The following is a 65,944-nucleotide window of genomic DNA, read 5'->3' as shown; positions in this document are numbered from 1 at the left end:
AAATTTGCTGCTGTGGTGAGAATTTTTATCCGCTATTAGGAATATCCTCTATTCTGAGTTTCCCCCCCCTACAATTAATATTCATAATAAAACAGTGGTTCTATCAGAATAAGGCCTTGGCTGGAAACTCTTCAGTCAGCGTATCTGTTGAACTAGAATGTAGCGCACCAGTACTATGGTGTAATATTGTAGCCAATATATTCAATTGGAAATATATGTCTATTGGAAATTATTCAGAGGTAGTTGGGTCACTTACCCATTTCACACAGTATATTGAAGCAAACCCAGGTTTGCCACAAAGTGGCAAGGAGCCACACCTAAACTTAACAAATCAACAAGTCCATCACATTTCAAACTTGACATGTTCAGATGTAAGCCAAAAATGTCTAGGGTAGATGTATTGCTATGTGCCTTCAAGTCGTTTCCGATTTATGCTAATCTTAAGGCAAACGCATCATAGAAGGCTTTTTTTTTTTTGGTAACGTTTATTCAGAGAGGCTTTGCCTTTGCCTTCCTCAAAGGTTGAGAAAGTGTGACTTGCCTAAGGTCACCAAGTGGGTTTTCATGGCTGAGCAAGGATTTGAACTCCAGTCTCCAGAGTCCTAGTCCAATATTCAAATCACTACACGACGCTGGCTTCCTAAGGCAGATACTGCACCTCAAAATACAGTAGACCCTTGTTATCCGCTGGAGTTTGATTCCAGGACACCCCCTCCCCTCCATGGATACCAAAAACTGTGGATACTCAAGTCTCATTAAATACAATGGCACAGTAAAATATCCTTTATATAAAATGGCAAAATCAAAGATTGCTTTTTGGAATTTATATATTTTAATATATATCCCAATCGTGGATGCTTGAATCCGTGGATAAAAAATCTGTGGATACGGAGGACTGACTGTACAGTGAGTGACATGAACAACTGGTACACTTGAATCCCATCAAAGTTGATGGAACTTAAATTACATTGAGTATTGGGCCTTGGGAAAGTTACATTTTTATTACAATTCAGTCTCCCATGACCATGCTGTCTGAGGGAGTCTGGGAGTTGTAATCCAAAAAAACTCCCAAACTCTGTGTGAATCTTTTCTGAATCTCTACCTTGGGTGGATTCTTGGAGCTAGAGCAGCAACTTCCCACTCTCAATTATTTCTTCTCTAGTGTTCTCTTTTCCTTTTGGAGTCTTACCCAACACTGATCCTTCAGTTTTCTTCACATTCCCCATCCCTGTCCAAGGTTAAGGACAAGGTTGATCATGGGCAGTGAACCACTTATGTTTTAGCTTTCTTACACTCAGGCAGCCTTCAACAGTTGCTTTCTTGTCCTGGAGAAAAACTATGAGGAAGGTTTTGTTAAAAAAACAAACAAATGCCAGGCACAAAGTAGTTACACATCAGGAAACTATGGTGCTAGACACCTTACGCGGTGCTTTATATTTTTTAACAAGCAAATTCCATTTAAAAGTACCTTAATTGAAAGGTGGCTATTTTGTTGGCCATTATTATGAGGATTTTCCAGAAGGGCTTTGGCCCTCCTGAGAAAATATCCAGGTGTTCAAAGTGTTCTAAACACAGATTTCTATTGACCATCATTTTAGCTGATGAAATACAATACAGCTATTTATGAAGTAATATTGAGCATGCTTGTTATTTTAAAAGTGGGAATAGATTTTAAATATTTTGTTAGAACTTGGTATTTAAAGTCAGTTAATACAGAATGAGTCTCCATTATCTGAAATGCTTGGAATCTGAAGTGTTTGGGATTTCAGATTTATTTTATTCTATTTTATTTTTTGAACTGGCAATATTTGCATATACTGTACTTCATGAAATATCTTGGAGATGGGACCCAAGTGTAAATACAAAATTCATTTATGTTTCAGATACACCTTATACATATATTCTGAAGATAATTTTATAATGTTTTTAATAATGTTGTGCATGAAACAAAGTATGTATATTGAACCTTCAGAAAGCAAAGGTGCCTCTATTTCAGCCACCCACAAAAAATGTTTTGGATTTTGGAGTATTTTGGATTTTGGTATCCCGGATAATAGATACTCAATCTGTAATAATAAATTTATACTTCCTGCAAATGAAGAGTAAGGGCCACAATCCAAACAGTACTAAGCACGTTGTCCCAGTGATTCCAGTGGGAAGGATAACAAGTTCCTTCCTATTGGAATCTATAAGAAGTGGTTAACTTTGGCTGCTTCAGGCCTAGGATTTTAAGAAACCTCAGTGCTTGGAAAAGTTACTCTTTTCAATTATAACTCCCCAACCCCCCAGTCAGTATGGCTAGTGGGGTGTGTTCTGGTAGCTAGTATCCCAAAAGGTAACCTTTTTGAGCTCTTGATACCTTTCCCTTTTCAGTATAGTGTCAGCATTTTGAAATGCAGTCACATTTTAAAATATTTTTTAATGGCCAGATCTTCATGGCTTATTGCAAGCAATTGTTTTTCCTAATGGTTTTGACTTTATATCAGTGCAGCTGCAGGCACTGATCTATTGTCTGCCATTGGCTACAATGAATGTTTTCAGTCTTTCTGCTGTTCATTAAGTATTAATAATAGTAAAAACCCTTATAGTGTAAGTCTATATATGTCTACTCATTCTGCTGGCATTAAACAGACTTTTCTCAAGTAAGTGCATATAGAATTGCAGGTTCAAAAAACAATTAGTTGTAGGTGTGGTGGTGTCCAATTCACCTCCTCTATGAAACAGCACAGAAATGTAAAAGGATAGTAGAGAAGGTACTGAGTTATCTCTTTGTCTTCTGCAAGTTTAGTTGGTAGATTTTTAAAAACTGGGCCAAGAGGCCAGTAGCCTGTAGTTCAGTACTGGAAAGGGCTTTGCAGCTCCCACAGCCAGCATAGAGACTCAGGCTAACAACATTCATTTTTCTGTTTCTTGTTGCCTTTTGCATGAGTAATTCTCATAGGCTCATTTATAATGAGGACCAGAAGACCTTGAGGAATTGCATACACATGTTAAATGTACCATGTTATTTAAAACTTCAGCAACCACAATACTATTTGATGGGGTGCAAGACCCATCCTAGAGGTAAATATTTACACTGGGATTTCAGGCCCACGTTTCTTTCAGGTCAGCTACATTCAGTTATACCAGGAGTGGGGAACCTGCAGCTTTTCAAGATGCTGCTGAACTACCACACTCCTTACTTGTGACCTTTGGTTATGATGGCTAGTACTCAAAGGAGCTGGAGTCCAAGAAGATCTGGAGGGTCACGGGTTCTCTATCCCTGGATTATACAGTGCAGATGATACTATACCCTCCAGCATTTCACAAACGAAAACTGGAATTTGTGGCCAAGCAACATGGGAGTCTGGTCAATGTGGCAAGAATATTAATGAGGAAGAACATACTAGTGAAGAGAGGCTGCAACAATTTGCTTTTGATTCTACTGGGAAGGGCAAGATTCTCCTTCTCCTCTTCTCCCCTACTGAGTTGAGTGCAAACTCCTTTTGCACTTGAACTCAGTTTGGCACAATTAAAGTAAGGCAGGGCAAAGGAGGAAAGTGGGAGGATGAGAAAGAAACTGGGACTTTCTAAGAGCAGCTGAAAAAGTGGGATGGCAGAGGATTAAGCTGGACTGTCCATGGAGGGTATGCAGTACCCAGTCAGTGATGGCAATTAAAATATTAAGTAACATGGGTTTGCAGGGGAGCAATCACATGGTCTCTGAATCTCATGCCCATCTTTGATCCCAAAACTGTCAAGATACATTTCAGTTTCCTTTTCAGGATCATGGTTTGATCTTCAATTCAACCCGCTTGTTTTGAGCGGTATTTCACTACTCTAAAAAGAAGGAACCAAGTTAAATGTTCAGAGCCAGTCATGAAAGTGACATCCATGACCACAATAGAAAGAACAGTTTCTCCTGGAATGTAGGGCTGTGGGGACAGGAAAGAATCATAGTTTGCATGCAGCAAATGGCAATTGGGCTGGGTGGGTAGTCAGTTTAAGGCAGATAGGATAATAAGAGGAGGACATCAACCCTGCCGTGAGTCAGGTCTGGACTGACTCATGATAGTAGTATAGCCTCTTCTCTTGAAATTAGATGACACCAAGGTTGAAGAACTTGTGTCTCTCCAGATACTGAACTCCCACCCCCGTCACTCTCAGCTGCCATAGCCAATAGATGATGGATGATGGGCGCTGACAACATCTGGTAGCCCATAGATTCCCCAACCATGGTGTGGCTGAAAAGGTTTCCATTTATCTGGTGACTGCAAACAGTCCAAGTTTGGCCCAGTACTATTAGTTGACCATATTTTGGAGTATACTTCCTAGAATCTCCCAGCCAGCATGGCCAGCATTGCAGATTCTCGGAGCTGTAATCCAAAAAGGGAACCTTTCCAACCTCTGGCATAGGTTGCATCTTAACTTTTCATGGAATTTTCATGTTTTATTGATCCACGGTACATTTTAGATTTAGTAAATGTAGACATTTATTGTTGCACATCATTCGCTGTGAGTGAGGTGCAATTTATACAATAAAACATAGCCTTATCTTTTGAACTACCATTTCCTTTGTGGCATTCTCAGCCTTTATTCTTGCTCGGAATATTATGTACATGTTCATGCATATGTGTGCATGAGCATTAACACATGCTTGTATTATCAAGAAAAAGAAGAATGAGTTTTGGATATTTCCCCTTTAATTTGGACACACACACACACAAATCTTTCTCTCTCTCTCCCAGTTTCAAGTGATCATTGTACTTCTGGCAACACCACAAAACAGCCTCTGCTAACAAGGGTTTAACAAGATCAAATTAAATGTATGTCATGAAATGGATTGAGTTCTGTATGCCGAATCGCTCTTATCTGTTCTTCTTTAACGTTTAATAAAAGTTTAAACTTTTTCTTCTCTTGGGTATTTTGTTTGTCTGAACATACCAGAACAAAGAAAGATGGCAGCAGTGGTGTAGTTAAAGGAAGGGGGGGGCAAAATGAAGACATTGCCCCCCCAAAGAATTTTGTTTCCCAAATGAAGGCTAAGTCATTCACCACAGTCATTGTGAAAGCATAACTACATATCATCTCTTGACCTGACTCCCCAAACAGATGCTGGCTATTACGATAGGTTTGCAGGAGCATTTGCAATCGTGCCACGATTATAAACATGCATACTGAACAGTTACAAATATGTAATGTCTAGCTTACACATTCTTAGTTTGCTCAGAGAAATTTACCATAGGAATGCAAACACAGCAAGAATAAGAATTCTAGGTGTAAATGATTTGCACTACCTTATTCTTATGGTAGAATTCAAAGATATAGCCATATTAGTCTATAGAATCAGTACGTAGAAAGGTCTTGTAGCACATTTGAGACTAACTGAAAGAAATTGGCAGCATGAGCTTTCGTAGACTTCAGTCTACTTCCTCATGCATTCTTATGGCTGTATGTGTATGTAAATGGCTTCATTTTGCACACATACATCTGATAGCTATAGCCATGAGTGTCAATATATCTGTCTCCAACCAAACTTTATCCTGCCCCTAATGATGAGGTAAAATTCTATCCCCAGACCCGTTTGCTTCTGCAAATGGGGAAGGAGGTGCATCGTATCCTTTTCTTCACCCTGGCTAATGGTGGTGGAATGAGGAACAGGACCTCCAAAGGTGACCAAAGCAGGCAGGTACAATCATGGTCTTCTTAACAGCCTGGTCCTAAAAGGTTTGCAGAATCAGCTGCAGAACTGTCGTGAAAAACAATTCCTCTCTCTCTCAGTCTCAGGCTGCATCTACACTCCAGAATTAAAGCAGCTGGGCATCGCCTTAACTGCCATGGCTTAATGCTATGGAATTCAGGGATCTGTAGTTTTGTGAGCTATTTAGCCTTCTCTGTCAGGAGCCATAGCAGTTAAAGCTGTGTCAAACTGCATTAATTCTGCAGTGTGGCAGCAGCCTTAATCTTTTTAAAAAAGATACATTTTTTCCGTATTTCCATCGCCGAAGGAAGGGCAATCTGGAAAATATTTCCAACTGAGAAATAATTGAGGAGATAGTCTTTCTGTCAGCAAGGGTGAATGAGTTCAAAGATTCTTGCTCAGTCCTCCATCAACCCAAGAGCAACATAGGGATCTGCTCTGGCAACAGGCCCACAAGAGTGGCAGCAACATGGAGGATGAGGTAACAGGAGAATCTGGAAATGAACGATAATCGTGGGACATGGCATGACACAAGTTGGGAAATCACCAAGTCAGTAGTAGTAATTTAGGGAGTAAAACTAGAGCAAAACAATCATGACTAAAGAGGAAGGATTGAGCTAGGTAGCAGTCACCATTTCTATGCCACTTTCAACTCCTCTGATGCACAATCAACCTGAAATGATTCACATGAATCTCATCGGCTAGTTAATTGCCTGTATCTCACTTGGTGAAGGATTTTAGCCTATAACTTGCTGGTGTTGATCACTGTTTTATTCCTCGAGGTCTTTTCAATGTAGATCGATGTCTACTAGATAACTGGCCCACCCACTTGTCCCAGAGGGGGCTTTCAGTGTAAGCAGTAACTAGCACTTGGAAGTAACTAGTTATAAATAACTAGTAACTTTTAACACCTTTTTGCAGAGTGCCAGAACAAACTACACTTTTAAGTTACTTTTAACACCTTGTTCTGCTATCAGAATTCACTAGACTTCCCAGAATTCCATCGCATTGAGCAATGGCAGTTAAAGTGGTGCCAAACCAGATTGTTTCTGCAGTGCGGATGATGCCCAAGACATAATAAAGTGATGAAGGACAATTTGCCTTCCTTTGTAGTGTAACTATAACTTTTTATATTCATGGGGGTAGGCCTCACTGAATGGTGAAGGAGGAGACTCTCATGGTTCAAGTGATGGCTTGTGTTGTGTCTTGTGCTGCTTCCTTGTGCTCCGTTGTGGATGTTGTGATGCTGAGGTGGATGGGAGGAGAGTGCACTTTGTAGCACAAGCCAGTAGTTCTGGTTTTTAGATGTTTTTAAAAGAAGTAAGTGAAAAAATCAGTGATTCCTTTTTAAGAACTGAGAAATGGAAAAATACGACATTACTTTTAAATACTGTAATGTAGCTAAGAATAACTAACTACATTGGGTGAGTCTTGATAACTCTTTACTTATTAAGCATAAGTTTCCAAGTGTTTCCAAATCTGGGACAAATGCAGCTGATTTAAACAGCATGTTTTTCACCACCCTTTGTTTTGTAAGCTATTGAGGATTTGTTGTTGTGTGCCTTCAAGTCATTTCCAACTTAGGATAATGCTACAATGAACCGATCAGGGGGTTTCTTGGCTAGAATTGATCTTTGCCTTCCTGTGAGGCTGTGAGAGTGATATCCAAAATAGCTGTTTGCATTTTATGTCTCTGTGGTTCCTTCCGTTGCTCCTTTTTCCACTATTTGCTTTTCATAAAATCAGTTCTAGCATTGGGAATAAGTGGTATGCCCTTGATATCAATTTATCATTCACCCAATATTCTGGACAAGATATATTTTGCAAAATTACAATGGCCAAAATCCACTACTGCAATTATGAATTTGTAACCTAAAATTACAGATCCACAAAAGATCTATATTCAGTAATCCTACACTGTCACCGCCCACTTTAATAGTCAATGACTGCTTGGAGTTCCCTCCAGTCATTGAGCAAAGATGCTTCTCGGAAGTCCCTTTTGCAGCCTTGCTCACTAGCAGGAGGGGAGGGGAAACTTTGTCCTCCTTGTGGTCTGATCACCACCTGAATGGACCTCCTTTCCCCAATCCTGTGGCTGGCTATTACGATGGACTGGGAGGGGAGATCAGACCAGGAGTCATTACTTAGTTACATCTCTTTATCTAAGTAGCCAATCTAAGATTTCAGTTAGTATTATAAAAGGAATTTCAGAGATAGGGAACCATGTGGTCTTTGGATGTTGTTGAACTGCAATCTCCATTGTCCCTTACCATTGACTATGCAAGTCACATGTTCTCAAGAGAAGGCAATGGCAAACATCTAAGCAACTCTTGCCAAGAAAACTCTATGAATGGGTCGTCTTAAGTCAGAAACAACTTGAAGGCACACAACAAGAACAACATCCAAGCAGTAATTATTATTATTATTATTAACCTTTATTTATAAAGCGCTGTAAATTTACACAGCGCTGTACATACAGTCTTTTTAATTAGACGGTTCCCTGCCCTCAGGCTTACAATCTAAAAAGACACCACACAAAAGGAGAAGGGAGTAGTGGTGGGGAAGGGGATGAGGTCCAGCAGATCCTCTCTACCTCCAAGGCCTGGACCAAGGCAGATGGACTGGAGGGAGGGCTTGGCTTCATAATGGATGGTTAATCTTCATCCAGGGAGATAATTGGGGGCTTCCAAGTCACCGGGCCAAATAATCAACGTTATAGGAGCTGACCAAAGTGTTTAACCTCTCTTCGCGATAGGGCTTAGTACCTCAGATACTTCCTTTTCTGTTCAGACAGTAAACCACCCCACAGACATGGATCTACTACTCCAGAGACATGGAAGCCACTGATCTAGGCAGTGCCATTTGCAAGGAATTAAGTGTCTTGTTTGCTCTGGCTGAAGTCAGTTGATTCATATGCGACAGTATGTCTGACATTCAAAATAGGTGACTACAGTTCTAACCATAGTCCAACGTAAAGATGTGAGGAGGAGGAGGAGATTCTCCAGATCTTTTGCTGTTGATTAGTCATTCTCAAACTGTGACCAAAGTTACATAACTAGTGGGTCATATGTTCTTGGATTACAGTAGGTAAATTGGAGGGTGGAGGGAGGTGTCCGTGCTTGTGTTCATCCATAGGAAAAAGAATTCCAGCCTGTGAAAGAAGGGCTAAATTACAGCCAGAGGTTTAACTGTGGTGGGGGATGAAATAAGGGCATTGCTCCCTCCCAGGTAAGAACTTTGTTCTCGCTAATAAAATTTTCTTTTAGTCCCCAAATCTCTAGCACCCAAATAAACGGGACAGGCAAAAGGAAGGGGAACACATCAAATACAGGAGTTCTAGGTGGGAGTGATTTTAAAAGGCTTGCTCTGTGCATGCTAGAAATGTCAGAACTAAAGGATAAAACTTCATTGGGGGCAGAATTCTTATTGAAAGGCAATGTCCTCATTCCCCTTCCCATAGCTACATCTGTAATCATAACCCTCTTCTTGGCTTTCTGCCTTCTACAAGTGTATGTATTTTCTATATAGGAATGTTTAACAACTTCCACTCACTCAAAATTAAGAAGTTGGCCCTTCAGTGCATGTTTATACTAAAACTGGATGCCATCAGGTCTGGAAAAAAAAGGGAAGACCTCTGTGACAATGTATACTGCACTTGTGTTTGTGATGATGAAATAATTGTAAAAGTCTACAACATGGTGATAGGCCATGGGGATCTAATGTTTGAAATATAAAAATATCTGGTTGTGCCACTGCCTGTTTCAATAGGACAGGTTGTGAAGAGGAGAGAACAAGATTCATTCCACTAATTAAGACATTAATGCCCAAACAGCGCATGAGGATAGTTCTGACTGGAATGTTCTTCCAATGGAATGCCATCTCTATCATGCCAAGCCATTGAGGACAGTCTGAGAAAGAGGAATGGATACATGACACATAAAAATGGGACTGACATCCAATGTTTTTCCCTGTCCTTTTGCAGTTACCCTGAAGAAGACTTTTGTGATGTGATGGACTCCAAAAACATGGGGTTATGCTTTGGGGGTAAATGGTGCCCCAAAGCAAAAGTTCCAGGTAAAATTTAGCATCTGTACTTGAGGGGAGATACAAGATTTTTGAATAAAAGAACCCTAGTTAATTTTCTCAGAACGGTTTTTTTTTCATATCCCTACAAACTTTTGAGATGCTCAGTTCCTCGGCAGGATAGTTACAAAACAATAGTACTTTCCTAATATTTTGTTCACACCCTGTTCCTTAGATCATATCCTACACTGCGTTGGATTTACTGTTGAGAATTGGAAGCAATTGCATTCTCTGGTGGTCCTGTGTATTGTTTCACGATTGCCCAGAGCACAGAAAATGGAAGATGTGTTATGAAAATTGACCTAATTTTTTGATGAGAAATGATGGCCTGACTGAAACAATTAGATTCAGAAAAGAGAGAGCCTTGACTAAAGGTTAAATTGTACTGTCTTCTAAGAAAAGACGCTTCATCCTGTAAGAGAGATACTGAAACATTTAAATTGTGCAATGTACAGTATTGGTATTCCCTCTGCACTCTGATTCTTTGATCAGTGAGAACCTCAAAGGTCCAAGTGTTACTTAGGGGTTCCTAGAATGGTAAGTGGAAGCTTCTGACATTTTTGTAATGTATGTTTTTTTTCTTTCACATAAATGTTAAGCTGAGCATATGTAGAGGTTTTAACTATTGGCATGTCAATAGATTCTTGCTCCCCTTTTATGTTTTGGGGTGAGGGCAGTGGCTTCTTCTGAGCTCTGACCTTTCTTCAATCTGTCATCTTTCTTTTTTGTTCCCTGTTATGCGTAGACTGGGCTCATCCACACTCATTGTTCTAGTGAGGAGGGAGGCTAGAATGAATCACCTCTCTCCCACCATGTCTTCTATGTGGTTTTGAGACACTTGTAATTCCCACAAGGACCTAAATATTACCAGAGTCCATGTGAATTTTCCCAAAGTCCACCTGAATTATACCTGCCGTCAACAGTTTCTTACTGCGTCTTTTTAAAAACAATTGCCTTAGATTAACCCAAGGTAATCATTCTATCCACGAAAAGGCTAGAGTCAAGAATTATGCATAGAATTGGAGAGGTTGAGGGGAGCATCCAGGTCAACCCTCAAATTTTATCACAATACCATGTTCAATTACTACTTCAACCACAAATGCCAAAGGGAGACAAAACAGAAATGAACGTCAGAAGCCTGATGAGATTCTTCCTACTCATATCTTCCAACCAACAAGATGGTTTCTGTTTTTATTCTGGAATGCTGATAGGCAGGGAATGGGAAATCAAAATTATTATTAGCAAAGGGTGTGGAAGAGATTGTGCATCATTATGATGTGAACAATGACATAATCTTAAGTGCAGGCCATTCCTTGTTGACCTCTTTTGGTATCACACACAGCCTAAGTAGAACTCATTTCCTGTCTGAGGTCTCAGCCAAGACTAAGACTGGATCTACACAAGCAAAATAATCCAGACCTTGTGTGTAGTATTTTGTCCATATTTCACTCCTTTACACCACTTTGGACTCAAATTTTATTGATAGCCACACATTTTCCTGGCCAAATTCTAATCAGTACAAAAGGATATTTCTTCCCATACCCTTTCACCCCTTTTCAGCATGCATTACACCTATCAACCAATAGCCTTTCTTGTTTTCTTGTCAATCTTACCATCCACCTTGTACTCTTAGTGGGTGTTGAGTAAGCAAGGGGACTTTAAAAGTCTCTTGGCAATGGCAGCTCTGAGAAGATGGAGAGGAAGAAAAAAATCTTCCTTTGCTCCCCTTTCTATCCTGAATCCTTAATTGAATTAAGATCGGAGTGTACAAAACAAGTTCCTCCTTGGTGTGATGTTTGGCTGGTGCTGCTTCTCCTACACCCTTCTCTCCCCCCCCCTCCCCCAGTGCTTCTGATGGTCAGGTCTTTCCAGAAGCAGGGAAAGCAACCTCTGGACTTTGATGTGAGACAGAAATGAACTTTCAATTTAAATCCATACCTGTAAGAGAACAGGAGTTGGATTTGTTCCTTGGGTGGATCCACTGTGAAAGAGCAAAAAATGGAAAAATGCTTGCTGGATGGAGGATGCCACCCACCAATCTGCCCCACCCCCAACTGTTGCACCTTCTGATGCCACATTGATCTGGTGGGGCACATGTTGGGGGGGGGGGAGAATTTTTACTCCCTGGAAACTGTGGAATAAAAAGTGATTTTTTTTCCTAAATTGCAATAAAGCCTGAAAGAAGTGCTTCCATTGTGAAAATGGTCATATGACATATGTTATAACCACACTAGAGCTGAAGTGAATATGGATTGTTTTCAGCAGTGTGGATCCAGTCTAAGACATCAAGGGAAGACTTCACCAACAAAGCTTGATGCTCATGATCCTGAACCAAGCTACAGCACCTCCTGGTGGTGTTGCATCAAATAGTTTACACCTCTTGAACAAAGCAGTCAATAGTCAGACAAGCTCAAGTAAAGTCTGAGGAAGACTAAAAAGCAATTTAAGTCATCTTCTGTTTGCTACAGTCTTAGCAGAGAATGGTTGCTGATATATTCATGGATGGTTATACAGGTGGTGGTGTGATGGTGATGATGATGATGATGAGTGAACTCATGTCCAAATCATTAGGGTGAAGTCAAGATCACAAGGAAGCAAACAAAAACACTGACTTCTACTGGCTTCCTTCAGAAAGCTGAAGACTGGTGTATCCAGAATAGTCACCACAGAAATGCTGCTTTGTGTTGTTCTCAGGTATCTGTCTTCATGCAGAAATGCTAGCATCAGGTCCAGCATTCTTCTCTCCCTCTAAGGCCTGGACCAAGGCTGATGGACTGGAGAGAGGGCTCTTTTTCTTAATCAATGTCAGGCCCAATGGCGTTGAGCCTGTCCTTTCACTCCCTCTAAGGCCAGAAGATGACAGTTGGCAAGGAGGGAGGGCTCTTTCTCTTCGGGCCCGATGGTGCTGGGCCTGTCCTTTCACTCGCTCCAGGCTGGAAAATGACAGTTGGCAAGGAGGGAGGGCCTTCTTTTTCAGGCCCGATGGCGTTGGGCCTGTCCTTTCACTCCCTCCAGGCCGGAAGATGACAGTTGCCAAGGAGGGAGGGCTCTTTCTCTTCAGGCCAGATGGCGCTGGGCCTGTCCTTTCACTCCCTCCAGGCCAGAAGATGACAGTTGGCAAGGAGGGAGGGCCTTCTTTTTCAGGATCTGGTAGGAGGAGGCAGAAGGAGGCCATTTATGCCAATTGGAGAGGCAAAGTTGGGGCGGAAGGAGGGAAGGCACGAATGGAGAGGCAAGGCTGGGGTGGAGAGGCTGGGGAAGCTGGGGGACTACCAGGGCGGATTTGAATCTGCATGGTTCCCTCTTGGGCTGAATCGATTTATTTAAAAATAAATCGATTCAGCCCAAAAGACCTGGGAAATACCAGCATCTTTTTGACACTGGTTAAATGGGTCAAAACCATGGCTCCTCTTTCCGAATCGCTGAAGCAATTAAGTGGGAACTGTACTCATTTAAACTTGATTGTACCAAATCATAATCTGTTTTAAACTGTAGTGGGAATGAGGCTTGTGAAACTTAAAATGGCTCTTTGCTGCTCCTACCACTGTTGCCAGATAAATCTACAAAGACAGACAGGCTCTCAGCAGTGGTGTCTTTCTTAAGTCCACTGTACACCCCCCCCCCAAACAAAAAAAAAAACTGGCACTGGCCTGTTATCAGGGATTTCTCCCACATTTTATGAATTTCATCCACATTGTGACCCCCCCCCCCTCAATTCTTTTTTGAGAATTTGTAACTTCTAAAAAGATAGAGTGGGCAAGGCTTAATGAAGTTAGCTCTACCATTAGGTAGAATTTTCAGGTGGCTGCCTCAGTTGACAGATTTTGGATAACGTGCAAAGGCTATAAACTGAATAGCCGTGAATCCCATTTTGAGAGAAAGGCAGAATATCAATCCGCCAAATTAAATTAAATTAAAATTGTTAATTATTTCCTTTGTTATCACTGCATTTTTGTTACCAGAGGTGGGAAAAGGGATTTAGGCTACTGTTTGGAACTCTGCCTGAGACAGCAAAATCTTTTGGGAAGGAAGCGTTTCATACTACACAATTACAGTGCTTTGATATCAATTTCATTATTGCCTCTGAAAGAACAGTGAGATTTATAGTTTGCTGAAGCCTGAGAGGAGCTTTGTGGCAGAAAACTCTAAACACCTCATGAAACTACTGATCTCAGGACTCTACAGGATGGAACCACAGCTGTTAAGGTGGGAACCAACTGCTATACTTGCACAAGCTGAGTTTCTCTCTTATCTGGAATACCAAAATCTGAAATACTCCAAAATCAAAAATTGTCTACATGGGTGGCTGAGACAGTGACACCTTTGTTTTCTAATTGTTCAGTGTACTCAAACTTTGTTTTATGCACAAAATATTATGTATAAAATGACATTCAGGCTATGAGTATAAGGTGTATACAAAACATAAATGAATTTTATATTTGGACTTGGGTCCCATCTGCAAGATACCTCATTATGTATATGCAAATATTCTAAATTCTGGAAAAAAATTCCAATATTCAAAACACTTCTGATCCCAAGTATTTCAATTAAGGGAGACTCAACCTGTATAGTGTGAAAGAGATCTTAGAAGGGAATTAGACATATTTATGGAGAAAGAGAAGTCTTTCAGTATTGCCCTGTAACTGTATCCCTATGACAAGAAAATAGTACAGAGTGACCTTTTGGACTACATTCCCAGAATCCCCCATCCAGCACAACCTTTGGCCATCCTGGTTGGCAGATTCTGGGAATCGCCTTCTGAAAGAGTCACCTTTCCCAGTTCTGGTTCTGAATCCACTGAATCCACTTTCAGAGGAGCAATGCTAAGGAAGATCTCTCATCTTCTTGCTCCTAGAGTTACCTGGCAGGCCACAACGGAAAGCCTGATGTGACACCAGATGAAACCTTGGTCTGATCTTAACAAGTTTTTTTAATGTATTGGAGTGGGGCTGCTGATGTTATGGGGTGGTAATTCCCACTATTCATCACCATCAACTCTACTGGTTAAGGCTGATGGGAGATGCAGCCCAACCGCATGGAGGGCCAAATAATCCTCCAGTCCTGTTTTGTGTGGAACACCTGTTGGAAAAACCACAGTTGATTAATTTTTACCTGCTTATTACTAGAGCTATGAAAGGCACAGGCGCTTCACCCAAACCACTTTGCCATCCAAACAACTCAAGAGCTCTCCATCTGCTCCTGGTGTTTGAATAACACCTCTGGGACTCAGCAGCTTGGCTGAGTTCTGTCTGTCACAACATCAAACACTGCTCCCGTTTGCTCATGGCTTGGTATCAGCAGGACATTCATTATCTGTATAAACAGCAGTAAAATCCACCTGATGCAGCAGTCCCACCTGTAATTGCTTATTCTTGATGGTAATGTGGAAAGCGGGAACATAACCTACTAAAGGAGAGGAAATTATGTGCTGGCTGCTTTCCTGGAAGAAAGCAACAGGAGTCCAGCTTGTTAATGAGCCATTTCAAATCTGAGTCCGCCTACTCCACATCCCTCCACCCAAAACAAGCAAGCTTCACTTCTCATATCTTCCTATATAACCAGCCAGTAAGCCTTGAAAACATTCCCTATCCAATCTCCTGCACTCTTACTTCCAACCCAAGTTTCCTATAAAAATTCAGTCATTGAAAGTTGGACATCAGATAGTGACTCTCACTTTGTTTGCATTTTTTATAATTAAGGGTGCAGAAATAGTGTAGTTTGACACCACTTTAACTGCCATGGCATCAGCTGATAGAATCCTGGGATTTGTAGTTTTGTGCACCACATTTCATATGAGTTGATTTTCTTTCTATCAGCTTTCTTCACTGTCCAGCTTTTACAACCATACATAGAAATAGGAAATACAACCACATGGACAATCCTAACTTTAGTACTCAGTGATATATCTGTACACTTCAGGATCTTATCTAGTTCGTTCATAGCTGTCCTTCCAGGTCCTAGTCTTCTGATTTCTCAGCTGCAGTCTCCGCTCTGATTAATGACTGAGCCAAGGTATAGGAAATTTTTGACTATCTCAGTGTCTTCGTTGTCTACTTTAAAGTTATTTAACTCATGTGTGGTCATTATTTTTGTTTTCTTAATGTTCAACACATATCCCTTAGCAAGTATACTCCAAGATCACAATACACTAACTTTTGTTCAAGAAGTCTACATTTTGGCTCCTCACAGCCTTCGTTTACTTATTTTGTGTGCTTTGTAGATGATGCAACAGGCACAGACCCCAATGACTCTGATTTAAAACTTTTAAAAATTCTTAAACCACAAAATATCTGATATTCAGATTTCCATGCTACTGATGTCTGGTGTTTCATATGATGCAGCTTTGTTGCATGTTCACCACCAATTCACAAAGGCAAGAAACATTCCCATGTTCTGCTAAGTCTGTTATTGGGGTTCTTTCATGCTACATAATTGTAGCAGTATGATTGCACTTTTAACTGCTGTGGCTGCATCCTGAGATGGAAATTGGGGGAGAGGTCTTTGGAATTCTCAGCTGGAGAGCTCCTCTGGTACCCCTGACAAAATTATAAATCCTAGGATGCCACAGGATGCAGCCATGGCAGATAAACTGGAATCAAAGCTCTATCATTGTGAAAAGGCCTGTAATTGGGAAAGGGCTCCCAATTACACTGGCTACCAGGGATGCATGGGTAATGGAGTGGTAGTGATGGAGCGAGCGAGCAACCAACCAACCAACCAACCAACCAACCAAACAGAAGAGGTTACACACTTTTATAGAGAACAGTCTTTAGGTTTGCATAAGGTTTGTTTCACATGGGAGACCTGCAAATGAGTGTTTTTCAGCACTTCACATGGTAGGGACTGAGGTTTCTGTCTATCCAAGAGACCTGATAAAAGAATCTATCTCCATGGTAATTCAATTTGACATATGCTTTGACAATGCACCTATCAGATGTTTTGTGTTGCAACTCACATCAGCCCCAGTCAGCCAGCTCCATGGTCTGGGAGGATGGGATGATATTATAGCTAGAAATGGGAAAATTGCCAATTTTATTTCTGACCACATTTCAAATATTTCAACCCCTAATTCCTTCCATGCCAAATATGAAGAAATTTTTGGATTTTGGTAAACTCTTCAAAAAAGAACTGAAATATAATTTCTCCCTTGTTTGTATTTGGGCTGAGGATATCACATGACTGAAATTAGAAGTATAATTCAGTGTCATGCTGAATGCAATCATGCATATTCACGTTATTGCGCAAAAGGTTACTACACATGATCACTGGCAGTCCGAACGCACTCCAAATGCAATCACACGTCAATCCACAGTTAAGTAAATTCAGCAAACTAGCAAAGTCACAAACCCTATTCCTAGGCAACTTCGCACTTAATGCGCTGTTGTTTGGTGTGATGTGCATGTCTCCTTTGGTCCTGGTTCCCTCCTCCCAATCTGGAAGGGGGGGTTCCCATGAAGCCACACTGCAATTCCGCTTCAATTTTGCTTCTGCTTGTCCTTCAGCATTGCTGGGGGGAGGGGGGGGCTGCTGCCTGCTAATTAAGAGGCATGGACACATTGCTATTGGATAACCATTATATTCATGTTTTAACATGACAAGAGTGAATATATGCTCGTTTTAACGTGAATAGGTCATGTTCTTTCAAGCATTCTTCCTGCCCCCCCCCAACCTCTTTTGTAAATTGTGGGGTTCCTTGGTTCCTCTCTCTCACTCGTCTAAATATGCTATGCTCCAGTCATCTGGAGTCTCACTGAGCATGCGCAAGGGTGCTAATTCGTAATTAAGAACCCACCGATGTGATGGCTTACTTTGCACAGAATCTGGGCTGCGTTCGGGAAGGCCATTACAGCAGATTTAAGGTGTGATAAGTAATCATGTAATTGCGTGAATTTTTGAATTGACCTCGCTATCATTTCTTTCGAAATTGAGATCCTCCTGTCCCATTTGATAAACTCTCATGTCTCCCACTTTCATACCATTCCCAGTCTGCATTGCCAGTAGGCGGAGGAGATGGACACTGAAGCCTACTTTGTGAGCTACAAGTTCCCCATCCCTGAATTATAGAGAAGAGAGCATGCCTGTGTGACAACAAGGATTCTATGAACCTGAGCTCCTATCTCTTTCTTCTGAAATTATCTATGAAGAGCCTGCAAGATAGCCAAATTAGGGTGCATCTATGCTGTAGAAATAATGCAGTTTGACACCACTTTAAATGCTGGATCTCCATCCTATGACATCATGGGATTTGTAGTTTCACACGGTCTGTAGCCTTCTCTGCCAAAGAGTGCTGCAATTAAGTTTAGAAAACTTCACCTTTGGTGATACTTATCACAAGATAACTCCTCTGACTGGTAACTGCTGTGTTTCTGAAGTGTGGTTGGGGCATCCCTTTTCATTGACGGGGAAACCTGTCAATAAGCTCCCAATTGTGCTGCAGTCCCATTAGTCTTCAGATGTGAAAATTCGCTGCTGCAGCAACAGTTGTGATTGTGGCAGTCATGTGGTGTCAGTTTTCTCCTTTCCCCCTATCCCTCACCCTTGCTACTCCCAAGCAGGCTGTTTTCTTCTCCCCCTTATTTCTTTTCTTTACTTAAATTCTCTGTGTTGTGTGCCTTCAAGTCATTTCTGATTTATGGTGACCCTAAGGCAACCCTATCATGTTTTTTTTTTTTTTTGGCAAGATTTGTTCACAGGAAGTTTACCATTGCCTTCCTCTGAGGCTGAGAGTGTGTCACTTGGTCAAGGTCACTCAGTGGGTTTCATGGCCAAGCTGGAACCAAACCTTGGTCTCCAGGGTCGTAGTCCAATGCTCAAGTCACCATACCATGCTGGCTCCCTTAAACTGCATTAGCATACCTCTGAAATGGCTCTAAAAAGGCTCTGAATAGGGCATAGGGCAGGGAGGCAGGGTTAAGGGGGAGTACAGTTGTGCAGTTGCAAAGATGTGCAATAATGGCTGCTATCAGATTGGTATGTTTTCATTTTCACTACCTAATGTGATTGTGGTACAAATGGAGCTTGTGTGGTATTCTCCTGAAGATGAAGATTGACCTGTCTTGCCTTCAGAGGTACAACAGGAAGAGAGAAAGCCTTTTCACACTGGCCAGTTGTAGCACTATGATTCCACTTTAACTGCCATGGTTCTGTACAGAACTATGATCCCAGGATCCCAAAAGATGCAGCCATGGCAATTAAAGCAAAATTACAGTGCTATAACTGTAAAGTGTGAAAAGACCCTCTTGTATCAACTTGTTTCTCCCTTTCAACTGCTGCCCTCTAGTGTTAAAGACTAGAGGATCTGATAATAAATAATATCCCATTTATTACTACAACAGTAGTACCATTAATGTAACATTTTGGGTACCAAAAATGTCTTATCTTTAGTTGTCCACATCTAGTACCTCTGATTCCAATTATCAGTTCCAGTAAGAATAGGAATATGGTGAGGAACAAAATGTCTAACTGCCATTCTCTTCACCAGGCATCAAACTTCAACCCAGCAAATGTACCATTTTCAGTCGTCTTATTTGTATTTTTTTTTAGCTTTTGGTTGAAGGCAAGATTTAGTAGAGTAAGAGGTAGAATTCAACATGTTTTTTTTTGCTTCAAAATTCTATAAAATGCTCTGGATTTCAGTGTCCTCCTCCTCCTCTTCCACCTTCTTTACTCCCATTTTGAAAATATACTCTGTTTCTTGCATATTTCTGATTTCTATATGTGGTTGTGGCAGCCGACCAGTGAAGAAAGCTGAGAGGAAGAGAATCAGTTCATTTAAACTGTGATGCTGGAGGAGAGTTCTGTGATACCATGGATTGCAACAAGACAAATGAATGGGTCCTAAAGCAAACTGTGCTCTGGACATATCATGAAACTCACTGGAAAAAGTAATCCTTGGTAAAGTGAAGGTCAGCAGGGAAAAAAGGAAAACTGCATTCCAGATGGCTAGACTCAACTAAGAAACCTATAGCCCTGAGTTTGCAAGACTTGAGCAGGGCTGTTGATAACAGGGTGACTTGGAGGTCTCCCATTCATAAGATCATCATAACTTGACTTGACATCATTTAACACACAAGTACTGTACTGCAGTACTGTATGGCTCACCATATTGTAGCCTGTGTACTTACACTGGGCTAAACTACACACTACCATCCTGGATTTACCATACAGTCTCTGAAGCCTTCCTCTCACCCCCTCCATGGCCATTCTATGTCCTGAAGGCAGTGGGCAGGATAAGAGAAACATCTGATACATCCCCATAACCAGAAGCTGAGTAGCTGAGGTCCTCTGGAGTTGTCAGTGTGGCTGTAATGACAGTCAGATGTTTACTTCTCTAGTCCTGCCCACACTCCATGAGAGATAGAGTAAGCATGTGTTGGTGGTGGTTTTTTTAGAAGCTGTATAGTAATTTAGGAGTCCAGCGACACATTCCTGCCCTCACCCAAAGAGAAGGCCCTGTTTGCCACATATCTTGAAATGTGCTTCTTAATGCTTCTTGAGCAAGCATTGCTGAAATCATAGAATAATAGAATCTTAGAAGGGACCACAAGAGTAATCTAGTTCAACCCCTAGCCATGCAGGAACACACAACTAAAGCACTCCTGAAAGATGACTATCTAATCTCAGTTTAAAAGCTCCAAAGATGGAGGAGAGTCTACCACCTTCTTAGGAAGTTTTTCCCACAGTCAAACAGTTCTAACATAAAAAAATCTTCCTAATGTTTAGTGGAATCTCTCTTTTTTGTATTTTTAATCCATTGGTATGTGGTTCTCGTCTCTGGAGCAACAGAAAACAAGCTTACTCCAGATTCTTCATGGCATGCCTTTAAAGATAGCTGTTATGTCACTGAGCTAATCCTGAAGTCTTGCTAAATTCATATTAAGGTGAAATAATTTTCCTCCTGAGCTTGAGATCTTGGGATTTTCACCAGAGAATCTTCTCAGATTCTCAAATCTTGGTTCTGGCTCCAAACACCTCTCTAGCTTGTTCTTTTCTGAAATCTTTGCCAAACCTGTCAGGGAGGTGTGGACTTGAGAAGCTGGAGGATGACTCTTAGCTGAGCATGGTGGGCATCAAAGTGGGGGGTAAAGGCCATGAGAGGGCAAGGGCTGATCACAGCTTTTGGGTATTGCATAGCTACATGGTTGGAACAGACTTGTGCAATGTGTTGTGCAACTTGTGCAATGACCATACAAGTGAAATGAAGTGGTTTAAGTCAGATTGAAGCCAGCATAATTCATGATTTGATGAAAGCCAGCCTCTTCTGTGTCCTTGTGTGCATTTTTAGATTCCTGTCTGTTTGGTTGAAAAGAAAATCCCTTGTGACACATCTCAGTAGAAATGTGGGTTACTAAGACCTATTGCCTATCTGTGCTCTGCCAAAGCTTGAGGATCCCTTCTTTTCAGGCATGTATTCTCAAATACGCAAAATAGCAATAGCATTTCCATTTCCATACCACGTAATAGTGAACCCAGCACTCTCTAAGTAGTTTACAATCTGTGAGCCAGTTGCCCCCAACAAGCTTGGTACTCACTGTAGTGCCCTGTGAAAGGATGGAAGGCTGAGTCAACCTTGGAGCCCTGAGATTGAACCTACAACATTGTGACTGCAGTACCATTTAACAACTGTGCCACCAGGGCTCCTATAAAAGTCCATATGTGTTTCTTGGGACCATACATGGGCCAGAATAAGTGTGTTAGAGATAGCAATCTTAGCAAGCCAAAACTCAGTATTTACTAGTTTGCATGTCTTTCTCTAAGGTGGTAGTTACCAAACTTTAGTCCTCCAGGTGTTTTGGACATCAACTCCCAGAAGCTCCAGCCAGCTTGACCAACAGCCAGGAATTCTGGGAGCTGAAGTTCAAAACCCCTGTAAGGATCAGAGATTGGGAACTACTGCTCTAAGAATTTAGATATAGTATGTACTCATGTCACTTGGTCTTAGCCGTACCCTCTCTCTTCATCAGTTAGTTTGCAGGTAGTTTCAGTTTGTTTTGTTAAGGAAAAAGCAACATGGGATATACAGTAAATGAAATAAAACTTGTATGTGAGAGTCAGAGTGACTCAGCAGAAGCCAATTGAGAACCACACAGGTGTAAATGGTAATACAATTAACAAGTCCTGAATGCCAAGGACAAGAAATGTAAAGTGGATAATTGGACACACCTGACAATTGTTAAGTGGTCAAGGCTGAGATGATGAAATCATTAATTGTAGGATGAACCAAGAGAACCAATGAGAATGATGTACACGCCTACTGGGTGGAAACAGACAACAGTGGGTGGTACCATGCATTGACTATAATAATGACTATGCATCCCAATGTATTTTGTGGGTTGTAGTAGTGGATAGTGAGGAGTAGAGTATTGTTGTGTTGGATAGTTTTGGAGCTGTATATAGTAGAATAAAGTAGATCTTTTATTTAAGACTACTGAGTTGTCTGGTGTCTTGGGTGAAGCTACAAGAACCAGCTGGATCCTGAAGAAGGGTGAAGACTTCTGTGGAAGCAAGAGTGAGAAGGCTTGGAGAGTTTGTCGGGGTCTTCAGCCTATTCTCTGTAACTCTTGCTAAGCTATAACCACTGGCCAAAACTGGTCAGCGCGGTGCACAACCAGGTGGTGAGTTCAAGCCAGAGGTGAAGAGCTACAACTCCCATCATCCCTGACATGTTTGCCCTCCACTGGGGCGAGGCTCAGTGAGAAGGGAAAGAAGAGGCCCCAGGGTTTTTTTTAAAATAAAATGTACATTTAAATGTATGTAATTAAAAAAAATAGTTGGTCACTCTTCAGCTGCAGCCTAGATCCTGTCCAGGCACTGATGGAATTGAATGATGTTTTATGGAAGTTCTCACTAGTTGTACTTGACGCTATATTCCAGAAGGGTTAAGGAAGATTCACACATGCATGTGAATACAGAAACACATACACAGAGAGAGCATGTTGATCGCAGTTGTTTCCAGTGTTCAGCATAGAATTGTAGAAGCAATCCTCTCTTTTTACACAAGGGGTCACTCAAGAGCTACCTTGACAATGATCACCTCCATCCCTTGGACTAATTAATGCACTGTTTGTCAAAGATCACTGTTTGGAAGGAAGGAAAGAAGATAGCACATGGTGCACATTGCATAGTGTGAAAGAAGAGGCACAGGTGCACAAAGACAGTGATTCTTGAAAATCATTGGGGGGAAATTTAGAAAGGGCCACGGTTGAATGCCATTTCTGTCAGATTTCGACAGGAAGGCAGTCTAGGAAAAGTAAACTTAACTAAATAGTTGGTTCAGAATTCTGGTCCCTATTCTTAACTAGCCTGATGAAGAATTCTGGAAACTTGTATTAAACAAACAAGCAAACAAACAAACATGAAAGCTCACACATTTTGTGACCTTTTGGTAGTCTTAATAAAAGTATCACCCAGCTCGGTTTTTTGGTTTTGTTCATGGAACTCATTGCTACTGATTTTGAAAAAAAAATTTTTTTTTAATTTATTGCTTTAAAGTCATTCAGTGACAATTCAAATCATATTCAGGACAAAATAACACAGTTTTGAAAGCATAGAAAAAGTTAACAAATCTGTGATTATGACTGAAGGATGGTTTTCAAGACTAGGGTCAAAGTAGATTACATGCATAGTTAGAAGACTGACTTCTCTGAAGATGCCAGCCACAGATGCAAGTGAAATGTCACCCCCAGGCCAGCCTTAATTGCCAGTCTGAAGAGGGCCATAGAGAAAGCAGTCCCTGTAGCTCTCAGAGAGGGAATCTGTGGTCCTTAGTTGCTGTTAGACTACAGTCTCCATCATGCCTGATCATTGTACCTATCAAGAGAACTTGGGGTCTAATATCTGCAGGGCCTTTGTGTCTTCTAACAGTGTTGTTAAACTTTGTATTTCCAGCCTCCGCAGCTGCTCAGTGATTTAGGCTAGTAGTGCAGGAATTCACTGTGTTGACAAAACATACAGAAGATCCACAAATGGCACAGGTACAAGCCCCATTGTTATGCTGATCTAATTACAGTTATTTCTTCTTACCTCATTGATTGAAAAGCGGGAAAGAAAGAGGTTTCTAGAAACAGGCAAGAACACAATGGGGGCAAGAGTCACTGCCGAGCCGCATCCTTTATTCTAGAGTTGTCTGCCAATTTCTCTTTGAAATGTAACAATAAATCACATGTTTTTAGACTGAAACTACCAGCAGTCGCCTTTCTCCCACAGATAAGCCCACAGCAATACTGAGTGCTGAATATCATTGCTACTGTTTGAGACTTACTTGAAGCCAACAACCAAAGCCTGCTTGCTGAAGCTGGAATGAGCTTACAGCGTTGAAGCTTAGGTCTCCCACTGACCTGTAGTGTATGTTTGCACCTTGTGAGTGCCTGTGGGGAAAGGCAGCAATGCGTCCTCCATCTTGGGCTTAGGAGACCAGGTGGAGTGGCCAATGACCATGGTTTTATGAGGAAGGAGATCAGTGGCAGCAGGACAGGACAGCCTAACCCTAACCCTTGTCTGGTCTGGACTTGGGATAAACAACTAGGTTATGCCTTCACCCAACACTTTGGTAGAGCATTACTTTAAATTTGTTTGTTTGTTTGTTTGTTTGTTTTCTATGCCGCCTTTCTCCCAGAAAGGAACCCAAGGTAGCTCACAAATGAAAACACTTTTAAAACTTATTATAATAAAACAATTAAAACAAACAAACAACTAGGTTAGGTCTTCACCTGACACTTTGGTTGAGCGACCCTCAATTCAGGCATTACTTTGAATTTATTTATTTATTTATTTAATTCCTATGCTGCCTTTCTGCCAGAAAGGGACCCAAGGCGGCTCACAAATAAAAACACTTAAAAAACTTATTACAATAAAACAATTAAAACATTACATAGAAACAATATAAAATTTCAGTCATTAAAACCACAATACCCACCCCATATTAAAAAAGACACCCCATATAAAAAAGCCATCCCATGATTACACATTAAAAGCCTGCCTGAATAAAACTGTTTTTGCTTGCCGATGGAAGGCAAGGAGAGAGGGGGCCAGCCTTGCTTTCCATGGAAGGAATTGGGACTGGTCACCACTTAAACAGGCCTGGAAGGAATATAATTGGAGTCTAAATTGGCTCTAGATTGGTGGGGTTTTCACTTCTCTATCCTGTTGCTACTGTTAACAGCTGCTGCTTCTTTGTTACAAATGTAAGTGTGGGCTTTGGGCGTGCAAAGGGCTAGCTGGCACTGGTGCTCAAGACACGGATGCCCAGTTTGGAGGCAATTGTGCCAGACTTGCCCCTAGGAACAAACATCACTTTACATTGCTTTAGAACCCTGAACCTGACAACACCTTTGGTAGCCCAGATCTGTTTCTCAGGGGAAAAGGTATAATCAAAAGCATCTCCATATTTCAGTTTCCATGCATCTCCATGCATCCCAATTGTCTATTAAATAATAATAAAAAAAGATCTTGGCAATTTCTCTCCTTTTTCATCACTAGATTTTGAACTTCTAGCAATCTTTGGGTGATAACTCCATTAAAATCTCCACAAAACCCCCTAATTATCATATAACACGTACAATTTTCTATCCATTAACAAACTGTAAAAATTTGTTTTATTTTCTGATGGTGCATAAACACCAACAATCAATGCCTTTATTACATGAAGAGAAACTTCTACACCTAATACTAACCATTTCCATCTTCAAAAAGCTTTTTTTTCCAGCCCTCTGTTCTCAGTAGCTGCATCCTCACTGCTGTAATAATGCAGTTTGACACCACTTTTAACTACCATGGCTTGATGCCATGGACTTCTGGGAACTGTAGATTTGTGAGACGTTTAGTCTTTTTTATCAGGAAATTCTGGAACCACAATAAACTACAATTCCCAGATTGCAATGTGGATGCAGCCGGTGTGCCCCATAACCAGGGAAGCTCTAAAGATGGAATTTCCCAGCATTTTAATCTGCAGTGCCTGGGAAACCCTTTGGTGGGGGAGTTGCCTTGCTGAAAAGGCAGGTTTGCGGGGGGAGCGGGATGGCATCATCAGACCATAGATATATCAACATAACACTGCCATGATAGTTACATCTGACAATGTAGAATCTTGGCCAGTTTTTAAAAGGAAAGTTCGCTGGCCCCATCTCTGAATCAACATGTACATCTACAGAGCCTCTTAGGCTCCAATAACATTTCATATAAATGTATCTAATAAACTAATTAGATACATTTATTACCACAGATTCTCAATATAGATCAACAATATTTTACTCCCATGTAAGAATCTGACTTGTGTAAATTATTTTTTTAAAGTAGTTCCTGAGTCATCAAGTGAAAATTATGTATCAGTTTGTAATTAAAAGAGAAAAAGGGATCAAGGGAAATGACTATTTCAACCTGTTGCAGTGTGACAAATCAGTCTTGCATAAAAACAACTCAAGATGACTATTGTTACAATGGAAACTCTTTTAAGAATTCAATGTTAACTGTTTAGATCAACGGTTCTTGTGGTTTTACACTTCCTCAGCTTACCCAACTTGCTTCAGGATGTGGTTTCAAAAAAGACTTCACTTGTATTTGACATCTGTTTTTCAGATTTGTATGTAAGAGATGTGTGACAGAGCAGCTGATCCTAAGCAAGGACCCGTTCCCCATCTTGCCAGGTGCTTTGGGACCTTTGGCAGTGCTGGCTGGGGCTGATGGCATGTGGAAACCTAGATATCTAGAGGATCACATGAGCCTCACCCTTGCTGTAAAGTATATAGAAGCAAATATAGATTCCTGAAAATGGAGCGTGCCCTAATACCTATTATACATCTGAGCATTTATGTTATAAAGAAAGGGGCAGCTGAACTTTGGAAAAATGAAAGGGACATTAAACATAGTAAGAGCCCAACTGGATCATACCAAAGGCCCATCTATTCCAGTGTTCTGATACCACAGCAACCAACCAGCTGCCTATGGGAGGCCTCCCCTGCAGGTGTTTCCACAGGAACTGAAGCATATATTACCCCTCATACTGCAGGTAACAAATGGACACCATGACTGGCAGCCACTGACGATCTAACTCTTCATAAGTTTGTCCCGGATGAAAGTTATCCAGGTTTGTGGCTATCACGTCCTACAGTGGCTAGTTCCATAGTTTAACTATGCATTGTCTGAATAAGTACTTATGTTGAACTGTACTGTGTTCTTCAGTTGCTTTTGATGATGATTCTGTCCTGTATTATAGAATCCCAGCATGCTGTACAATGAAATAAATTTAGAACAGTTCATTGGGTGACATTACATTCTGCTATGGACTGTTAAATCAATTTTCTCCATATCATGCATAACTATGTACCCTACTATCACGATTATATATTCTTACTTGTCTCCCCTTCCCATTTGTTGTGTGCCTTCAGGTCGTTTCCAACTTCCAGATGGGCTGTCCAATGACTGGATCCTTCCCCCTATGCAGTGCCAAATGCTACTATATTGTAGCCAATATTTAATCCATTCAAATTTTGTCCAGTTTGTTTTTTGTTGTTTGTTGCTGTGTGCCTTCAAGTCATTTTCGACTTATGGTGACTGTAAGGCGAAACTATCATGGGGTTTTCTTGGCAAGACTTCAGAGGCTGTGAGAGTGTGTCTTGCCCAAGGTCGTTCAGTGGGCTTTATGGTTGAGCATGGAATCAAACTCTTGTCTTAGACCACTATGTCACACTGGCTTCCTTCCCAAGGAAGGCCAAAGATTATCACCATTCCTCATAGGGGTGTAGTTAGTTTCTTTGATCACTCTGATTTCCCCTTACTTCACAAAAATACACATACACACATATGCATGTACACACACACATCTTTTCTGTTTCTTAGTACAGATATAAAATGGGTATTGTTCCCTGATCTTTTAAATCTTGTCTAGTGCAGTACAGAAGACAGAGAAGCCATCTTGCAAAGCATTTGGGATGGTATAGAGGACTCACTCCTTGTGGTTTTCATCCTCGGGGAAAAAAGCAAAGATGCACATTGCTTATGTTTTCCAAAGTAATGCTACTTATGCTTTGGGTGATGGTGTCCATATCTGATTTTCCCCTGCTACCCAGATTTCTGTGCAGTGGAAAATGTGTATCCCAGCTCCAGTCTGACACAGTGGACCTGAACGACAAGCATCTCAGAGGACTGAAGGGGCCAGAGATCTTGCAGACAAAAACCACATATAGCCCACTCCCATAGAAAATTCACCAACATGATTCCAAATTGCACAAAATGTTTATTTGCATTAATCTAATACATTTATACCTTTTTGAATTAGACTGAATTACAATTATTTTTGGGTGAGTTCAGCTTTAAAAAACAAAACAAAACCCGAAACACCTTTCACTTTTAAAAGACCATGAGAAATCACCGTAAAAGTAGCACAATTAATTGGAGCAGGTTTCACAGTTCTGACAAGAGCAGAGAGCTTTACATATATTTTAGTGGTCTTAACAGTACTGCACTGGAACAGCATACAAAAACACGCCAAAAAAGGAGAATATATTCGAAGACGGACACATTAGGGTTCCCCCGCCCCCCCAAAAAAGTGAGCAAGGGAGAGACAACAAAGATGACTGAGGCATTCAGATGTTCTAAGATAGTCACAGTAACTATTTCTTATTATAATGTTTTGTTGTTTTCACACCATTCTGTTAAATCTGTATTGCGTCTACCTAGGCATTACAAATACTTATGCAGGAATTTAATGTGACCCTCTGCATTCTCTACCATTGTGCATTCAAATAAAAATGGTACAGCTACCACATCTCCACACCTGTGTGTATTCTAAAGCAATGCCTCATAGGGTATCTGATGTGGGAGACTGGCATTCCCCCCTTCATGCCAGGGACCAGCACCATATTTATGTCCATTAGCTATTCTCTTTCTAAATTTCTTTCTTTCCTGAAAACTTGCCAGGAACCAGAAGCCAAGTGGCCATCACCTTGTGTAGCACTGTTGCAGAATTCTGGATAGCTTTGAAAGTGTCTGATGAGGAACAAGTGTCTAAGTCATCAGCTAATACTGTTGTGAAAGCTGGAGTTCAATCTCATCTGAGCATTTCTCCCTTCCTCCATCATATACAAATGCACTCAGTTCTAAAATATCAACAACTTAGTAGCAAGTCTACAGAATATTAAAAACTGCAGGGGGTACCTCCCCCTACACCTATATTGTACAGGTCTACTTGTTGACAGGCAAAATATCCAGAATAAATTCTGAAAAAGGCAACATGTTTGATTTTAGTTTTTAAAACACTGATATGAAAAAGAGCAAGTTAGAAAAAAAGGATAAATTCAATCTTAATATAAGACATTCATAGTACAGTGGGACACACTACAGTAACTGGACACCATTCAATATAATGAGGATTCTAACATCTTGTTATTTAATGCACATTTTCTACAATCAAATTGCTACAGCATTTCATTGTCCGAGATGTTAAGAAGCAGCACATCTAAAGCCCAGTTTTGCTACTATAAGTCCCAGACTGATGAGACCTTTCAAGTTCTTTAAGCTTCCCTCCCTGAAAAAGGCCATTTGGGTGTATGATGAACCACTACCTAGTTTAATACTCAAAGGTTATCAGCAACTGTTATAGGCTATGTTCTCTGAAATGATAGAAGTAGCAAAGCTACAGCTAACAGAAGTCATTTGAACACTGCAGGGATACAATCCTAAACATACTTACTAGGGGGTAAGCCCCACTAAATACAATGAGACTTATTTCTGAGTAAACATGCATAGGAATGTGCTGTAAGGATTATGTGAGCACCAAAGTGTCTTGCACACCCTTACCATTACCACTGCTTTATAGTTTAAAAATTGAAACTATTAGTTCCTCGTAACGTGAACTATTACAACCAACATTTCTGGGGTACTTTCACATCAACACATGTAACTGCCTCTAGAAATGGCACTGTATGATGGATTCATGTTAGCTAGCTGTACTTGTATTCTTAAAGAAATCCAAATTAGGCAATTCAGTTTACTGCTAAGGACAGCAGGTTAAAGCTCAGCCCAGCAATTTTGAAATTTACCATTATCGACCACAGTTTTCATAAAAACATTTGGAAGAAGAGTATCCATCAAGACAGTATGCGGAATGTAATTCTTTCTTGCAAAGTTTCACTGCAGGTACAGCTGTACAATAGCAGTGGTGTGTATTTTTAAAATGCTGTTAAAATACCTGTTCTGTTTATATATAAAAGTCACCTCAGTACAACAGGGGATAGTGGGAAAAGTAAAACTTTATCTGCAATCTTCATTTTATTAAATAGTTTGTGAAAAAGTGATAGAAAGCAACTTTTTTTTAAAAAAAGGAACCAAGTCTTTGCTATTGTATTAACTTTCAAAATTCAAAACTATCATTTAAAAAGTTTATGTTTGAAGTTGCAGAAATGAAACTCATTAAATCCATTAAAAAACACACACAACGAGTTTGTAAACATCAGGCCACCAGCCAATTTTTACACTGTTTTCCCTGTTAATGTGGAATGGATTAATGATAATGCAGCATGATGGTTTCAACCACAATCAAAAGTTAGGCATGCTGACTGCAGCCTTCACTGTCTTACAGTGGATATAATACAAGAGAGAAATGTTTTTGTGCAAGCCACAACGAAATGAACAGGAATTGTGTAATACTCTATTTGCATGATTCCTATTTATTCCAATAAGGGCTGCTCAAGGAAATGTGCTTGGAGAACTGTGTGTTAAGCACTTCATATACAAACAGTAATTCTAGGACACATTTTTGTCACTTAAGTTCACAGTAAATGTGTTCAGAAAACAAAGTCAGTGCTTTTCTCCCTGTGCAATATTTTCCCCCTCTTCCCCAGAATTTCTTTTATATGAGTAATACTGAGTCGGAGGCATAGTGCAGGTTGTAGGTGTGTGCCATGTGTGCCCATGTGTGCGCGCAAATCTGTGTTTAGTATCATAAGTGACGGATGATATCTGCAGAGCTTCTGTAAAGATACTTCCAGATAGCGTAATAATGAACGGCAGCAGCTGTGGCAACAAACAGGTGCCAGATGGCATGGGCAAATGGAATGACCCCATCACACTTGAAGAAGATCACCCCCATGCAATAAATAAGACCTCCCCAAGCAACTTCCTGTAGTCCATCGGTGTTGTTCTGTGGATTAATAGAAACATGAACAAATTATTTTTTTGAGGAAAGGAGGCAAACTGAAGGACTGTCATCACACTAGATAATACTATTCCTATTGAGACTGTACACATCGGCAAGAACTAGCTAGAAAACTATTATGGGGCATTCTTACTGTGCCAAATTAAGACCCAATGCCATAGAGTCCAATATCCTGTTTCCTGGTGGCCAGTGAGATACTCTAGGAAGCTCACAATCAGGATGTGAGCATGAACAGCTATTTGTGTGCATTGGAACACCTGGCATTTGATGGAACACTGATTCTGAATACAGATGTAGCACTTTACATAAAACATTTCTGAAAATTGACACATTTCTGGAAAACAATCTCAATCTCAATCTCAATCTCTCTCTCTCTCATAAACATCTAACCATTGGTGTGAGAGCCAGCATGGTGTAGCGATTTGAGCACTGGACTATGACTGCGGAGATCAGGGTTTGAATCCCAGGTTGGCCACGAAAACCCACTGTGTGAACTTGGGTAAGTCACATCCTTTCAACCTCAGAGGATAGTAAGGGCAAACTTCCTCTGAACAAATCCTGCCATGAAAACTCTATGGTAAGTTTACCTTAGGGCTGCCATAAGTCAGAAACGACTTGAAGGCACACAACAATGAAGTAACCATTACAGCATCTTATGGCAACACATTCCAAAGTTAACTGCATACTGTGCAAAATACTTTCTTATGTGTTCCCTTGAACTAATGTCAATCAATTTCACTGAGTGACCTCTGGTTCCAACAAGGGAGGGAGAAGCCCCCTAGCTGTTTTCTTTCCCCCTTTAAACTTAGGAAGCACCAAATGGCTTAACCTACTCTCTCAGGGAAGATGCGCCATCATTTTGATGCTCTTTTATGCATCACTTTGGCTATCTATTTTTGAGGTTGATGCTGCTCCAGCACCATTCCCCCTCCCTCAATTATATTCTTCTCTTTCATGGGTCAAATTGGAATAAATGCCAGAAGGCTGGCTGTGTCATGGTACAGAAAACCCTGTACCATATTCTAATGGAAGTTTAATGGAATGGATATGTCAGAATTAATTGCATTTTCTTTGAGTACCTGACCAACTAGGGGCATTTTGTCAACATTATAAAAATAGGCTGCTTAAAAGCCAAGAGGAAAAATAACACTGCCCCAAGGGACAAGAATGCAACCCTATCAGATAAAAGCATAAGGCAACTATTGTGTTCTGCCTTTCCTAAAGACAGCTTGATTTTCTCCCAGCCTCTAGTTCAGAGCTTTCTTCCCACTTTGGTACATATTGCTTTGCCTGACAGCTATCAAGCAATAATTCTTTAAGAGCATATATTTAAAAGTAATTGAATGAAATAATTTTAATACTTTCTTCATATACCCTATCTTTCTGTTTTTTTAAGAAAAAAGATATCTGTAGTTGTTTAACTATTTTCTTTTTTCAAAGGTTTCTGTCTTACACACATTAGAAAATCCTTGTCAGTTGTCCATTTTCAATAGTTTCTGAACAGAAATGTTAACAAGCTCAAATTTTGTTCAGAGTCACATTACTAATTCCTACACCAGATATTGCATAGTCCATTGAATTACTCTCAAGTCTCCAAATACCTTTTCTGAGTCACTATGAGGACTAAATGAGACATTATACTCATCCCCTAAATGGTACCTTTGAAACCAGAAGAACCATTTCTGAAAGCTGGTTGATACTGGAGATGGAGGTGGAGTGGGGTGGGATAGATAGAAAGAAAATTAATTCCTTCCCTGTTCTAAACGGCTGTTTCTCTTCCTTTTGGATTCTGAACCATAGAAAGGAATAAGCCACAATAGTGGGTGAAATCTGGAGATGGAAAATTGCTAGAGTAGCATGAGAAAATCCACTTCTTCCTCCCTCTCATATCCCTTTACAGAAGTGGGAAAAAAAATGTCCGGAATCAACTTTGGGGTTTAGAAAGGCTACACATATGTTCTGCATCAGCACACAAAATATAGTTCTGTTCAAGGAAGGTGTGAAAATGCCAGAATTGTCAAGAACGTATTCATCCAATATTCCCATTGCCTATTAGTACAAGTGGAACAACACTGTCAACAGTTTCAAACAAACTTGTATATGTAGGGGAAAGAGGTCTCTAAATCTTTAGCCTCCTGCCCTAATCATCGTTATTCAAATGGATGGAAGCAAGATCTATCCATAATTAGAAGCCATGATAGCTTGTATTACATGCCTTTAAGTCTCTGTATACCTTGGAAGAAAGATGCAGGTGTGAAAACAACAGAGGAATACTCCATGTTCTGTCTGTGATCTTACAAGTAAGCATAAGTGGCCAGCCACATGCATCCAAGATGCTGGACATGCTCCCCCCTCCCCCCCAATCTGATCAGGAGGGTCTTTGTTCTGAATAACAATATGAGCTCCGTTTGCATATCTGGACCAAGACTACTCATCTACAGTCATTAAGATCTTGATGTGGAAACTAATCTATGGCGGGGTACAGACCGCCGCTTTGCAGCGGTCTGGCGCCGCCGCCAGAAGGTCCGCGGGGGAGCCGGAGCCTTCAAACGGCCCGACTCCCGCGCGGACCGAAAAAAGAAGCTCCAAAATGGAGCTTCTTTTTGCGTCGCGTTTGCGACGTAGCGAGGCGCCAGGGGCGCGCTCGCTACATCAGCAGCGGCGCGACGCATCTGGACGCTGTGCGTCCGATGCGTAAAGATGGCGCCGGCCATGTAGAAGGGCCGGCGCCATCTTGTACGGACGGAGTCCGTACGAGGCCATGGGGCGTCTAAAAGAGACGCCCCTTTTTTAAAATGGGACGTCCGGAGGACGTCCCAAAGGGCAATGTAGAAAGCCCCTATAGGACATATTTAGAACTAAAAGCAGGTGTTTTGTGATGGTGCCTGCTTTTGTAGAGAGCATTTGTGTTGTTATTAAGCTAAACTAATAAGTAAAGGATGAGAAACTTAAATTTCCTGAAGTTCTGAGTACTGTGTTAAACACCAAGTATGTAAATGAACAGAAGCATTTAAAAAAACAAATTCATAATTATTATTACTCTCAGTGTCAACCAACTGCTTAAGATTTAGATTATAATGATTAATTAATAATCTGTTTTATTTATATACCGCTATTCCAAAGATCATAGCGGTGAACAGTAAGTAAGCTAATTAGCAAGTAAGCTAATTTGCCCCCAACAGTCTGGGTACTCATTTTAGCGACCTCAGAAGGATGCAAGCTTGAGTCGAGCTTGGGCCCTTTTGCTGGTCTTGAACTCGCAACCTTGTGGTTTTGAGTGAATGGCTGCAGTACAGGCATTTAACCACTGCACCACCATGAATTTTATTACTCACCATGGAGGTCACAACTAGAGCAGGAGAAAAACCCATTGCTAGGTAGAAGAAGAGCTCCACAATTTTGTATCTATAAAATAAATAAAACAGATATACACAATAAGCCTACAGCTATATACATGGAAGGTGTCCTCACTCTACATATATAGCGTTAGTTAAATTATATACAGGACTTTGGGTGAGCAAACCGTTCTAATTCTTCACAATTAGAATACTGTTTTTATAATACATGTTAAAGGCCTATTTGTTCTCACTGCTTTGTGCCTCTAAAAATGGAAAGCAGTTCAGTTGTTTCAACTTTCCATTGTTAATTTGCTGGAGGATGAGAAACACCCACAGATACTCAAAAGGAGACCTTTTATCCACATTGAACCAATAAGTCTGTAGTAACACAAAAATTATCCTCCAACAGCAAGCCAACAAACTAAGAAGTCATTTTTGTCCAGCTCAGAAAGTGGTGAGAAGAAGGAGAGAATAAAAGAAAGAAAACATTGATAATAAATAAAAGAGTAGGCAGAATCATTCAAAAATTTGCTTTCCTCCTGCTTGATTTTTCTTATGTAAACGCACATTAGTTTCAGCAGAAAGGAGAAATATCAAATAGCAGATATGTCAGACTGGCTCCATTCACTGTTGCACTTACAAATTTTGTTCCTTTGACAAGAAATCCAGGCTCTTCTCACCCACTCATTTTAAATGCTGATTGAATTATTCATCCAAAGAAAGCTCAAAAAAGCAAGTGAGTTGCTTTCTATACAGTGGTTAGGTGCCTGGTGATGACATGCTGAGAGGCAGTTTGAAAAGACTAATTTAATAGCTGGGTTTCTCAACAGAAATAAGATAATGTTCTAAAGTAAACATTGTTTTAGCCAGAAAAAATAACATGAATTTCTGCTCCCATTTCCAATGCATATAAAAACACATGTAATAGTCAAACAGAAGATATTTCATAAACATAAAGTGTTCATTTACAAACCAGGATAATCTCTTCATCCCTCTGTTTAGGTAATTATGCTGTTTTTAAATTCTTAAATAAAATGAGTTACCTGTTAGTAACAATTACAGATTATGTGTCAAAATAATCAGAATAATGGTGTGATCTCATGTTTATTATTTATTTATGGATTTATTTCTTCAAATATGGGACAAAAGGCATCTTACAGCATAGATTAAAACCATATATAGCTAAAACAATTTGTATTACAAAAGTTAAAACACAAATAAGCAATCCCATTAAAAACGCTAATTGAAAATAGTGAAAAAGTATTCAAAGATATATCTATGTGAGTCTGGAAAGTCCGTAGGCAATGGGATCTTGTTAGTTTCAAAAGTGCTACAAGATCCCATTGCAGTGTAAAAGTACCCCTACTACCACTTAACTGCTGAAAGAAAGCAAAAGGAGGGCCACTGTAGTCTCCCACAGAAGGGGATTTTATAATTTCAGGGCAGCCACTGAGAAAGGCCTCTCGAGTCTCTTATGTCCTCACCAACATATGTGTGAGGATAGTGGGACTGAGAAAAATCCCTTCCCTGGGGATGTTAAATATCAGGCAGGTTCATGCAGAGATATGGTCTACATAGAGCTTGGATCTCATTCTGTCCCCTGCCTCACTCTCTTCCTTGGCCTTATACCTATCCATTGCTAAATCTAGTTCAGTGTATTCCTTACCTGGTTAAGAAAATTAGAGAATTTGTACCATGATATCACCTAAAACACACATGACCTCATTTGAGTTCAGAAACTAAGACCCTATACAGACCTGTCAAAAAGGCTGGCCTGTGGGCGGAGTTGGGGCAAAGCCCCAAAGTAAGATAAGCCTTGGTTAGAGCCATGATGGAAGACCACAAAGGAATACTAGAGACCTCCAGGGAGGATTCAGAAATAATCTTACCTGAAAACTTGAGGAGCTGCTGCCAGAGTTTAACAACATTAGGCTAACTGTACCAATAATCTGAGTCAGTATAAACCTGCTTCTCATGCTCCTATAAATTTCATTTAGGAACCTTTGGCCAAAGAGAGTTAATGTGGCACAGTGGGGTGAGTATTGGACTAGAGCTCTAAGAGACCAGGGTTCAAATTGCTGCTTGGCTATGGAAACCCACTGGGTGATACTGGGCAAGTTACACTCTCTCAGCCTCAAGAGAAAAGCAATGGCACATCTCCCTCCCCCCCCCCATAGGATAGGACTATCCTAGGGTTGCCACAAGTTGGAAATGACTTGAAGGCATGCAACCACCACCACCATGGTCTAAATATCCCCCCATAATATTGCTAACCTACAACACATCATCCTGAGAGTTGGTGAGGGTTAATGAGATCTGTAGTCCAACAACACTTGGAGCATCACACATTGCTCATACCTGTTCTGATCTATTAGCAGACACTTTTTTCCTAGTTCCTAAGCCATGGTTAATGTTAACATCAGTACAGAATCTGTTTCTACAGACAGGCATTATAGTGCTGGAAGGTATCCATTCAAATCATCATGTTTCTTACTTTTCATGGTAGAGGAATACATAAGTGGCTCCTCCTGCAGCCATGAGCCAGATAAACCATCGCATATGGGATGCCAAAGGTCCAAGCTCACGAAGATTTAACCTGAAAACAAACAAACAAACAAATATTAAGGTGACTTTTGAAGCAATGGGTGGATGTCAATAACCTTTTGAATTCTATTTGCAGATATAACAAAAAGATTAAAATTTCTCAAAGGAGAAAAAAAAAAGACAAATTGAGAGACACCCTGGCTGGAGTCCTGTTTGTTAATCCCAAATAGAGTAGACCCATTGAATCAATTGTTCAATGGCAAATTGGTAAATCCCACTGTTTCAATGGATCTACTCTACACAGAAGTCACAATTAAGGCTACTAGGTTTTGAAAATAGAAACAAGGAATAGTTGAAATACATTATTTACTCTGTTGACAACCAGGAAGTAGCTATTAAAATGGTGTATTCTGTCTAAATAGCAAATAAAAGTTACTACAGTCATGCATTTCTCTGTAAAGTTAACATATTGTACACAAACTGGTCTTTATGAAAATCCAGATTTAATATGGATTAAAAGTGAATCTGTTTTAATCATATCAAAAATGCTTGACAGCTATGATTAAAATTCAGAATAATCTGCATCACAGATTTGGTAAGATTTACAGATAAACTGTTTCTCTCATCACTCCCATTTGTGGAGTATAATACTGAAAAACCCTTTTCAAGCAAAAGCATATGACCTTAAAATACCCTGAAATAACAGCTACTAAGCTCCAACAACAGTTCTACTCAAATCCACACTCGGAGTAACAATCAACCTTGAAATAAAGGGCTTACCCAGATAACTACAGAAGCCTGAAATACTTCTCATTATAAAGAAAACATTTCAGCTCTTAAATACATTTCATTTACTTTTTCTGCAACTTTCCAAGCTCTCTAATAGTCTGTTTGAGTTGGAGTGGCAGAATACAACACAAAATGAACTATACTGTAGCTGTGGATTCCTTAAATGGGCAGATGGTTGGCTATGGGGAATTTGGGGATTCTCTCAACTCTAGGATTCTGTAGAATTCTACAGATTTGCAGGCAGGAATTAAAAAGTTAAAATCTGAGCATCCCCATAACATGCATGTGGTTCCCATGGGCCAATTACTGCCACACTGCAGAACTGATGCAGTTTGACACTTTAATTGTCATGGCTCCATCCTATGAAATCCTGGCATCTGTAGTTTGTTGTGGCCCCATAGTTCTCTGAGAAGGAAGGCTCACAAAACTGCAGATCCCAGAATTCCAAAGTATGGAGCCATGGCAGTAAAAGCAGAATTAAACTGCATTATTTCTGTATTGTAACGCAGCCAAGGTTTTGGGCTCTCAAAGAAGGCACATCCCTTATAATAAGGGACAGCCAGAGACCATAGTCACAATAGAATTTAGGCCACTGATGGAAAATATTTATTTTCCTGCTATTCAGTTATTGTACATTAGGTTTAAGACACAGACACAGGCCCGAAATAGATGGGCCAAATCTGGAGGTGTGGTGTTCAGATGACACACACCCCAGGATCAGGCCAAGGTGATGCCACAGCCGCCTAAAGTGGCCCAAAACCAGTAGCAAAAGGAGCACAAAAGGAGCATTGTGGAGTGCAGTGGTGGCTGGCCTCAGGACTGTAGCATCTAATCACCACAGTCCTGCACCAAATGGGGAGCAATTGGGGCAGCCTCTGGCCTCCTCTTTTGCTCCATATGCTCAACCCCACAGTTTGTCAAAGAGAAATTAAGTCAGTAAAGTTACAGTATTAAAGTGTGTGCAAAGAGAAGGCTCCTTAGGCCTAGTTTTATTTTTTACATTTGATATAACAAATGCTTTAAAAAATAAAGCTCTTTCCAGCACATATTTTTATTTAATTTTATGTATTTCCTTGCTTGAAGTAGTTTACAACTTATTAACTGACATCCTACCATGCTCCCTAAAATGGGAATGTTAATGTAATATTGAATAAAAGATATAATTTGAACATCAAAAAAGATCAAATATTAAAAGATAATTAAATTTAAAGCATAATTTAGAAGAAATTAAGAAAAATGTAACATCTGTTTTCTTTCTCAGCAACTAGCCCCTTGCCTGAACATAAAAAAAGCAATCTCGCCTGAGGATAAAAAAAATCTAGTGGCAGGAAAACAAGGAGAAAGCCAACAAGTCACCCCTGGTTGGGGGCTTGGTTTTAAAAACTTAATTGAAATGTACCAATTGCACCATAAACCATAAACATTTTTAAAATAAAAAACCCAAACTATCAGTTCAATAAAGATTATAGGCACAACTCAGTTAACAACACTTCTGACAAAGAAGTTCCTTCTTACAAAGTCTTTTTACAGGAGCACAGCTTCCTATCCCTTTCTTGTCTTTTGTCTAGCTAGCTGGAAGTTTATTTTTTCAACATTGGCATTGGGAGGATGGTGAAGGAAGCTGCAGCAGTGTGGATGGAATAAACAATGCAATAAAGCTCGACCTAGGAAAGAATAGGGTTTTGCTCTAGGTGAGCCTACTGTAGCTATGTGTGCTTATGTCCAACAGGGAAGGTAAGCAGCTGTCTCCAGAGTCACTTACTGAGCATGTGTGAAGAACAAAACAGAAAGAAAAGGGGAAAGCAGATTAGCCTGCCACACCAGCTATTCTGGCCTATTGAAAAAGCACAGGCCTATATGTTTTGCCACCAAAATGGAAATCATAAGAAAAGTGAAGGCTGATGAAAGAAAGGAAAAAAAAAAAACGTCCCTTGAGATGCATTTTGGAATAAGTTTTCTAATGGTGTCTAGAAGATTCAAAGTCTTTTTGTTTAATCCCGCGGATTGGACTAGCTGGCCCTCGTGGTCTCTTTTGATTCCGTGACATATACGAAGTTTGCCTGGCCTGGTTGTTTCATTTTACATGTGCATGATGTACTGAAACTTTTATTATGTGGTTCCATAGCACACATAGCACACTATTCTATCTATGTTCTTTCCATATTATTTCAGCCTTTGGTATCAAAGCTGCTGTTAAAGAAGTAAAGTCCAAGAACACATCTACTTCATTAACTGAGGAATACCTGTACTGGTTTTTGGGGAGAATACAAAGGAAGCACAAAGTCTATGAAAAGCAAGGTGTATGCACTGAAGTTTTTTTTAATGATATGTAAACAGAATCACACAAAGACAGAGAAAAGACTTGTTTTATTAAATGGAAAAAATGATTTCTTCTAACTATAGATTAGGCCTTGAACAATTAGTCACTAGTTCATTAAACTGCGAAGATTACATGCTATTGCAATTTTAACTATCAGAAAGTATATATTTTAATCCTTACCATGGTGCATATGATGCTGCAATGAAGATATAGATCATCATTCTGTCACACATATGGAAACAGTGCTCCATTGTCCTAAATGAAAAAGGCAAAAAAGGGAAGAGTTCACTAAGGAAAAGAGAGACATTATGGCCTTACAACCTGAGATCTAAATGCTACTAGTCTAGCATTCTTGTCATGCTACATCATCTCTTGTCCATAAAGACAATAATGGAAAGATGGATATCAACTGTATTTCAACAAGAAAAGGAGCAGCTGCTGGGAGCTTGCTTCATACTACCAAACCTGAATCAACCCTTGTAAGAACTTGGTAACTCAAAACTACTTGCTTTTTTCTTCTTCACACCTGTTTTTCATTTGTATTGGGTCTTATAAATTGTAAATCTGTTATCTTATTTTATAAATACCCGTATTTTCCGGCGTATAAGACGACTGGGCGTATAAGACGACCCCCAACTTTTCCAGTTAAAATATAGAGTTTGGGATATACTCGCCATATAAGACTACCCCTCTTCCGACGCACACCAAATAAAAATTTTAAAAATCAGATTTGATTTCAATAAGGTAATTTTAATTCAAATGCTAATGACATGCAGGTACTTAGCAGGAAAACTTGTTGTATGCAAAGTCTGCTTGAATTGTTCAGCTCTCCCTGCCTGCCCAGCCCTCCCTGTCTCCAAGATTTTCTTCTACCGTACTTGTACAGCGCCGCCCTTGCTGCTTTCATACGGTCGCTGATATGGTGGGGGTGCAGCCGTTTTTGAGCCCCCCACCACCACCATATGTGGCGACCGCAGATTCTCCAGTCTGGCTCGGAAGTTTCAGCACCGGCCCTATAAGATGACACCCAGCGTATAAGACGACCCCCGACTTTTGTGAAGATTTTCCTGGGTTAAAAAGTAGTCTTATATGCCAGAAAATACAGTACATTATTCTGGGAATATTTGATGGCTGAAGTGTGGTGTGAAGACTCAGTAAAATAAATTTTAAAGACAGAAACATTATTTCTTCAAAAAGACTACCCTTGAACAATTTAGAAGTAGAACGTGTCTAGTCCTTTGAGTATTCAGTCTCTTAAGCAGGATATAATTTCAGTCTGGAGGGAAAGATTTAAAACATAATCTACAGAAAATACATTTGCAATTTAGCTCAGGGATTTGGAACATTAAAGGAGAAAGAAACTTTATGCATATGTACATATGAATGTGGAAGGCAGGGGATGAAAATGCATCACATTGCTCTCTGATCCTGTGGTCATAGTACTAAATTATGATTGTTTATTGTGGTGCTATTACACTAGTTTACAAAAATAACCTTACTTTGTCAGAGGAGATTATCACACGAGCACCATTTACACTTTATTAGCGCTATTCTAACGTTGTATAGCAAGAACGATACAATGGCGATATTGAAACACTTATTTTCACATGTCTCAAAATATTGGGGCATTAATGATTCATGAGCAGTAAAATAGTGGTTTTACATTTGGCACAATGGCAGATGGGGTTGTGATCAGAGAGAAAGGTCATCTCTCACCAATAAGGATCTCTCCTGTGACTCGCAAGTGTGAAACAGGAAGTGATTCTGCCAAACAGCACACCGGGTGACTGGGGGATTCAATTTATTTCTAGGTGGTTTAATGATGGATTCTCAATAGTGCTACTGAAATGTGATTGCCTTTCTCACATTTGTGACAGCACTAATGAACTGCTACTGGCAAGCCATTAACTTTTTTTGTCATTAATGAGAAGTTGCATTAGCAAGATGCTTCCATGACGTGACAAGTATGCTATGTGCACGATATCATGTAAAAATCTTTCTGTGATCATGCAAACATGATGGGGGCATAGCGTTTCTCTTATGTTTCTTACCCCTGTGTATTAATCCTTAGAGTCATTGGAAGAAAAAACTGCTAGAGCTCAAAACATCATCAGCAGTATCTTGTCAGTAATTGAATCCTAGGTCAGTTGCAGACTTGCTTACACTGACAACTAGAATGCATTCATAGGCATTTGCAGTCATGAGTTTTTCATTTGCCCTGAGCCATACCCAATATCCATTCTTTAAGAAGTTTAATTAGGAAATGTATGATTGATTGGGCTGTTCAGTCTCTATGTTCAAAAAACCTCTCAAGTCCTACACTTGATCTTAGCCAAAAGGTCGAGAAGTCAAAGGGTGCTGGAATCTCACCAAACTACAAATCCCAAGATTCTGTAGGATATGGCCATGGCCATGAATCCCATTTTGGGAGAAAGCATGCAATGAGGGTGGTTTCCCCACCACTGGCAAGAAACAGAAATAATAAAATAAAAAGTGTAAAGGGACTTGCAGCCTGCCTTTCACAGCATGCAACATGTAGTACAAAACAAAGGAAGAACAACTCATTATTTAGTTTATACCTTAAATGACTCTTTTTCCAGGAAATTATATGAAACACTGTGGAAACGATGAAGAGCGCACACAGACCAATTCCATACATCCATGCTGTTATCTTTTCCCACTGATCATCAGAAAGTCGATGGAGCAGGGTGCTTCCCACAATGGCTGGAACAATGAGAAACTAGGGAAATCACCAGAATGTGTTATTCACCATTCTCCCATGCCACATTTTCTGCTTCTTTAGCATTCTGCTCCCTACATGTACATTAGATCAATCCCTGCCTCTCTCTAGTCTTTGTCTCAAAAGGAGTAAATGAAAGGATGTGGGCTTTTGTAACATGAAAAGTTACAGATGAAAGGCACTGTTGTCTCTCATCTTTGCCAAGGAAAGGAGACACTTCTGCTACCTTGATAAGTAAAACCTTTAAGAATTTTCTTTCACTGAAGGTTACAGAATTGCTGTGTCACCCCAAAAAATGAAAAGCAGTGCCAAACTGTCAGAGAGTCTACTGTATTTGGAATTAAAATATGCTGAAAACAACACTTTGCTAAGCCCACTGTGAAAACAGGAACTGTAGAATGTGCTTAGAGAGGAGCTAATGCCAAAAAATTCAAACAGTGAGGTATAACACAAACACACACTTTTAAAAAGAAAAGTCAGTGCCCTTCAGTATAAGAATTTTATAGGAGTGATTTTTATAATGGAATTGGGATTCTTGCTTACTATTCCCCAGTGTTTCATGTTAAAGGCAGTTGAGACAACTGGACAAGTTGTTGTAGATGTAGGCTGGAATTTTTATATATTCATTAGAGAAATCTACTAAACCTCTTCATAAATTCACAAGAGAAATCTGCTAAACCTTAGTTTATTTTAAAATTAGGAAAGAGCTAATTATGTGGCTGTTCTGGACTCAACATAAGTTGTGTTTAGCTGTATAAGCAGACAATTAACTCACATCCAACCACTGAGATAAATAACTACTGAAATTTATTGTGGAACTAAACTAACAGTAACTAAAAAGGGACATAAAAATGGAAGGATGAGGCAAAAAAGCGATTGGACTAGGCTCTTAAGACAGCAGAAAGACAATTAAAACTTAGAACAAGATCTGCAAGGGACAACCTATCAGACACAGATACAAGGAATCAGGCCTAACAGATAACAGATCGATGTAGAACACACTTACTAAACACCTAAGGCAACAGACTGTAACAGAAGTGCTCTGTTGGGACAGAACAGTGGTCATAGCTAGGAATCTGTTTTAGGAGGCAATTAGGAGAGGATGTTGCATTGTTTTGGAAACCCCAAGGCTGGACCTCTGCAATGTGCTGTACATTGGGCTACCTCTGTACCTAGTTTGGAAACTTCAGCTAGTTCAAAACACAGCTCCCAGAATGATTAATGGGACATCCAGTATTACACCAGTATTAAAATCACTCCACTGGCTGCCAGTTAGTTTCCAGATAAGGTACAATGTGTTGGTCCTTATCTTTAAAGCCCTACTTAGTTTGGGTCCAGGTTACCTACAGGATTGCCTTCTCTGGTGGACATTTACTCCAGTCAGCCAGGACTAGATTGGCAACTGTCAGCCAGAGGACCTTTTCTTCAGCCGTCCCTAGACTGTGGAATGACCTGCCGGAATAGATTCAACAACTGAATACACTGTCTTAATTTAAAAGAGCATTAAATACCAGTCTCTTCTGGCAGGCTTATCCAGATGACTGTTAAATTGTGAATTTTAAATGATGGATTTTAAATGTGGATTGTTTTAATATGTGTACATCTTATTTGTCCCTTTAAACTGATGTGTTTTAACTGATGTGGTATGTCTGTTCATTGTTGTTCCCTGCCTTGATCCATGGGGAGAGGCAGGTAATAAATAACAACAACAACAATAATAATTGTTTTATTTTTTATTTTTAACATGTATATTGAATTGTTTTAATATGGTTAATAGTTTAATCCTGTTTTAACGTTGATTTCTTGTATGTTTTAATTATATAGAAATCATTTTGATTTGTAAGCCACCTTGAATCCCAATTTTGAGAGAGAGGCAGAGTATGAAATAAGAACAGCAGCAGCAACAACAGACAACTTGAACCTGAGAAAGGTATAACTTTCTCATTTTAAATCACTCCATTGTGTTGCACATGACATTCTTGTTGATCTTCAGCATCATTCCAGCTTACAAAATGGAAAGTAATAATAAAATACTAATATTACTAATAAAAATAACTTCCCCTAAAGCTCTATTGTAAGCATTACAGAAAAATAATTTTTGCAAAACAGTTTCAGGGGTCTAAAAAGCTTTAACTACTATTGGCTTAAATCCTGTTGTTAAACCAGAGTAGAATAGACCCATTGAATCAATAGGATTCACTTACCATTCAACACTTGATTGTATGAGTGTACTCTAGTTAGGATCAACCAAAAGGATGCCAGCCATTATAAGCTACTCTGCAGACACCTTGCTTTTAAGCTAAAAAGTAAAGCACTGCTTAAGAAATGTATGCTTTATGATCCTCTAACCTGATGCCTAGTCAGGCTGTTCAACATCATCTGTGTAAAATTTAGGAAACGCTCTAAAGCTGGTGAAGACCTCAAATACAGCATATGCACAAGGTAAATGGGAGACTATGAACCATAAGCTGATCAGCACATATTACATTTGCTCAAATATGTATTTTCTCTTTTTAGTTCCAGTATACAAACACTGTAGATGCTGTTGTTCATCAGCATTATATCAGAAAATCAATCCATTAGTCAGGCAAAGCTGCTCATCCTTTAATACCCTGCAACTTTAAAGCTGGTATGTATTAGTCTGAGAGAATTGAGAGATTTCTCTTGAGTGGTCATCTAAAAGGTTCAGTTGGTTCAGAACAGTCCCAATGGGAATCTACTCCGGGAGCACATTATGTTAGTGTATGGATGGGCTTATGTGCAATTCAAGGACGTGATTTTGACTTGTAACAGCTAGCCTTACAACCAATAAATTCACCATATTCCATCTTTGCTTTGATTAAAGCCCAATTGATGATAATGTGATTAGAAGCAAATGTGCTTATGATCTTCTGAGCATAATGGCTTCTCCTCAATTGTCTCAATATCCCCTTGAACACTGATCAAGAACACCCTTTTTAACAATACCACATAAGTGAAGTTGGGGCACCCAGGTGTCCCTTATAGGTATCCCATCAACTACATATCTCATTCCTGCCAGATCAGCTGTTTTTCTAAACCATTTTTTGATCTTTGATCTAGCTTAGTGATGTGAGTTGTTTAGATCGTAGGGGAAAAAAATCAAATTACTTGAGAATGCGGTCTAACCTGCCCTGCAGAAATAATGCAGTTTGACACCACTTTAACTGCCATGGCTCAATGCTATGGAATCCTGGGGTTTGTAGCTTGTAGCAGAGAAGGCTAGATATCTCAAAAGCTACAAATCACAGAATTCAATAGGACTGAGGCAGCTAAAGTAGTGTTAAACTGCATTAATTCTGCAGCTCAGATTAGACCGTGATTTAGCACATCTGACTTGTAAATAGTTAGCAACATCTTTTATAGTATGCAAATTAGTTATGCAGGCAACATAAATATATTAAAAGTAATTCCAAAAATATTCAAACTGAAATATGTGTTTAGTGAGAAAAATATAAATTGAAACACACATGAAATCAGAATGTACTGAAGTAGGGATAAACAGCCCTTCAGTGATAAAAATGGCACACAGAGGCAGGTCATAGATTAGGGTCAGGGAGATGCACACACTTCACTTTCCTCAAAATATGGAAAGAAGGAGACACAGTACTCTGTCCAAATGCTATCTTCCTGCTAGCTTTATCATAATTGTGAAATGTTTTGCAGAAGTGAACATAGGTTATTTTCCAATGACGGTCACCCTCAAGAAAGTTCTTCAGCTTACTGTTCATATTGCTACTTTTGGGGGAAGGGAGGGATTTGCTGATGTTCATGGCTCACCAGAGACAAACTGTGGAGAACAACCTCCACAGGTATGTATGTTTGAACATTTAAGCTTCAGAATAAGCTCCCCAAAAATTAATATCTCAGTGTTCAACATATATACAAAACACTCCAACCACGAAGCAGAAACAGAAACACTTAAACAATGAGCTCTCTGTAGTGATAATATCACCAGTACCTTTATCATAAAAACAACACGAACTTGAATATTGAAATAAAGCAATGCCAAACTTAGGCCAAGATCTCTGGTATTTTGAATTATATGTAACCAGTAACCTAATTCCAAAGATTAACTTTGTTTAACGAGGATGGATCCTTTGCAAATAAGCATACCTTAGCAAATTTTCAAAGTCTAGACAATAAATACTCCAGTTCAGAACAGGGGCCCTTTCACAGTACACAGGGATAGCATTTTGATTACACTTCAACTGCCACAGCAATATCCTATGGAATCCTGGGATCTGCGGTTTGGGGAGTGTGATTTTAAACTGTCTGCCAGAGAGTTTGTTTGGTGCTTCTGATCAACCTACCAATCCCAGGATTCCACAGGAGGCTGCCACTGTAGAATTACAGTGTAACTGTGTAATGTGAAAGGGTTGAAGATAGGGAAGCTGGTTGTCTTTCTGTTTACAGATTAGTAACATATAGTAAGCAAAAGCAGTAGACCAGGAAATGTTTTCATAGGACAATAGGTTTCGTAGCCATATTTGCTAGGGTTGTTTTAATACAGATGCTATGCTTCAGTATGAAAGATTTCTGTCCCCTCATTCAAAACGAGCTTTTAAAACATTTTGGCAATAAATCTCTGTAGATCTTTGAAAGAGACAGAATGATATTTTAGCAATCATAAGTTTATTGGGAGACCTACTTTCACAAGGCTTTAGAGAACTTTTGAGTTCTAAATATGGGTCAAAATGAAGACTCTATAAAGAAATAAAATCCAGCGGAACAGAACATGGATTTATGTCAGCAGCTTAATCCACATGAATGACACTTCCCCCACTAGCTTGTGATCAGCGGGGATTTAAAACACAGTAAAATCTAATGCAGATGGGAATTATAATGATTTGGATGTCATGTGGATTGTGCTATCAGTAAGTCAGTTTACTTACCGCATGAGTGTAACAGTTAGCAGCATGCTCATAGCAAGTGGGCTTGTAACGACTGTTTGCCGGAGCTGGATGGTTCATGAATCTGTTGAGATAAACAAGATAGATAATGGATGAAAATGTGGAGGCTGACATATTATGTACAGTATAAGAATACACTTATTTGGCCTAAAAATGAATATAATGTTCCCATATTCTATTACTGGGAATGCACAATTACAATATTATTAAATACCAAAGTCAGGATTGTGCATGCCATTGTATTTCTGATTTCTATGTTTGATTGTGAAAGCGGGGCAGGAGGGGGAAAAGGAAAAAAGAAAAAAAAATCTCATTTGAAATGTGGCAGTGGAGGAGAGTTCTGTGGATACTGTGGATTGTCAGAAAGACAGTAAGACTAATATATGGGTCTTAGAGCAAATCAAGCCTGGACTACCCCTAGAAACAAAGATCACTAAGCTGAGACTATAAAGATCTAGCTGTGTTAGTACAGAAAATCAGTATGCAAAGGGAACTTGCAGCACCTATGAGACTAACTGAAAGAAAGAAGCTGGTAGCATGAGCTTTCATAGTTCCTCAGGCCCCTGTGCATCTGAGGAAGTAGGCTCAAGTCTATGAAAGATCAGGCCGCCAGCTTCTTTCTTTCTTTCTGCTGTCAAGAGTGCTACAAGATATCTTTGTAAGCTGAGATTGTCATACTTTGGCCACTTCATGAGAAGATGTATCTCACTAGAAAAGTCATAATACTTGGCAAGGTAGAAAGCAGCAGGGAAACAGAGAGTGCATTCTAGAGAATAAGACTGTGTCACAGTTAGATGGAATAAATCAAGGTATCCACAGCCCTGACTTTGCAAGACCTGAGAACTACTGCTGATGACAGGGGGACTTGGAGGCCTCTCATTCATACAGTCACCATAAGTGACAGTTCACAGCAACAAAACATATTTACTTTGAAAATTGTATTGATATAAGAAATGGGTAACATGATCCTGCACTTATATTAGAATGAGTGAGAACGTATGTGGTGCTCCAAATGTTGAACTGCAACTCTTAGCATTCTTCACCAGCTATATTGGCTAGGACTACTGGGAGTTGCAGACCAGCAACTGAAGGACTGAACGGTTCCCACTTCTGGTTGAGACGTCTAAAGGAAACACTAGACACTTAGAATACTAAAGGTAACATTTTATCAGCATAGACCTTCAAGCACGAGTCTTAAAGTAAATTTTTTTAGTTGTCGATGTGACTATTGCACCTCCAATATCAAAATGTCTGTGTCTGTCTGTGTGTGTGTGTGTGTGTGTGTGTGTGTGGTGGGATGGAGGTGAATTTTACCATCCGAAAGCACAATTTCCCCCTTTCTTTCATTTCTCCAGTATAAAAGGCAATGGTATGATGGAACAAAGACCACAATCAGAACACCCCCACTCCCCATCCATAAATGTGTAAATACTAATTTTATGTAAATTAGTAATTCTAAACCTCAGACTTCAGAAGTCTGAAATCAGCTTTTTATTCATTCATATAGCACCAGTGATTTATGTGGTTTACAGAGAACGTATATGGGTAACATGATCCTGCACTTATACAGTATTACAGAGGCCCTCATCCCCTTCCCCACCCTTCTCCTTTTGTGTCGTTTCTTTTTAGATTGTAAGCCTGAGGGCAGGGAACCATCCAATTAAAAAGATTGTATGTACAGCGCTGTGTAAATTTACAGCGCTTTATAAATAAAGGTTAATAATAATAATAATAATAATAATAATAATAATAATAACAACAACCACAGAATGAATGACAGCTCTTTCCTCATATCCTAGCTTTTAATGGAGAAAGACAACAGAGGCAAGGGAACAACATGAATATCCACACTAGTACTGTACATACATTGGTTTTAATTTCCACAGTGGGGCTGAGAAGAAAGGTACAGAAGGATTCACACCATAGTGTGAGATAAATTAGTTTTCTTTGTTGATTTGTTTTCTTGGTACTTTATCATGCCACCTAGACAAGCTCCTAATCTATAACCTTCAATCCTTTGTTTGCAGGATAGCAATGGACCATATGTTAGTGGGGGGCTTCATTAACAGTGAAGCATATTTTCTTGCAGATTTGCATGTACAGATGCTATCCAAACATATAGGAAGCAGTCAGTGGTTTGGGAGCACAGTCACTTACTGAATTCCTGTTAAATATTACAAGCGTGAAAAAAAGTTTGAAAATACAATGTACTTTCCTAACTCAGTATACTATTAAAAAGCTGGATAATAACTTCCATAATCCCCAGCTACTATGGCCATGGAGCCTGGGGATGATGCAAGTTGTATTGCAGCACATCTGCAGTGTACAAAGTTGAGAAAAGATGACGTAAAGGATTAATTTCCTTCAATGGGATGCTACAAAACCAGCAGCTCAAATGTTAGGATTAACAATTATGCTCACCAACTATGATGCCACAGTGACTAGGCTACTTTTATCACTTCTGCCAACAAACAGCCTCTTTAAAAAGTGGCACGACATATTTGTCAAGATGCTGTGATAATAAATGTGCTGTCTCTTTGTATGAGACATTTCTATTTGTAAGATTTAAATGCATTTTGTGCATATCAAATTGTGATCCACAAATTTGTGATTTTAGAGCAGTCCAGCAAGATTACGTCACAGTAATAGCAGTAAAGCACAGTGTTTGAGAGACCTTACTTGCTCCTGGCCCTTTTGAAAACTGGGGCAGGGAGTGAGCTGATTTCTGAACATGAATTGTGTAATTGTGTCCTTAATGTACATACTGGATTCCAATATCTCTGTCTACAAGGCTCTTAATGCACAATATATTATGTGGTTCTTTGGTCTCTTTGAAAACCTCTCTTCTCGTTGAAAATAGTTGTGGGATCAACTTGTAGTTTGTACTCAAAATGAACATTCACACTGATGTTTAGGTTCACAGTCTTCATGAAAGATGCCATACTAATGTGTTTCAGTACAGAGCCCCCACAAAAACAAGAGTAAGGGATCAATTTGTATCAGAACCTGAAATACAGAACGAGGTTCTGGAGATATGCATTTTCTTCCAGTCTCCCAAAGTTCAGTGGAGTTACAGGGTTTGAAGGTGACTCTCTGATGGAGGAAAGGTGCAAAGAGGTGATCTCTGTAGATTTTCCTTTCCTCTCTCATGCTAATCTGGAGGGCTTTTGCAAAAGGCATGGGAGACTGAAGCAAAACCACCTCCCTGTCCCATTCCTGAAACCATGGCAGAACTCCCCTAATCTGGATGCAGCCCCTAATCTTACACAGCAGTAATTTATACTCCAAGGGCATTTGGTTGTCTACAAAGCCAGGTCATTTTACAAACAGTCTTCCTGCCTTACTGGAAGGACAGACCAGTAGAAAGAGGAGGGGTTTGTTCTTGATGTGCTCCAGTGTAAGTCTCAAACTAATTCTGAAGAAAGCAGTTTCATGAGTAAATTGTACAAGGCACTTTGGACCATGCATATCACTTTCTCCTAGAGTTCTCCACTGCCATTCTGGCCTATCTGGTTTTCAAATCCTTTAAAAAAAAAAAACCCAATTGTACATTAGAATGGCAGTCCTTTGTCTTTTCAGAACAAGCATTACGTTACATGGGACTATTTTTTAAAATATACATGCCTAATTTTATGCCATCTGATCCTGGATGCTAAACAGGTTCAGCCCTAGTTAGTACTTGCTGGGAGACCGCCAACAAATACCAGGTCCTATGGGCTATATTTCAGAGGAAGGAACTGGCAAAATCTCCTCTGGGTGTTCCTTTAAGAAAACACTATGAAATTAATGTGGTCACCATAAACTGGAGGGTGGCTTTAAGGCACATACACATGCATGTCTAATTTTCACCTTTCTAAAAGAAAAATAGAGTTGGAGAGGATGGGGGGGGGGGGAGAGGACATGAAAATCCTGGTTAAATTCCTTGTGCAGCGTGGGATAGCCCAACAACCCAGTTTGGGGTCCCAGAGTATTCAAACAAAGCTGTCATAACCCAGGGTGCGATGCAAACTCCATGTACAGGATTCAAATAAATGTCTTATCTGCCCTTGAAACAAAAAGCATTTGGGGGGAAATTTCTGGAATAGAATGTGATGTACCATGAGTGGGAGGGGTGCAGCTCTGGAAGGGAAACTGCAGAAGCTGGGGATCCTGTCATGCAAGAGAATATTTTGATCCCATCCAATGGAAGAATTAAAGACACACAAAGAGAGAATACATTAAATGGGATTTTGTATTTAGATTTCAATGAAGCCTCATCAGTTCTGCTGAGGTTTATATTCTGAACAATACGTAAAGAGGACACACATACAATGTGTACATTGTGGTAACAGCATAAAGCTAAGATTGAGCCTCAAGGTAACAGATGTATGCCACTGTAAGCAAAGTTAAACCAATTCAATCCCTCTAACAAAGAATCAAAGTTCTTTGTTGCTGCTGTTGTTTTTTTAACTGTGTTAAATTTGATGTTTGTGACTGCTTTCACGCACTCTGTATTGTCTCTTAAATAAACAGATGATAAATGCAACTTTCTGCTCAACAGGAGACTACTATTCTTTCTGAAAGGCCACAATTGTCACTAAATGGAGCCAAAACATTCCACTGAACTGTTTGATTAATCTTTATTTTAGTTATATGACCCATTTGGGTTGAAATACAGAATAAAAGAAACAACATTCACCACTGATCTGACAGATGAGTAACCAGTTATCTGGATGTCCTGACAAACTAATCAAATAGGACAAATTATAGGACAGATGAGAACACAAAGTACTGCACGTTATAAATATATCAAAGCTTCCACCTTCCATAAAACCATCCTATACTCCATTAGCTAAAAACCTTTCAGTTTAATATTTGTTAAGCGTTCTCCATTTTCATTCAAGTTCCAAAATGATGAAAATACTAAGGGCCACACCTTTAACATATGAATGATTTGGACTAAATGCATACTGTATGACATCCTATTCTGTGGTTAGTCCAGGCTTGCCATTTCCTCGGAACAGAAAGGCTGTCAGGACAGAGTGGTGGACCTCAGTCACAAATTTGTCTGTTCCTTTGGAATAGACAGATAGGGGAGTCTGCATGGTAAAACAAGCTGGTCTTCTGGCTTTTTGAGTATGCTTGATTGTTCTTGAAGAACAAACAATGGAGTTTTGCATATTTTGCTATTTTTGTTTGTGCAACACTTCACTCCATGCATCTGAAGAAATAGTCCAAGTCTATGAAAACTTATGCTACAACTTCTTTAACTCTTTGAGTTCGCTTTGGGGTAGAGTCTGAGTATGGTGTTTACACGCCGCACACTCTGACTACACCCTGAAGCTGGTGTCATGCCACTTGCCCAACCACACAGGAGGCAGCTTTGCAGTGTTTCAGCAGCGTTTATATGCCACATGCTGCAGGAGTGCCACAAAACTTTGGTGGCTCAAAGAGAAGGGGAAATTTGCTGCTTCTTTTTGTGCTGGCAAAAAGTTGGCATGGGGTCATGGCATGTGGTTGCTGCGGCCCCAACCCAAAGTTTAAAGGGGCAGCATTAAGCCACCCGTTCTGGGTGGTCTGTTTTGGTCTTCGGTCTCAAAGGTGATATAAGACCCCTTTGCATTCAGAAACAAACCAGAGAAACAAACCAAGCATAAGCTTTAGATTCTTTTCTCAAGTTTTGCAGGGAGAGGAACAAACAAGAGAAGGAGAGCTGCTCAAATTTGCAAACTATGATATCCTTAAATGAGTTATGCTTCTAGTTACTATACAGTAGTCCCTCCCAATTTGGAGGGATCCATTCTGGACCCCCCCCCCCGTGAAAATGGTGACTCACAAATATTTGGGTCCCATTGAAAATAATGACGTGTATCCAAGGCGTGCAGGCAGTGCCGCCTGAGTGCACGCCACCATTTTATTCCTCCCCACTTGTCCCTCTCGCGGTGACTGAGACCGTGGACTCCACATCCATGAAAAGGGAGTGACAAGTGTACTTTTCCAAATTTACTAGTTTTAGTATGCAGTATGAAGTATGGACACTTCCTGTGTTTGTCTCCTTAGGCCGCCCATTTTCTTTCTGCGCTGAGGAGAGATGGTGTGTACCTTCCTTTTTCTACCAGTTCATTCAGTTGCAAGGAATTACTTGTTGCATATAGCTAGCAAATAAGTGCTTAATAAAAAGCTGTTCTAAAGGATAGTAATATGGCATATCCAAGCCAAAATGCCCAAGCCATGTTGACATATCCCAGTTTCTATTTCTAGATAACCAAAAAGCAAACTGTTGTTAATTTTTTTTCTACCATTTTAAGATGGCTGTACTCTCGCCTGACCTCAAAATGTCTCTTCCCAGTCACAAAACAGAAGAAACAAGTTTCCATACTGGGCAACATTATATTTAAGATTACTTTCTTATAATTGTTTCCAAACTATAAACCAGATGAACCAAATATTAAGATACAGTATCTTCTATGTTCCTCTACTTCTTCATTTTAACTGGTATTCTTTATCAGACCTGAACTTTAGGAGAACTAATTGTTTTATCTCTTGGCTTCGGAGCAATGCTATCCATAAAAGGAACTCTTGACAAAGTTATCCATAAAAGTAGATCTGAAGCTGCTCAAAGGGGTCTTGTTTGGCTATGCTGACTGAATTGCTAAGTACGAAATGTGTGGCTTGACAACATCATCCTGCCAGAAGTGAACCTTTCTCCTCAAAGATTCAAATAAGATTTAGAATCAATTATCACAATCTATATGGATCACAGTTTGTTAATTTTCACATGGTCATCTATAGGAATGTGAATTTCTAGACAAAACTACAATGTTTTGATTTTTGTTCCTTAAATCAATGTTGAGGATGTGTTGTGTATTTTAAATGAAGTGTCTCATTAATAGATGCATCTCTGCTATTATTGTGAATGGAAGTACAAAGCTCAGTCCCCTCTACCCCCCATCCTGTCCTGCAGGCCAGTTAACTGACCAATTGTGTGCTATAGTCTATGGACGGACAAGGGGTAGACACACACAAAAAAACTGGCATCATTATAACTTGATACCTAAGCAATCTCTTTAAAGTGAAGTAATGACTTCTTTTTAACAACTGTCCTACAACAACAGAATCCTAAGTAAGCTGCTACTTACCGGAGGGTTTTTTTTTTACCCCATAAAAGGTTCATCTGAGGGCCACCACAAGTCAGAATGGACTTGAAGGCACACAACATAGAAGGGGACAAAAGATACCTAGCCTTGGTGTTTTTGTTTCTCTGTCTTCTTAGGTCTTTTTCCTTCCTACCTACCTGTTCACATCACTTTATCACAGGAAGACAGATACTGTAATCTCTTTGTTCCTTTTGCCTGAGAAGGGGCAATCATGAGGGCCTTTGAACTCAGTAATAGTTGCTAGTTTATTTCTTTCCCCCTTACTAAAACATTTTCTATAATCACTTTCATTTCTACCATGACCTCAACTGCACTAGCCCATTGCTCTCTGCTGGCATAAATGTTAAATATGTTAAATCACTAGTCCCTAATCTGTGCCCTTTAAAAGCTTTTGGACTTCAGCAACCAGGCTGAGGCTTCTGGGAGCTGAAGTCCAAAATCTCTTAAAGGGCACAGTTTAGGGATGACTGTGTTAAATGCTTTAGTATCAGGACGGGTCGTGTTTGGAGTATGTCAGGTTGGTAAAAGCTCCTAGTAAGTATCACGGCTAATTCCACATGAAAAGTTCACAGCTTTATCAGAGCATTACACATAAAAATGGGTTCCAGATTAAGGATGCTGGAACCAATGTAGTTGGAAAATATTTTTGGTCCTGGCTGAAAACACTCTGATCTAAGGAGGCTCCTCAAAACAGAAAACGTGCCCATAAACAGTCACAGATACCATAGTGCCATACCCACCACCTAACTCTTTACTTGAGTCTACATTTTAATAATGCACTTCTCAGTCCATGAACCAATAGTTTCAGATTTATGTACTGAAGGACTATTGCCAAAACATTAATCAAAGTAAAAATGGAACTGTAGAGCGAGCCAGAGGAAGGAGACAACCCATATTTCAGTACTGTATATCTTGACATGAAAAAGACAGAGGCAGGGCTGGATTGTGTACCCAAGCAGCCAATCTTGCTCATGGTTAAATTCTTCCTGCCTTCCAACACCCCCACAGTCCAAATATTCCTTTACAAGAATACTGTATGCAATACTTTTAACAAAATCAAACATCTGTATCAGCATCTTGGTTTTGTTGTTTCTGGACATGTTTGTGATTGAAAAGGGGTCATTTGAGCAGATTTCTAGCCCTCTTACATTATTTCCAAGTTGCCTTTCACTTTCTTCCCCTGTCCCTCTTTCTCCAGTTCTAAGTAGTAAATACTGTATTGCCAAAAAAAACCCAGAAGAATTCTGTCTCATTGCAGAATGAATCATTCAGAGAAAAGGGGAAAATGCTCTCTGACAGCCAAAGGGAAGCTTAGTTCAACCAAGATGAATATGACAAATACCGGACACATGAACTTTCACCTAGTTCTAGAAGCCTCATCTTCCACCGTGATCTATTTCCCTTCTAAAGGCAAAGTGGTGTGACCACCCCTTCCTTCGCCAAGTCAGCCGCAGATATCTAGCTGCTTTTCTCAGCAGCTGAGAGAAAGCAGCCAATGCTTCTAGTTGCATGTCTCTATAATTTTAAGAGTTAACAGTTGTGTGTGTAATACCAGATGCAAACCCAGTGTCTCACTTTCCATTCCCAAAAGTATATCTCAGTATGAAACAGATAGTATGGTTCTCCCTTATCATGAAATGTTTAGAGCAGTGTCTCTCAACCAGGGGTCCCTGGAAATCTAGGGTTGAGTGAGAGGTTGCTAGAGGTTCTGCAAGAGAACATGATTTTTAAAACAACAACTACTACAAATTTTGTCTAATCTGCACTGCAGAAATAATGCCATGGCTTTAACTGTCATGGTTCAATGCTATAAAACTCTGAGATTTGTTGTGGCACCAGAGCTCTCAGGCAGAGAAGGCTAAATAGCTCACAAAACCACAGATCACAGAATCCCATAGCATGGAGCCATGGCAGTTAAAGTGGTGCCAAACTGCATAATTTTTGCAGTGCAGATTAGACCTTTTTGATCATAGGACTTTTTACGCAGGAGTTCCGTAAAAATGTACCTTTATTTCAAGGCTTCCTTCAGGATAAAAAAAATGTGAGAAAGCTTGATCTGGCTGGATAAGGAAAAAGGCAGAAACCCAAGAAGAGATGGAGAATGTCAACCACACAATATTAATGCAAGGGTTTGAACTTCAGACGTCTTTCCCAGACAAGGTAGGCCAGGGGCATTTGTCTTTCTCACTTCATTACTAACATTTCAGGAAGAAGGCTGATCAAAAAGGTATGGAGAAGCCAAGACTGTGGAGGATTAGAGAAGGCATATGATAGATGAGAGACAAAAATCACATTCAGGATTGACATATTCTGATTTCAAAGGTGAAAAGCCTAGAGCTCACTACTCTCTAATTAGATGAGTGAATTCACAGATTCTCTAGATAAAAGGATGCTCCCAAGGGCTCTCTCCAATTAGGGATGCAGATCTTTATATTCCCCCTGCTCACAAGCAGGAACAACATACCCAGGGGTAGCCATGTTGGCCATATAGCAAAGTACAATAACATGAAAATCCACAACAGTGACCCAGCTATAGTTTTTTTGTAGGTTTTCCAGGCTTTTTTGTGTGAGTTTCTCAGGCTATGAAGCCTTTAATTTCACAGTGTTGCTAATGGAATTTAAATTTTATTCCCTGGACTCTGGAGCTTTTTATCTCCCAAAGCTCACATGGCCAGAAGAAAGAGCGGCCCACCTGAAAGGATATCCCTCCATACTATCTGAACTGAGAACAACAAAACCAGAAGCAACATCTTAACAAAATGCAGGCCTGTGACTAACATCATCCTATTTTTCTTCCTCCTGTATGATTTTTAACACCTTTGCCTGATGCTCAAGCCAGTGGAGGTTCGAAAGCTTGCAATATAGATTTTGTGCATTTTGGTCAGCCCCATAAAGGTATCAGCGTTGTGGAAGCAGGAACAAATAATGCCCTCACCTTGTCAATGCTGCAGAGAAATATAAAGATCTCGGCTCACTCTTTAACACTGACCTTATTTTGGGAAGTTTTTCAAGGAAGTATTTTATGGCTTTTTTTCTTTGCAGAAGAAGAGATGAAAACTGTGAGGAACTTGGCAAAGATCAAAGAACTTCAAAGTTGCTGCTATTTGAGCTCAGCAAGGAAATTAATTTTTTAAACCCCCCAATATTCTTTCTATCCCTAATTTTCATATTACAGTGCTAGATCATATTTCAGTATTAGATCATGCCTGAAAGCATATGCATAGTACAATGCAGAGACACCCCCTCATCTTTCTTTATTCTAATAGTGGCAATCATAACCCCAGTCTGTGTTTACTTGTAAAAAACTATGGGATGTTATTATGCCTTCCCATACTGTAAGTGTTATGCACAATTGTACTCCTAAGTAAAACAAGAAGGCTTTACCTCCCCAACAAAGATGCAAAATGAAACCAAGTGATAAAATCAAATATGCTGTGAAGCCAGAACAAGGTCCACCAGGGAAACCTGAGCTGGAAAGAGGTTCCTATTCACAAACATGGCTGTAGAGTTCCTTGCCTCTTTGCTGCCACTCTGGAGAATTCATGCTCAAATTACAGTACACATCTCTCCCGCTGCCTCCACTGATTTTAAAGCAACATTCCCAAACTTCTGCTTGCATTCACTCATGTATGTTCAGCTGCATCTCTAAATCAGCCTTTCTCAACCAGGAGGAACCCCTGTAATGATTTTAAGGCCTGGATAAAATATAGCTACAAATTAAAAAAAAAGGTGTATTTTTTCTGCCAATCATGATTTCTCGTGGAATCTCTCAGAGAAGCCTAGGGTTCAAGATAAGCCTGAAACCCTGCTTTAGATAGTCAAAACTATGGGATAAAAAGCTGGGCACTTTCAATAGAGGGCATCTTTGACTCTTCAGAGTATAACTATATGAGGCAAAGAGCTTTATCTCCTGGGAGTCAGCTAAGGCTCCTGTGAGCTGAGTCCCCTGGGTTTCCAAATAAGGGATTCACAGAAACTGGGCAGGTCAACCAAAACCAAAGTCAGTGCGGTGTAGAGGTCTGAGCATTGGGTTAGGGTTCTAGAGACTTGAGTTGAAATCTCGGTTTGGTCATGGAAACCCACTGGGTGACCTAGGGCAAGTCATGCTCTCTCAGCCTCAGAGGATGGCCATGGCACACCCCCTCTGAACAAACTTTCCAAGAGAACTCCATGATAACCTAAGTTGGAAACAACTTGAAAGGCATGCAACGACAACAACAAAAACCACCTCCTTACACACATATGCACCCTATGCCATATCTACATCACTTCATCATTTATACTGTAGTTTAATTAACCCCAAAGAACAGCTTCCCCTCCACCACAGACACTTTGCATTGTATTTCATGTAGTAGCACAGATGCTAAAAGGGGTTACAAGATAACCAACTCATGTGCAGTTTCCAAGATTTCCTTACTTCCTTTTCAAAATACAATGGCAGACCAATTTCCACTAAATGCATTGGAGGAAGCGGACTTTAGTCTAGGAAAGCTCATGCTGGCAACTTCTTTCTTTCAGTGAGTCTCAAAGGGGCTACAAGATTTCTCTACATACAAGGTGCCAGCCTGCAGATAGCCCTCCCTGCTATCTGAACTAAGACCAGGAACAGAAAATGCAGGCCTATGACTACCATCTCCCATTCCTTTCTCCTGTTTGCCTGATGAAGAAGCCAGTGTGACTTTGAAAGCTTGCAGCATGTAATTGTGCCTTTTGGTTGGCCCAGTAGAGGTATCATTGTTTGGATGTTATAGGATTTGCTTTATGGCCCACACAGATACCCTTAGATGTTTTTTTAGACTCTTTCAGTGTTAGTATAGAGGAGTGGGAGGGGAGAAAACAACCCACTTTTAAACATCCTTCTTAACCCCACTGATTACAACCAAGAGGGGAAGGGCCTGGGGGGGGCGCTTTGTTTGCATTGCCCACTGTCCTGATGGGGGGCTGGGACAGAAAGATTTTAGTAAGCAAGGGACAAATAAAACGTAAAGGGGGCCTAGGGCTCAGCAGGCTGAACTGATCTATTTTGCCCAGTTGCAAAAAGGATTGCCCAGAAGATCAGCTGGGAACCTGAACCGAGATCAGAGTTTCCCAGGGTTGGGGGGGGCATAAATCCTTGGGAGGAAAAGTCCTTAAAAAGCGGGAGTGAAACTCCCGATCTGATCCCCCAGCCCCTCCCCGGAGCCTCCTCCTCTTTTTCTTCCCGGCCATTCACACAGAAGGCTGCTAAAGTCAAGTGGTTGGAGGGCTGAGGCCCTGCTGCGCTCTGGAAGCCCATCAGGGGCCATGTCGGGCCAGCCACACTCTCTCAGCCTCAGAGGAAGGGAGAGCCCTTGCCATCACGCCATCTTGCCACCCAGAGCCCCAGGACAGGTTCCCGGCCTTAGGCTCGCCCTAACTGGGGGGCACCCAACCCCCCCCCCGGCCCCTTTCTTATGGAGAGAGAGCTCTTGCAGCCCCTTTGGCTGCTCAGCGGGTCTCTCCCAAGGGGCTCCAAGAGGGGGAGGGTTTGCTGGGGGCTGACAGGACAATAGCGCCTGCATCTGGGGCTGGCATCTTCCGAGAAGGGCTCCCCGGTCTCTGGGCAGACGGACTCCCCAGACTAAAAGACGGCTGCAGCTGTGTAGATATAGAGACCTCTCTGAATCCCAGCCCCGTTTGCTACTGCCTTCCAGTCACTTCTATGGCGCCCCTCTCTCGGGGGTTTTCTTGGCCCTGGCCGCCCCGCAGAGGCCGAGAGCCTGCTTCCCCGAGAGAGAGCCCCTCACCTCCGGAACCTCTCCTGGAGCCGCCGCATGGGGTCCCTGCGCTCCTCCTCCGCCCGCCTTCCTCTCCAGGGCCGGGGGTCGGCAGGGGGGGCTCCTGGCGGCTCCGGAGGCGGCCAGGGACGGGGTCCGGGCCCTCATTGGCTCGCCAACCCCAGCCCCAAGGCCAAGCCAGGCCCGGGCTGCAGCCTCGGCCCTCTCGCCTGCCGCTGCCGCCGCCGCCTCCTCCTCCTCCTCCTCGCCTCTGCTCCTCTCTCTCTCTCTCTCTCTCTCTCTCTCTGTGGCCGGGAATGGGGCTCCCGCTTTCGCCTGGCCTGGGCTCCAGACCGCCCCCGACACTCTCAGCCGAGAAAGAGAGAGAGAGAGAGACCGCCCTCTTCCCTCCCTGAAGAAGAAGAAGAAGAAGGGATGAGGAAGAGGAGGAGAGAAATGGCGGGAGGACAAGAGGCGGGCGCAGGGGGGGCTGGAAAGGAAAGAGCAGAGGAAAAAGGAAAGGAAAGAGGGAAAGGAAGAGGGAAAGGAAAGGAATGAAAGAAGAAAGGGAAGGGAAGAGGAAAGGAAAGGAGGGTAGCCAGAGGTCCTCTTTCCCACGAAGGAGGACCAGGCACCTCAAGAAGGAGGGCATTGAAGGGGAAAAATAAATATATGTAGGGCCTGACCCAGGAGAAAGCTAAACCAAGAAAAGCCCCTCATAGAAAAGAGTGGGCCTAGAGCGAGAAGAACCCCTTCTCTTCTCCTTTTGTGTCTTTGTAGATTGTAAGCCTGAGGGCAGGCAAAGAAACATGCCTTCATTTAAAAAAGAATAAGAATTGTAAGCCGCCCCGAGAGCTCATCAGCCCTCCCTTGCTCCTTAGTCCTGCTCAAAGTGGAGGGCTATAGTTATGACAGTTAAAGTGGTGTCAAAGTGCATTAATTCTGCAGTGTGGCAGCAGCCAGAGACATAGCTGGAGCTCCTGCCTTTAGTATTGTGTTTCAAGCAGGAAGGACCCAGCTGTTCCCATCTGTGTTGCCAAACCTAGCTTGTCCTGCATTGATTTCTGAAGCTGGAGCATTAAAAAACAACAACCACTAGCCGCACCAAATCGGTTTTATCATTTGTTCTTAAAAATTGGGATGAGAAAGACCTCTCTCATAGAAGTGTTCAGGGGATGACATGTGAGAAGTCGGGCAGGATGCTGGTTAACTGACTCCCGATGGTCTAGCTTGCCTCATTAGCCAGGAAACACGGGTGAGGCTTGTTCGTAATTACCTTTTTGTCCTAGATTCACCAAACTGATCCTTTTATCTTTTCCCTCCACTTTCTTTCCCCTGTGTGCCTTTTAGTTAAGAAGGGCCATGCTGGAACAGACCGAAGATGGATCTAGTCCAGCCTTCTTAGCGTAGGCAATTTGTGGCCCTCCAGATGTTGCATGACAGCTCCCATCACCCACAGCATTGTTGGATAGCAATGCCCATGAGGAAGGATGATGGGCATTGCTATCCAACAACATGTGGCCATAAATTACCTACCTCTGTCTGGTCTTATCCTTTGTGAGATTATCTAATCCTTCAAACTCAGTGGTCCTCCTTACATTTTGACTTGGGTTGGCAAATTCACTTGGTTGTAAACTTGAAGGCAGAGCAAACCCCTCTGGGAAATGTCATTTGACTGAAAAGTGTAATAAAACTCCAATAAATGTTGAGCTGGATCCAAAGTCTCCTTTCCTTTGATGGAAGAAACCTTTGGATCCTGGCTATGATCTACTGAAGTGTTAATCTACAGTACCCCTTGTTATTTGAGCTAAATATTTGATCTATTGAAGTTAATCTCTCCCATGTTATCTGAGTTAAATATTCTGTGTGGTCGACAATGCCCTTGGGCATATCACTGTTTCCTTTTTCTCTTACATCTCTTTGTGTCAGCTGATAGTAGCAGCAGGAGTGATGGCCCTTGGTTCCTCAGACTGGTTTCTTTTCCATATGGGGCACATCTTATGGCCACATGTTGTTGGATAGCAATGCCCATCATCCTTCCCCATGGACATTGCTATCCAACAATGCTGTGGATGATGGGAGCTGTCGTGCCGTCTGTTTTATAGGGCAAAGTGCTTGCTTGAAATCAAGCAGACATATCCTTTTAATGGAAGAAAAATATAACCATGCTGGCATGCAGACTGAATTTCCATTGTATGATAGAGACAGGGGAAAAGAAAACACTCCCTTCTTACCTCTTTGTATAAATTAGACTTAAAAATATAAAAGCAGTGCCTGAAACATCAATTCCTGTTAAGAGAGAAACAACTTAAAAAGGAAGAGCTCCATGTATGACTTAAATTCTGCATTAAATTGACAGTGTGCAGTGGAGTCTCCTTGTTTTTGTAGTTACCAGTGAGCCCCTGATCTAGATTAACATCACTCAGTGTGTGCATAGAGGAAGGTTAAACCGTTTCCCCAGGGCCACTCCCAGTTGGGGATGGAATTTAAACTCAACTGTTACCAATTGAGGAGATTACCGCATGAGGCGCTAGTGATGGAATTGAAATGGAATTGCAATCTATGATTCTCCTCCTTTCGCATGCTGTCCTCACTCTGCTGCTGCGCCGAAGTTGTGGCACGACCTGCCGGGAGAGATCCACCATATCCCCACTCTTACAGCCTTCAGAAAGGCTCTTAAAACGGATCTCTTCCGGCAGGCCTTCCCAACCTAGCTAATAAATTCTAGCTTCCTCCCTTTGTGTATGTTTACGAATATAATCTCGATTTTGTGATGTATGCCTCTCTGCCCGCCAAATTTGTTTTTAATTTTAACCTAATGCTGTATAGCATTTTATTTGTTTTTAAACTTTGATTGTTTAATTGTAGTTTTAATATTGGGGAGGGGGTTGGGAAGGGATCAATTAGTATTTTATTGTATTTCTAATGCATTTTTACTGTTGTAACCCACCGGATTCCTAGTGATTGGGCGGGCTATAAATAAATCATTTATTGTTACTGTTGTTATTATTGTTGTTGTTATTGTTATTTGTTGCTGCTGATCCATCATTATACAGTACCATTATTATTGCACAATTTCGCATTAACAAGAGATACCTGTCAATGCAAAAGTGTGCAATAATAATAGTATAACACTAGATTATCAAAATGGATGAGTGATGACATCATGCGAAAAGGAGAGGAATCATAGGTTGTAATTCAACTTCAAATCCATCATTAGCACCGTGTGTGGTAATCTCCTGAGGGTCATTTTAAAAGACCTGTAGTGTGTCTGGGAATGAAGTTACAGGAGGAAGTGCCTTCAGTGTAAGAGTGGAAATTCTGCGTTCTTCAGGGGCCCTTTCACCCTACACAATTAACCGCCATGGCTGCAGTCATTGGTATCCTGGAACCTGTAGTTTGATTACAGGTCATTGATTCTAAATGTGTTGCTTTTGTGTGTGTTCAGGTCACTTCCCACTTATGGTGACCCTAGCTGTCGTTTTGTACCTTCAAGTCATTTCTGAGTTATGTTGACCCTAAGGCGATCCTATCATGGGCTTTTCTTGGCACATTTCTTCAGAGGGGTTTTGCCATGGTCATCCACTGAGGCTGAGAGCCTGTGACTTGTCCAAGGTCACCTGGTTGATTTCATGGTTGAGCAGGCTATCGAACCCTGGTCTCCAGAGTTGTAGTCCAATCCTCAAACCACTACAGCATATTGTATCTCATGGTGATCCTAGGCAAACCTACAACAGGCTTTTCTGAGGCTGATAGTATGTGATTTATCCAAAGGCACCCAGAGGTTTTCATGGCAAATCAGTAAATCACACTGACTCTAAGTGCCCCTCTCTGCAAACCCTGGGATTCATGGGATGCAGCCCTGGCAATTAAAGTGGCATCATAGCATTGTAACACAGCTGTATAACTTTGAAAGGTGCCCCAGATGTTGTTGGGCTGCAGTTCTCAGGGGTCCCTGCCAGCATAGCCAGTGGGAGTTGCAGTTCAACAGTATATCTGGAAGACTGTGTGATTCCCCCTCCTGCTGTAAGGGGAAAGATTACTACACCTCTCCTACTTGTGCCTCATGGTTTGCTCTTAACTGGGACATTGTGAGTACAAAAGAAAGGGCCTCTCAGCTACATTCTTTGTAGCCCTCTTTTAGAAAGAACAAAAAGATATTCACAAACTGAAAAAAAAATGGCAGAAAAATGCTAGCAAAATATCAGTGAGGAGGATTGGCTAGAAATTAAAGTAAAATACATTATTATATTATTATTATATTTATTTATATCCCCCCTTCTCCCTATAACTCATATACGTGCCACTGTCAACTCATATTTTGATCATCAATATTAAAAGCAGCACAAAATGATGTGTCGATATAAGCCTGAACTCCATAAAACAGTTACACAGCAGAATTTAGAGGGATTGAAGCTAACTCGTGACACATTTGTAAAGCCACAGCTCATCTTGTCCTACTACTGTATGTTGAATGAATTGGACTGACAGCCTGATCCCATGGATCTGATGTTTCCAAAAGGGTATTGTGGCACCAGCAACAGCACCAGTGTGAACAAAAGGCTGATTCAAGCATTACATTTTTAGGTGCATTCCTGAAACTTAAGTATCCCTCTAAAATATAGGAGATATGTACTGGGAAAACATGAATAATGGTCATGTAGGTGTAGTAATAAGAGAGCAGCAGATTGTTGTCCTAGGGCAGACATTAGGAAGCCAGGCGAACCTCCACCCAAAATAACATCCCTGCATCCAGTTCTCCCACAGTCTAGTAAAACAAGTAAATCTCCCTGCAAGGCAAAGAAACTCACAGCATAGTAATGCTGCATCATGCTAAAAGTTTCACCAGGTGTTTGGGGGTGGAGGGAGACAAGAGGAGGTAAAGATACATTTTAAAACTGCAGCTTAAATTCTAGCTAGCATTCCTTGGATACACTGGCACATAATACAGGGATTGAGTCTTAATGGTAGTGAAGTTGAAGGCTTTCATGGTTGGCATCCATATTTTTGTGTGGTTTTTTCGGGCTATGTTCTAGAAGAGTTCATTCCTGACATTTTGCCAGCCTCTGTGGCTGGCATCTTCAGTGAATGGTAGTGTTACCAGTTAATCCCTTGTGATGGTATAGTGTCCTAGCCCCTCTTCTTGACAATTGCTGTGCCAGAACTTGGGGGATCAAGTATGATTTTATTTGGGAAGCAAAATAAATTGGCTTCTAAATTATATTACCTTTAAATTCCAAAGAATACATATATATATATATAATGGAAGCACAGATGTGTTTCTGGGAGTCTAATGTAATCCCTGGGTGTTGATGCCCTATTCCAGGCTTTCCTCTCCTGAAGGTGTGGTAGATGATGCTGCAGATAAAAAGCTCTCCTATCAATTAAATGAAAGAATGTTGGCGTAAATGATTTATGGATCATAGCCCATGCCAGTAGTCTTAACTCATCCATACTTCTTCACATTCATTACTGCAATTGATAGATCACTTTCTGGTAT

General features: G+C 40.6%; 1 protein-coding gene across 2 annotated transcripts; it reads right to left on the bottom strand.

The window, feature by feature from the left end:
• Window positions 1-27,972: 27,972 nt before the first annotated feature.
• MMD (monocyte to macrophage differentiation associated) lies at window positions 27,973-60,743 on the bottom strand. 2 transcript variants are annotated; one of them, XM_042451778.1, is made up of 7 exons: window positions 60,475-60,743; window positions 47,556-47,637; window positions 42,482-42,642; window positions 40,083-40,157; window positions 36,744-36,845; window positions 34,247-34,316; window positions 27,973-30,896 (listed from the first exon to the last, which is right to left on the bottom strand). In XM_042451778.1, the coding sequence occupies exons 1-7, from the start codon at window positions 60,501-60,503 to the stop codon at window positions 30,696-30,698; spliced, it is 720 nt and encodes a 239-aa protein (XP_042307712.1). In that variant the 5' UTR covers window positions 60,504-60,743; the 3' UTR covers window positions 27,973-30,695. The 2 variants fall into 2 exon arrangements, with proteins under 2 accessions (XP_042307712.1, XP_042307713.1); XM_042451779.1 differs by lacking the exon at window positions 60,475-60,743 and adding an exon at window positions 56,716-56,830.
• Window positions 60,744-65,944: the final 5,201 nt, after the last annotated feature.

The sequence above is a fragment of the Sceloporus undulatus genome, chromosome 2 (assembly GCF_019175285.1).
Source record: "Sceloporus undulatus isolate JIND9_A2432 ecotype Alabama chromosome 2, SceUnd_v1.1, whole genome shotgun sequence".
Lineage (NCBI taxonomy): Eukaryota > Metazoa > Chordata > Lepidosauria > Squamata > Phrynosomatidae > Sceloporus > Sceloporus undulatus.
The sequence above is the reverse complement of the archived record's forward strand: the minus strand, read 5'-3'. Positions and strand labels throughout refer to the sequence as shown.

Bases quoted from the DNA above. Each gene is read 5' to 3' on its own strand.
- MMD (XM_042451778.1), bottom strand. From the start codon at position 60,503: ATGCGGCGGCTCCAGGAGAGGTTCCGGAG. The intron at 40,158-42,481 runs GTATAAACTAAA...TTTTTCATTTAG, and splicing joins TGGAAAAAGAGTCATTTAAG to GACAATGGAGCACTGTTTCC. The intron at 34,317-36,743 runs GTAAGAAACATG...TTTATTTTATAG, and splicing joins GTATTCCTCTACCATGAAAA to ATACAAAATTGTGGAGCTCT.